Source organism: Cupressus sempervirens, chromosome 9 (assembly GCF_028749045.1).
Source record: "Cupressus sempervirens isolate cs-2001-9-10 chromosome 9, ASM2874904v1, whole genome shotgun sequence".
NCBI classification, from domain to species: domain Eukaryota; kingdom Viridiplantae; phylum Streptophyta; class Pinopsida; order Cupressales; family Cupressaceae; genus Cupressus; species Cupressus sempervirens.
The window spans coordinates 566,964,202-567,036,290 of NC_143126.1; the positions used below are offsets into that span (position 1 = coordinate 566,964,202).

Sequence of the window (72,089 nt, forward strand, 5' to 3'; positions counted from 1 at the left end):
ATCAAGTACAAGGCCTTTCAGAATTGTTCCCTTCTCTTCTGTCTTTTTTCTTCTTCTTTCATATTTGTAGTTGGAGAGGACGAATTACATGAAAAAGTGTAATTGCATGTAATGCGAATTGCATGTATGCAAAAGATGTAATGCGAGTTGCATGTAACCCTTTAGTTCCTGTAGTTAGACTAGGTCAAAATTAGTTGAGTTGCTCCCACTTTTTCCTTCACCTTTTTCTCAACTCCTGTGCCTATATAAAGGAGTGCCCCCTCATTGTAAAAATCATCTTTTGTTGTATGCAAGAAAGCTCTGCCACATTTGTGCAAGCATAACTTTAATTGTGTAGTACAAATTTGGGAGAAAAGTTTTGCCTATTTTCTTGATTCATGTTATTATTGTGTGTTCAATAAAAGAGTATAGAAAAAAGTTAAGAAACAATTGAAGCTCGAGCTTTGACTAGGAACAATTGTGAAAATCCATAGCTAGAAGTTTTGTCTATAGCTTGTATTTTCATCTTAATTCGCAAAATAGTTAAATTGTTTTTAATTTTAGGAGTCTTTGTGCCCTAATTGTAAAGCTTTTACCATATAAAAGTACAATTGAACTTAGAGCCAAACTGGTACATTTTGGCTAACCTTTGAGTTAGTTAAAGTTTATCGGTATCACTGTTTTCAGCTCTTGATAGAAGTGTAGATAGAGATTCACCTCACCCATTATTTGCTCTACGAGTAAGTGGATCTTTTCTTGACAGTTAAGAAGAAAGGATATTAATAACACCCTATTTATAAAATATCTCAACTTCTTGCTTACCTTGAGTTTATCTAAGGAATGGTGAGAAGGGGGAGCCTTCCCTTTAAGGTAGGAGAGACTCTATCTCACACGTTGTGGCTGGTCATCCTATTTTGCAATTGGATTTTTACCCAAAACTGTCGGTTGCAAAATATCCACCCAACATGCATGATAGGTAGATAGATCAGATGTCTGGATATATAAGTATACTTCCGGTGTCCATGTGTATGTTAAGGTTTAGTTAATACCCAATGGATAAGGAACTGGTCATCTTAGAGGATACATGTTCTTGTTGTTGCATACCTGGCTTATGTTGAGATACAAATCTTTAATTGAATATCTTTTCCTTTTACATGTTTAAGGAATTAAAAGAGTTTTCCCTCACTTGGTTTATCAGGTTCATGTGCTTTGTTATTAGCTATTTCATGAACATGAATGCTTGCATAAACATAGAAGATTAAGGGGTTTTATCTGTTATTTAGATTCAATTGTATGCCTTACATTGGTACCATATAAAGAATCTGAGGTCCACTCACCTAGGTCTTGCAAAGCCTGAAGAAGAAGAAGAGGGAATTATGCCTTATAGTTGGCCCAAGATCAACAGTCAAGTGCATCCATTATAGAAATTTTCTAACCTTAGATATATTGGTCTGGTTTCTTGGTTATTTTTAAATCTATTAAATCAAGAGCCAATAGTCCCAATCATGATCCCATCTCAAGGAGCGATCAACGAGGTTGCATAAATTAGAATGACTTACATAAATCAAATGAGAGAGACACTACAAGGTAAGATTATTTCATGGATTGGCAAGGTTTTATAGGAAGTTCATTAGAAATTTCAGTTTTACTTATAATGCTATGACTAAGAATATGAGAGGAGATAAAAGGGACTTCAAGTGGACACGTGGAGCACAAAAGAGTTTTGAAACATTGAAGCAAAAGATTGCAGAATTGCCTATGCTTGCTTTGCCTGATTTTAATAAAGTTTTTCAAGTTGAATGTGATGCTAGTGGAAGTGTTATAAGAGCTATTTTGAGTCAAGAAGGAAGACCTGCAACTTTCTTTAGTGAGAAACTAAATGATTACAAGAGAAAATATTCAGCTTATGATCAAGAATTCTATGCTATTATTCAAAATTTGACTAAATTGAGACATTATTTGAGGCCAAAAGATTTTGTGTTGTATACTGACCATAAAGCTTTGTAGTACTTGGGAAGTCAAGATAAATTGAATTAGAGACACATGAAGTGGATTGAGTCTTTGCAGAACTTTTCTGTTTTTTAAGAGTGGACAATTAAACAAGGTTGCTAATTCTTTGAGTAGAATAAGGAATTTTGTGATAGAAATGAGAGTTTAGATACTTGGTTTTAATGAGTTCAATTTTTTGTATGAAATTGATCCTGATTTTGCAGATTCCTAGAAAGTTTGCTAAGATCAGATAGTGAGAGATATGTGGACTAATTATTTCATTTAGGAATACATTTTTTTTAAGGGATTCATTTGTACATACCTAGAGGATATATGAGAGAGAACATCATGAAGGAGAAACATAGCGGCTAACTTGTTGGACATTTTGGGATTGATAAGACAATAAAGTTGATTTTAGATAGATGCTTTTGGCTGTATATTTATAAGGATGTGCATAAGATGGTTAAAAGTTACCGAATTTGTCAAACAACAAAAGAACTAGTTAGAATGTGAGATTGTATTAACCATTGCATGTACCTAGTAAGCATTGGGAGGATATCATAATGGATTTTGGCCTTGTATTGCCTCGAACTTAGATAGGTCATGATTATATTTTGGTATTAGTTTACAAATTTTCATAGATGATTCATTTCATACTTTGTAAGAAGATATCTGACGTAGTACATGTGGCTGAATTATTCTTTAAGGAAGTGGTAAGGTTGCATAATTTTCCTAAAACTATTGTTTCAAATAGGGTTACTAAGTTTACTAGATATTTATGGAAGACACTTTGGAAGAAGCTAAATACAGAGTTAAAGTTTAGTGAATTACATTTCATCAACAAATAGATGGACAAACTAAAGTTGTTAATAGAGGTTTGGGTAACTTGTTAAGATGTTTGGTTGGAGATAAGCCTACTAATTTAGATTTCATTTTGACACAAGCAAAGTTCACATATAATAATTCTATGAACATGAGCACTAAGAAGAGACCTATTGAGATTGTTACTAGAATGAATCCAAAGGGAACTACCAAATTAAGGGATCCGAACCTTGAGAAAAAATGAAGTGCTAAAGCTGAGGACTTTGCATATTTCATGACAACTTTACAAGAGAAAGTGACAATGAGCTTGGAGAGCATTAATTTGGGATACACACAGAAAGATGATAAAAAGAAGAGACATAAATCCTTTGTAGTGGGAGATGAGGTTATGATTCATTTGAAGAAAAACATATTTCCAGTTGGTACCTATAAGAAGTTGAAGATGAAGAAATTTGTTCCTTGTAAGATTCTAAGGAAGTTTGACATTGGAAATGCTTTCAAAGTTGATTTACCTGAAGACATGGACATTTTACCCATATTCAACATTGTAGATATCTTTGAGTATTTTGAATTAGATTATGAGCTAAAAAATAACTTGGATTACTCTAAGAAGAAGATAGATAACAATGAGAGGATCTTGAATAGCTGAATAAGAAAGAGTACCTGAGGAAAATACTACATGGAATACCTAGTCTAGTGGAAGGACAAACTAGTTAAAGAGAATTCATGGATTACACAAGTTGAGTTGGATCTTTATGATTTAGGTCAAAATATCAGGAATACCTGATGTGGACTTCGGTTCTTTATTAACCCCAGGCATCTGATGCATAAGCATCTTGGGTCTTTGAGAAATCTTGCATCAATAAAAAATATTTTTTGTTTTCATTACCAATCTCTTGTTCATGAAGTAGTCGTTGTCACTTTTGGTTTCTTGTTGTACATAGTTGATATCATGTTGAGGACCTATCCATGATTCTTGTCCTAAGTGTGCGAGTTCTAATGTTCCATATTTCTTGAGTTTTGTGTCATTCTTTACAGTCTCTATTTCCTACTATTTTCATCCAACAAGGCATGATTGTTTTGATTACCGCAGTTTCCTATGCTTAACATGATGTCTTGTGTAGGTGGGAGTCGACTCCTAACACATGCGTGGATCTATCTCTATGTGCACATGACTTAATGTTGTCCTTTGCATGGGTTTTAATTTACTCTTCCAAGACTAGACCTATATTGTAGTTAAATGCTGGACTGGTCGACTTGTGGCTTGGCTAGTTATAAAAGAAGCTTGGTTAGATGTGGGAAAGTAGCATTCCAAGAGGAGTAGAAGATTGAAGGTGTGAGCTAAGATTCTGAAATTGTAAATTCTTATTTTGTATAAGGTTGCAACCATAAAGTCTTATAGCCGAGCATGTTGATGTTTCTGTATGCGAAGTTAAATAATTACACCTGTGAATATGTTGCATTTGGCCTTGCGTTCTCTGTTGTTATTTGATTTTTTTTATAGCTTTTGTGTGTAACTCTGGGTAAGGCAATGTTGGTAGGTTTAACTTGAGTTTATTCCTCTCTTATTCCTCTCCTTGCACCTAGCCCTTGCATCAGGATTGAAGACTTGACTAGTTCCCATCTTCTTAGAGTAAGCATAAAAGCCACTTTCCTAATCCTTTTAAGTAATATTGTGATTGAAACTAGGACAAGAATTTTGAAATGTCATGTTTCTCCTATTGAATGGCTAACCATTCTTAACCCGACCACTCCCTCTCCATTGCTCTACTTGTGTAATTACTTTCATCATTTAAGAAAACAAGAGCTCTGCAAAGCTATAGTCTTGCCTTTTTCTATAGAACAATAATCATGTCTTTTGTGAGATTTATAAGTATGAAGCATTTCAATAATTATTTGAAGAAAAGAAAATGTTCAATCTGAACAACAATTGTCAGAATAGGAAATAGGTAATCTTGCTATTGTCCTCTTGCCTGATAATACTGCTTGTAATGAGATAAAACTAGATGGGCAAAAAAATTTCAGTCTTCTAGAGAAATAATTATAGATCACAGGTGGTATCACGAGTAAGAAAATATGGAGAATTTTTTTAATGATACATAAGAATGAGAAGGGGATGGAGTTGATTGATAATAGAAGAGGCTTAAAGAGATCAAACTTCCACAATCTATTGCATTGTACTGACATGTTTATGGATTTGACTGTGTTAATATTTTTACCATCAACATTTTGAATCATACTATGCAATCTATCATCAAGATGAAAAGCAAGATATGCAAAACAAAGTGAAGAAGAGACAATTCATTGTTTTTCTTAAGAGGCCACATATCCTCTTATGAAAATGAGCTCTACATTTGGTTGCATCTTCAACAAATTTAAAAGTAATCTTCTTCTTTCCCATCTCATCACTCCATGCATATAAAACACCAATTTTAGTAGATACAATGCACCTATTTAAGAATGTAATTTATAGAGAAAAATGGTCTTTTGTGTTTGTAAAATCGACTTCTTTTATTTCTACCAGTTTATTTCTTTGCTGGTCATGGCTGCATATTTGAATCTTTGCATCAAAAAAATACTTTGGAAAATAGAGAACTAGATTTAAATGAACTATGTTCAAAAATCCAAGGGAGTAGACAAATCTACTCATTCAAGTGTGAAAAAGAGAGAAAACCGGGTGGTGGAATTAGCAAATGATGAAAATGGTCACAAGATTAGTAAAAAAAAAATTTAATTGTAGAAATCAGTCAATAGTATTTGTCTAAAATCATGATCCTACAAAGACAAATGAAACAACAATAGGTTAAAATAACTACATGTATAGTATAGTTTATTTCCAATGACTATCATTATGTGGAATATAGCCAAGTGCTAATTATAAACTTGGCATTCTTGTGTTCTTCCAACATTTTTTTAGTGTGGCTCTAATGGCATAGTAATCCAAAGGCTTTTCATGGTCTTTTGAGAGATTATTAGGTCAACCATTGCTTTTACTTGCTTTTAGATGAAATTGAGCAACTCGATAGTTTGAGTGATTTCCCAGAGTTGTTGCTTCAAGAAATCCAAGATGAATTCTCCCAATTGGATCAACATTGTATAATGAGATGTCCAAATCAGTGTTCCAATCATTCACATTGAATGGTTTTGTGCCTCTAAATGCAATCAACACCAATTTCACATTTTTTACTTTATAAAAGAATATGGAGGCCTCACTGGATTTTATTTTTAAAGTAGTCTGCAAATGAATAAATCTCATTCACTTTAATAAATACAACATGGATTTAAAAAATGTTATAAATTCTACATAAAATAAAATTATCAATTTTATAGAGATGTTTATAAGAGAAAACAATAATATTCAAACCATAATGAGTTAATAACTTAGGACTAGGCTTTTGATTGTTAGAAAAAGAAGCATATATATTGAATTGAAATTGATCTATTTTGATATAAATATTAGAAAGACTCAAAACAACTAATTTTTTATTTTCTTTTGCTCTATTCCATTCCGATGATGAATTATGCAGTGTGGTTTGAAACATTATTGATTAAAAAAACTATACTTCTAACTCTTAATTATGTAAGGATTTTTGTTTAATTCAGGTCACATTTCGTCATCTAAACCAAAAAGACCTCGAGAAATTGAGAAATGTTTACACAAAATCTAAAACATTGATGACAAACAAAAATTATAAATAGACCTAAACATATTATTGAATATTATAATTAAAAAGATTTTATAAATCCTATCATATACATGAGAACTTCCAAAATTTCAATCTAGGGATGGGAAAAAATAATGTTTAGCTCATAGCACAATTTTCTCCAATTCATATTTCCATAATCACGAAGAAGTTTTGGTTGGGATTTCTATGACAATTATATTTTCCTCTTTGAGTTTTGAAGTTTTCAGCCAGAATCAAACAATAAAACAAGAAAAGAATAATGGTTGGTTTCTTACGATTCCTACAATTAAAGAGCTCCATGACATGCATCTACATTTAAGGATACAATATAAAACTTCAATAGTTATTGTGCAAACCTATATTGATAAATTATGGCAAAAAAATTATTTTTGAATCCTTGAGTATGAAACACATGAATTTGTAATTACCTTCCAACGTTAGATGATACCACATTTCTGGTAAGTGATTCATTTTCCCATCATATGCTAATTTAGAAGCCACGATAGAGATATCAACACAATATCTTCTTCCTGGTTTGTTAAATTTTTTCAATCGTAAGTAAGTCGTATGATATAGATCCACACAACCATGTGTTTTGTAAAATTAATATTGTTCAAAGTAAAAAGTCGTACATGTCTATGCACAAGCCACTAATCCATAGAATACAACCGTCACATGTTAAATGATTTCTAGTACATGTACTCTTGAACATATTTCCAAATGTTCTTAAATAAAAAATTCTTTTTTTTCTCAATAGAAAAGCAAAAAGACTGCGGAAAAATCAACATTAACCAATCACAAAATTAAAAAAAAATATCAAAAAATCATTTCACTAAAATATTTTTACAGAACATAGGATAACATGTTTACATATTTTGGTCATTTGATTTGAACTATTATGTATTGATAAAGAAATTAAATGTTTGACTTCCAACTCAATTGCTCAATTCAGAATCTTACTAATTTGAAAGGAAAGAAAAGTCGTGGACATGGATGCCTATATAAGACAAGATCTCTGTCCCCACAACAAACAAGCATTCTGAAAATGACTCCTGTTTATTGAAATTAAAACAAAATCTCACCATGTATGCGAAAAAAACAATCCAAGTGCACAAACTTTGCATTATACAACATTATCTACATTCTTCAAGATTTGGGAAGCTCGCCATTAAAATCCCAAATTGCAATCTGAAGATAATTTTTTTCCTCATCTCCTGCTATTAGTCTAGACCCTCACGTGCGCTAATGAGGCGAAAAACACACGAAATGAGAGGAAAAGTTTCCCTTCTCTTCCTTCTGCACATTATCCGTGCTAGACTACATTATCCGTGCTAGACTACACAAGAAAAAGAAATCATCTCTATGAACTCGCTCCCAAACTCTGGTTAAGGGCCTGTCTAGTACTTTTAGCAGAGGTTGGAAAGTTATTAGTCTGCCTTTTTTGAAGCTATGCGGGTGTGAAGCTTAAAAGCTCAAAATTCGGATAATTTTCGTTTTTTAACTTTTTTAAAAATCTAATCTCTACCGGCAATGATTAATGAAATTCAATTACAGTAGGTGAGTTGCTTTCGCTTTTCTTTTTTGATAATTTTTTAAGCCTTGTAATTGTTTTCTTGTCCATGGGTAGCCCACTTACGGAAATTGCAGCAAATTGTTCTTTACAGTCAGGTCGACTGCAATTTGTAATTTGAAACAGTAGAAGTGAAGAAACATAGAAACCATTGATGCAGTTTTGTAAGCTTCCTGTGTATATATATTTATATATATGAAATGACATGATACTGACTGCATCTACAGATCCGACTGTCGCATCTTCTAAAGCATAGATGCTACAGCAATCCTAACAGCTGAGAGGGGCTAAATTTTAGGAGAATGTCGCTTTAGATTAAAGGTTGTTTCTCCTTATATTAATTTGACTTGGGAAATCGCCTTAATGCTTTAGCCTTGCCTTTTAAAAGTTCGGAAAGTAATTGACCTAAATATTGAACTATTATTCCTTTCCTAATCACCCATAAGATTCTCCGGTACTTGTGATGTTTAACCCAAGGAGTCAAAATGAATCAGCTTTTTACTCTCTCCAATTTTAATCATAACTCTGACTACGAGCATGAAATCCGCGTCATTTGCAGTTTAAAGATTCATTTGCAATGACCAAGGCTTTTTTCCAAGTTTCATAACTCTGAGTACAAGCATACAATACACTGCCATTTGCAGGTTCTTTAAAGACTTGATTGGGAATAACCGAGTCTTTTTGCTAAGTTTTGGTTAATCTTTTTAGCTTTGTCCGAGTCAGTTTTGCCTCGGTCTCGAGTATGCTTCGACCTCAATAAAGCCTATATTTCTACATTCTCGTAAAATATGAACTAAATAAAACCCATGTTTTGGGGAAAATTTAACATGGCATGAGAATTTGAAACATAATTTGTTAATTCATATTTATATTGCTACTTTACTGCTCGTGCAGGAATGATGTAGACAATCCAGTTTTTGCTTCTAATAGTAGAAGGCCTCTGTTCGAAACTGTATTGTTTCCAATAGAGTTGAGGAACATTGCTCAGGAGAACTATTCTCATTTGATGCATGGCTTTCTTTATTAAGAAACTGTTACTGTAGAGGGTAGCTCCAATAACTAAATGGGGGTGAACAGATCTCCATTTTGAGCCAGAAAAGAGTTCAGTTCTTCCATGTTATTTTTGATGATTCCTTTCTTGAACAGGGTCCAGGTCTTTTTCCTTTTTCCTTTTTTGCCTTTGTTTCCTCCACACAGTTGCAGTGAATGCCAAAGAGCTCAGCCATTTTGTTGTGATATCGGGCATGTGTGGGTGGCTATTTAAAGATTAGTTTCTGTTTACCTTTCAAACTGCATTGATGTTTCCAAAATGTTTTGATTTGGTAAAATAGAGAATTGTTGTTCTATATTGCTCGAAGTTGCCATTTTCTGATGCATAGGGATATCTTTATATTCTCCATGTCCCCTCGGGATATGGTAATGGTAAAAAAGGATTATGCTTTTGATCTTTTAGTTGATTTCTCATTGGTTTCGGTGTGAAGTTCTGCCATGCAGCTCTTGCTTAACTTATGTGGGTCTCTCTTTAGGCTCCATATAGATTTTTTAATTTGATTGAATTGTCAAAGTTAGTCCATTCATCAATTTTGTTTCATATGACATTCTGTTTTTCTTGATTGATGGCATGATTAACTAGGAAGTCTATAGTGCTGTTTGCTTTGCGATATATGTGTGAAAAGGAGATATTTTCCTTTTTGCTAAGGTATCTTATGATCATGTCAATCCATGCTTCAGATTTCCAGTAGGGAGTATCTTCTTTGGATATGCCATCAATGACAACCATTGAATCTCCCTATCAAGATTCTTGATATTTTGTTCAATACACAACTTAATTCCTGCATGTAAAGCGGCCTATACAGCTTCGTTATTTGTTCCTTCCGGACATTTTCAAGCTCCAACCCATACTACTATCCTTGAGTCATTTCATATTAAGAACGCACCACCTGAAAGGCCTGGGTTTCCTCATGATGTCCTGTTCAAATTTAACTTAAGTCTTCCAGTGGGTGGTGGATACCATTCTGCATTGACCCTCTTTAATGTTGCCTTTCAGTTTAATGAGCTGAGGTCATTTGTGAATTATCTGGTTATCCCAAAATGAAAACTGTTTACATTGACAATTAATCACCTTTGTCATGCCCCCACTTAATTCCTCCTCAACTGTTCTTTAAAAAACAGAGGACTAAAATATTCATCAATCAATAGAAAATTGTCTAATTTATAAAACATCATAATTTTCAAAGTCCTTGGCCAGCTACAAGGAGGTGATCTATATACTGTGTTCATCTTGCAGCAACCTTTAAAGTCCTCACAAAACAAAAAGCGACAAAGCCACGTGGATGAAGAAGAGAAATTATTGGATTAAGAAGTATGAACAGTAATTGTATTAGGGGCAGTGATCCCTATAAACAGTTATGCATAAGGCCAACAATCCATAAAAAGCAATTGGTATATCTCATGGGCAGTGATTATTCTAAACGAAAAGACCGTTTAAAGAATCCATGAAGCAATGATTAATTTTGAAGTGGCAGCATTTAGAGGAGTCATGACTATTCTTCAAGGCTATCATCTTCCAAAGGATCACTCTTTTCATAGATAAATAAGGATAGAAAAGGACAAAAGATTCATTTGGAGTGAGCATCAATCAAGGAATTGGATTAGATCAGTATTTAATACAAGCTATCTGCATTTCAGAATACAACCATCCTGTTTTGTAGTAAGGAATTGGATCAGATCAGTATTGATATGCATGATGAAGAGGTTGTCTAGCTTGTAATATATTATAAATTTGGTACAGTTATGACGTGAAATGCTAACCATTTTAGATTTTTTATTTGTTTATTAAATTTACCTTTCTCCTACAAACAATCATGTAGAGGTTAGTAAGAAAATACAAATAAGGGGGCAAATACAGATTTCCTTTCTAAGTAGGACATCCTCTGTTGGATGGACATGTTCCTGTGACTTGTGGGCCAAGGGGTGTTGTATCACACCCTTGGGCTTAGTTGAGGCAAATGTTCTAAGGCACCCTGTTGTGCTTTCCGATTTCTACAATTGTTGGTTATAGAAGTGAACTAAAGGATGGAAGCAATTATATATGGGTTAATAAGGAGACATTTGATTCAAGTCCATACCTGATGATGAGGAATAGTATGAGCAGGAGGATAGCCCTGATGAGGATGTTGCACAGGAGGTTCAGCCTCAATAGATTGAGTTGGAAGATACTACAATCAGAGAGACTCCACACATTGCCACTTTATTTGGAGGACCTCACAACCATAATTTCCGGATGAAAGATGTCCTTAAGAGTCGAAGGATGGTATTCTAAGTGGACAGTGGAGCTACACACAATTTTATTGATGAGGGATTGGTAAGCAAACATAGACTTCAGGTTAAGGAGTGCCCTAGATTTAGTGTTGTTGTTGTAGATGGTTTCCCCCCAAGTTGCAATTGAGTTGTGCCATAGCTGAATATACAAATTAGAGGGTACACATTGATGGTGATTTTTTATATGCTTGGATTGAACAATGTGGATGCCATATTAGATATACAGTGGTTAGAGTGACTTAAGCAGTATGTTTAGGACCTCAAGTAGATGCAGTTGGAATTCATGGTCAATGGTAAGAAAAATGTGCTTAAGGCTATGGCAGATGGCAGTTAGTGAGTGGTTTCAGCTAGGAGGATGGAAGCCTTATTTAGACATAGTGATATAGAGTGGGCAACTCAATGTTTTGTACCCAAAAAATCTATTTCCAGCAATGAGCCACAGTATCACATAGATATCTAGACAGTACTGGATAAACATAGTGCAGTGTTTGGAGATATTCCTCTTGGTCGTCCATCGGACCGTGGGTTTGAGCATGTCAGTGAGCTTGAGAAGGGTGCAAAGTGTTGGAGATTGTAGCTATGATAGAGATATTTATCTCTGGAAATATGGACTTTATTACCATTATAGTCACCTTCAAGCTGAAAAGGGCACTTATGATTAAATTGTAATACTAAGTATAATGACGTGTCATACAACATGCGTTAAGGCATGGAAATATGAAGAGTTGTAATTATAATAGAGTCGCATTTTGGGAAATTGGATTGATCTTTGATTGGAATGTGAATAGTCTCTCTTTAAGTTATATATATCGCTTCAAGTGATAAGCATTGTAGAGTTGAATTTTATTATCAATAAAATGATCTTTTCTTGTGTGGCTAGGTTTTTCCCTTCATTCTTGAAGAGTTTTCCTATTAGAGTGGTGTTGCCGTTGCACCAAAAGACCGATCTGTCAATGCCTGATACAACCACTCAACTTATAGTACATAGGAGGTGGTCAAGCCCTTGTCACGAATCTTGAGGAGAGCGCTGAACAAATTTTCAACAATCTCTCCCTCCGCGTTACCTGAGGGTCTAAGGATTCAAACCCGTGACCAAGCTTTGATACCCCTTGTTAGAGTGGGATTGCCATTGCACCAAAAGACCAATCTGCCAATGCCTAATACAACCACTCAACTTATAGTACATAGGAGGCGGTTAAGCCCTTGTCATGAATCCCGAGGGGAGTGCTGAAGAAATTTCCAACATTTCCCAAAGTATCTTTTGGTGTTTGTTTTAGTATTATGTTTCCCTTATTGCTGTTTATTTCTGATTTTTGGGTTGAAATCTCAACACGGTATCAGAGCATTACCTGACTTCACACAACCATTTTGTTGTTGAATGTGATGCCTCAGGATAGGGGATTGGTGTAGCACTGATGCACAACAAACATCCTATTGCATTCAAGAGCAGGAAACTTAGAGATTCAAAGATATTGTATTCTACATATGATAAAGAGATTCTAGAGATTATGCATGTGCTAGCCAAATTCAAACAATATTTGATGGGATCCAAATTTGTGGTCTAGATAGATTACAACAGTCTCAAGTACTTTCTGGAGCAGAAGGACCTAATTGAGCATCAATAGAAGTGGGCAAGCAAGATTTAGGCTTATGAGTTTGATGTTGATTATATAAAAGGAAAGAAAAATGTTGTTGTTGATGCTTTGTCCAAAAAACCAACACTTTGTTCTCTTAGTGAGATTTCAACCAATTTGAAGTTTCAATTATTGTCAAAGAATGCAAAGAATACAGTTGCTTTTGATTTGATTAATGGGAAGTATAAGTTGACTAGTATTTGGTAATGGATTGTTTTATTTATCACAAGAACAAAATTTATCTTGTACCTAATTCCATGCTTAAGACCAAGATTTTGAGAACATTACACAATGCACCTATGGCATGACATCCAAGTTTTTTCAAAAGCAAACACTAGACTCATGAGAGGTTTACCTAGATGGGATTGAAAGATGATGTAACATGTTAGAGAATGTCTGACTTGCCAGTAGAACAAATTTGCACACACATTGCCTGCAGGTGTTCTAAACCACTTTTGATACTTTAGAAATGGGAAGCAATATCAATAGATTTTATCATAGGTCTTCCATGAGTTTAGGGGAGAAATTGTAAATTTGTAGTTGTAGACAAGTTGACAAAATATTTCCACTTCACTATTGCTACAAATTTTTCAACATCTCAAGTTGCGGAATTATTTTTCAGAGAGGTATTCAGGTTGCATGGTCTACCTAAGACCATTGTTAGTGATTGAGACAAGATAAGACAATATAAAATTATTAATGTCCAACAAGAGACCACAAACATATCTAAGGGATCGAAAAGATTACAACAAGGCCGCAACCAGTAGTGGGAGCACCAAACAATGTCCCTAGAAAGAACAAAGTAGGTTAGCTAAAATACAGAGCAAGGAAAACCTAAGTACAAATCACAAACGAGTAGTCTAGAACCGAAGGATACAATCTGGGGTGAAGGTCTGTAAGGGCCTTGGGCCGTCTCAAAGTATTGTTGGAGGTAGGGTGATGTTGCCAAGGGTACCCTTTGCAAGGTCTCGCAAATTTGGTATATCTTGAAGAAGAAGAAAGGCTTAGTGACCTCTTCGTCCCCTAGGTAGGGGAACCGAGAGTGTAGGAGGAGGTGATGAACTAGTTTGAAGTCTGTCTCGATGGGAACTGAAGCTCAAGAGTGTGACCTGGGAGCCGCATGGCCTCCTGAAGATGAAGTGCAAGACACTGCTGATCAGTGTATCAGAAGAAAGATGACAAGCTACTGCTCCCTCTGGACAAGCAATGGAATCTCCCCTTGATCTCATAGTAGATAGGGCAATGACAAACAAAATGTGTCTATGACTCCACCACCCCAAGAGGGTAAGGGTGACAAATCTTGTCCTCTCTATCCGTCTAATGGTGATTCATTAGAATGTTTTGGCACGATTGACAGGTTCAAAACTAACTTCGAGCACCAACTACCATCCTCAAACGAATGAGCAGACATAGATTGTAAACAAACGGTTTGAGGGCTACCTTAGAAATTGAATTTTAGGGCAGCAACATGCTTGGGTTAGATGGCTACAATTAGGTGAGTAGTGTTACTGTTTAGGGGGAAAAGGGAGGCACTTTAATAGGATTGTAGGTCTTCCTATTCCAAGGTCCATTGATCCATTCAAATAGACATGTGAGGAAAAGGGGAATTTTTAAAATATAATTCCACTTATGATCCAAATTAGATTAGCTAGAACCCAGAAAAAGAAGGGTGCTAATACGAAATTCAAATTATAAAGAAGAATGCAATACAAAGAAACACTCTCTTTGGCCCTTGATAGGATAATGTAAATATTAAATTGAACTAATCGCTTAAATAATGTGAATTTCAATGCTATGTGCATACAATTGGCCTAGTTAAGATATAGATCTAGGGAAAAGACATAAAGGGAAATAAAATATGGAAGACTCACCTTGAAATGCATAGAGGAAGAGGTATTTTGGCACCAAAACTCGCTGATTTGAACTATTTCTGAACTTCTGATCGTGGGTCCTGGAATAAAATTATAGAAGTAACAAAACCCAAAAATCTCCTTCGAAATGGATACTGAAGGTCTCGGTCAACTTGGAAGGGCACCTTTCCACAAGGTTGACATTGTTCGGCGATTTGTAACTGACGACTCTAGAAAGCTTCCAAAATGTAGGTTCCAAATCTGTAATCCTTCTTTGTTACCACCCTACAAATCAACACAGAATAGAAAGGTTTTGTGGTTGGGGTTTGATGATTCCTTGGTCAAGCCCTAGGTTAAGGAATTAATCGTAAATGAGAAATGTAAATGCAAATGATTGGAAAACAAGAAAAATGTTAGGATTCACCTTGCTTGAAACCCTTGTTTGTAAGGATTTTGTATGTAAATGTATTATAGGTCTTGAATTAGGAATGTAGGGTATCTCCACACTTTGCAATAGATCTATTATAATCCCATCATGGTGCCATGGATATAAATGTGCATCACTAAAGAAGATGAATGCCTCAATGTAGATCTCCTCCCTTGATGGCCAACAATAAGCTAGATCTTGAAGAGGAAATGGTCACAAAGGATTCCTCATTGCTTAACAAAAATCTCCTTACTTGAATGCTTGAAAATCTTGAATACTTGAACTCCTTGAAAGCAAAAGGAAAAAATTTGGACTTGAGAGCAAGGGCTTAAAAATATGAATCTTGATATGCGAGTGTGATACGATATGAAAATGAAGCCTCCAAGTCTTCTTATATATGAGTTTTCAGGCGGGAAAACAATACAAGCCGATGGGAGAATGAAATAAAACTAATTAAACCCCTAAGGCCTTTTGGGCCTCGAGCCTCAAAATCACCAGGGACTAGGCCAACTTGGGAGGACTAGGTCAGCTGGGTCGACCTAGTCCAGAACAGGTCGACTTGGGTTGACCTGGTCCTAGAGATCAGGTCAGGGGAGCCACAGGAAGCTTACGCAAATAACAGGAGAAATAGGATGGAAAATGGAAGAACAGAGGAGAAACGGAGATTGAGCACATGCATATCCATGGTTTGAAGAAGGCATTATGGAGAGGGAGCTTAAAGGTCTTAAAAAGGCAAGTGCATTCATTTTAAGACAGTACATTTATCCTCCACTTTAGTGGGAGTATGAGTTTCCTCAAACTTACGGTAAAGTAGATCATGAGAAAAAGAGCAAATCTTATCATGATTTAGAAGGAAAAGAAATCTTCAAGCCCCCAAGAGTCTTGATTCTTCATCACATCTAAAATCATAATAAGAGAGATAAACACTATGAACAAAGGGGTGTAGTTACTTGCACAATAAGGTTTGTGTCTCTCACACAAGAAAAAGTAAAAGGGGGAAAGGTCTCTACAAAAAGAGATGGCATTGAATGGTCTAGCAAGTGTGTGTAGTATGCTAGTCAACCCATCAAAGATGAACCAAATGGTCTAGTGTGTGTGGCATGCTAGTCAGTCCATCGAGGGATTCAACTTTAAGGGAACTCCATGTCCCAAAAAAAGAACCAAAAGCGACCCAAGCATAAGGATGTGTGTGTTCTTATGGGATCAAGACTGGGTTTACCAGACTGTTAGTAATCAAAGCAAGGGCAAAACTAGGATCAAGCCTCCTAAACTATCAATAGTTTAGAGAGAGATCCAAAAAAAAGACCAAGCCCCTAGGAATTGTCAATAGTTCTCGAAAACTAGAAGGAAGAAGCGAGAGAGAGAGGTAAAACATGAAATAACAATGCATAGATTTGGGTATACCTTAGAAATCATACCAAGCTCTAAAGGCTGAAGTACTTCGAGTTATACACATAATCTATATTTGTATTTCATGGACAAAGGATGGGTGGAGTACATGCCCCCACGTTAAAGCGATTGCAAACACCTTAACTGGATAAATGGCTTTAACAAAAGCGTACATTTATCGACTAAATAATGTCTCCACTATGACATGCCCACCAAAAATGAAACATATCAAGGGAAATAAGCACATAACAAAAGAGAGCATGAAGGGATCTACTAACTTTGGGGTCAATAAGATCACTTGATAACATGTAATATTATATCAAGTATGAAAATATCATCATTCGCCAAAGGAGGTAGAACTACAACACAATGGAGGAAAAGACACATAAGAGTTACGAAGAAGAGTCTTTTTGGGCCAATAATATGGAGGCCAAAAAGAATCGATGCTACCATATCATAAGCGACCAAAAAGACTATACGAGATCACTAGTACTAACAAAAGCACAAGTACAACATAACGTGTAACAACATATATAAATAAGAGATACACATAGAAGAATGACAGGGTGATTACTTTATCCTCTTGAGCTTAACAAAGCAACAGGGATCATCTAAAGCAATCAAATCAAGATATACAACAAAAACAGAACACGGGAGGAAACACAACACAAGAACAGAAGGACTACCATGATAAATGAAGTCCACATCAAGTGTTTTGCTTGATCCCTCTCCCCCATATTGGTCTGAAATGTTAGGGGAAGGATGGCGACTCGCGAGAGGAACGACATCCATCACAATAGGAATCACAAGTTCTAAGCAAGGACTCTGGGAGTCACTATGCTCATTACTAGGAGTGATTGTAAGTTGCGTAGAATTCATGTTAGGGAAATCATTATCGATATCAATCAATTCTTTATCACTACTAACATGTTCATCATCTAAAGTATCTTCCATATCTAGATTAATAGAATCTAAAATACGAACAAAATCATCATGTTTATCCATATGCATAGTGTTATCTTGTTTAGCTTCCTTCAAAGACACACGCATGGTTTGATCAAAGGAAGGTAAAGGTTGAGATGAAGACATAGGTTGAGAAGAAAGAGAACAAGCTTTAGCTTGATGGTTGTTGCAATGTTGATGAGCATATTGATTACGAATAGTCTTATGAGATATAGTAGGAGGGTTATGATAAACTACGATAGGTTCCAAATAGGGAACATCAACAGGTTCAGATATAGTAGTTGAGGTAATAGATGTAGAAGGTAAAATAGGTTCAAAAGTAGGATGTAATGTCCCCTTTTTAGCATTCATAGCATGATGTTGTCGTTAGCCTATTTCCCTACGGTCCCGTAGGCTAACCAGGACATTAAAGGGGCTTAGAGGCCATTTGGCCTAGATAGTTTCAGTTGCAGGTCTTTTTGAGGGGTTTTGAGGCAACTTTGGGCATACTTATTATTTATAGTAAGTCATCTTGGATATGGTCGGACATCCAGTGGTAGCGGTATGTTGATGGTAATTGTTTAAAATCGGCAAGAAGACTTGTTTATCATTGATAAGATTTGTTATGCATTGATAAAGCTATTTTATAAAGTTAAATTTAAATATTTAACTTTATTAATGCATAGACTATAGTTTGTGGGAAATATTTAAATTAAAAGAGTCCCCTTTATTTTATAACACATTGGAGACATAAGTTACATAAAGGGAGTGATGTTTTATCCCACATTGAGAAAACGAAGGATTGAGCTCTTGTGAGAACACTATAAAAGAAAGGGAAGAGCTTCTTTTTAGTATGCTTGGAAATATCAAAGAAATTGGAGAATTTTCTAGAGATTATATCTCAATAGTTTGAAGGACGAAATCCCTTCAAGCTGAAAATCTTGACGCCATTGAAAGATATGGTCTTGAGATTCAACATAGTAGCAATCCGAAAAAGCGGATACGAAAAAGCAATCCGAAAAAGTGGAACCGAAAAAGCAGGCTGAAAAAGCGGGTACGAAAAAAAAGTCCGAAAATGCAGAACCGAAAAAAGCAGTTAGAAAAAAGCAAAGCAAAAAGGGCAGCATTGAAGGAAATTATTACAGCGATCTACAACCAGGTTCTTTTGTTAGTATAGCTTTTTAGGGTGTTATAGTGTGCATTATAGCGGCATTATCATTTTGTAATCCATGTAAATGCCAAAGTCTTGGCCATATTTCATGAGCATTGTAATTTTCATTGCAATTAAGAAGATAATAGTTGCTGGTGTCATTTAAGCAATTTAATATCATTATTTATCAGCTAGTTAGTTTGCATACCAATTGTTTGTAAAAATACCAGTTGGCTGTAAGTATTCGTTTCTCATGCTTATATCATAAAGTTCGTGGCTCTGATACCACTGTTATAACTTTTTCAAACACCAAAAATCTTTATACTTCAATTGTTTGACATTTCGTCAAACACTTTGCAAGCAAGCTCTGATACCACTGTAATAACCCTCCTCAAATCTGCTCTCAAAAAATGCTGATGAAAGCTCAAGGAATTTCATCAAACAATTCACATGCAAGGGACATATGACTGATATAGTATTTCAGCTAGCTTCAAATGACTTTTTCTTCAATTTGCATCAATGAGAATCTTGTGCTAGAAGACTACAATGGACTACACAATGACCTAACATGAGTGTGCTACTAATTTTGACAATATTAAGTGCATATATATGATATAAGCATGAGAAACGAACACTTACAGCCAATTGGCATTTTTACAAACAGTTGGTATGCAAACTAATTAGCTGATAAATAATGATATTAAATTGCTTAATACACCAGCAACTGTTATCTTCTTAATTGCAATGAAAATTACAATGCTCATGAAATATGGCCAAGACTTTGGCATTTACATGGATTACAAAATGATAATGCTGGTATAATGCACACATACAGCTGAAAGCTTATAACACCCTAAAAAGCTATACTAACAAAAGAACCTGGTTGTAGATCGCTGTAATAATTTCCTTCAATGCTGCCCTTTCTACTTTGCTTTTTTTTTTTCGGCCTACTTTTTCGGTTTTACCTTTTCGGACTTTTTTTTGTACCTGCTTTTTCGGTTGCGCTTTTTCGGACTGCTTTTTCATATCCGCTTTTTCGGATTGCTACTATGTTGAATCTCAAGACCATATCTTTCAATGGCGTCAAGATTTTCAGCTTGAAGGGATTTCATCCTTCAAACTATTGAGATATAATCTCTAGAAAATTCTCCAATTTCTTTGATATTTCCAAGCATACTAAAAAGAAGCTCTTCCCTTTCTTTTATAGTGTTCTCACTCAATCCTTCGTTTTCTCAATGTGCGATAAAAAATCACTCCCTTTATGTAACTTATGTCTCCAATGTGTTATAAAATAAAGGGGACTCTTTTAATTTAAATATTTCCCACAAACTATAGTCTATGCATTAATAAAGTTAAATATTTAAATTTAACTTTATAAAATAGCTTTATCAATGCATAACAAATCTTATCAATGATAAACAAGTCTTCTTGTCGATTTTAAACAATTACCATCGACATACCGTTGCCACTGGATGTCCGACCATATCCAAGATGACTTACTATAAATAGTAAGTATGCCCAAAGTTGCCTCAAAACCCCTCAAAAAGACCTGCAACTGAAACTATCTAGGCCAAATGGCCTCTAAGCCCCTTTAATGTCCTGGTTAGCCTACGGGACTGTCAGGAAATAGGCTAACGACAACATCATGCTATGAATGCTAAAAAGGGGACATTACATTGGAGCAGGTGAAGTAGGCAAGACAGGCACAAGTGAACAACCCTTAGGAAGACTAAGCCCCATGATCTTGTCTATTTTATATCTTTGATAGTTTCTATGGAGATGACCAGGACAAGTAGGTGGTTTTTTAGGATGAGATGGCCAATAAAAATCAATCCCAGCACAATCTCTAGGATGTGATGGTTTATAAAGAGAATGACTGATAGTAATAATGTCTCCATTATGAGGAAATTTAAGGCATTTATGAATAGGAGAAGCTACGACTTGCATGGAAGAAAACCATAGAATACCAAACTTAACTTGAAATTGATCGGAAGTAGGAATAACAACAAAGTTAGTATAAACAATTTTCTTTGAAAGAGCAACTAGGTAAAGTGATAGAACCTTGAGGACGATAAAGAAAACCATTACAGATTTGAATCCACACTAGAGTTGAATCATGAGTATCTCTATGTAACATTTTGTTAAAAAGGTTTTCTTCGGTGATAACATTCATAATACAGGAAGGATCAACCAAAGTACCACGAGAGGGAATATGAGCAACTCTAGCAGTGATGTAAAGAGGACCATTAGGTGCTTTAAACGTATCAGATTGACTAAAGCTAATAATAGGTGTCTGATTAGGTTTAGGTGGAGAAGAAATCAAAGGTTGAGGATCCAACTCAACATGATTAATTGCATGATTTGCTTCTTGTATCTTCTCATCACAATTAATATGGTGATCAGAAGGAGGTGATTAGTAACATTCGCTAAGTGTGAAGGTAAAGGATTAGTGTAAATTTGCAAATTTTGATTAGGTGACACAACAAATTTATTCGTGTTATTAACTTGAGCATCAATAGATATAGCTTTAGAATCAATAAGGTCCTAAATAGCATTCTTCACACCATAACACTTTTGAGTATCATGACCTGGTTGACGGTGATATTGACAAAAGGCATTCGAATCAAAAGACCTAGGCAGCAACTTAGTAGGATCAATAGGATGAATAGGAGGAAGGTTATGAACTTGAGTATGGAATAATTTAGTCATCACCTCAGACAAAGGTTAAGATAATTGAGTTTACTAACGATTAGAATGATATACAGAGGAAAAAGTAGCCCTACCTCTAGATGTAGCCACTTGATCATCAACTGTATTTGTAGACTTGATTTTGATAAAATTGTTGGGTTTAGAGGATTTGTTTGTATTTGTGGCAGCATCACTCTTATCAGTAGAAACAAGATCCATTGCAGTATTGCTCTCGAGTTGATTCACTTGTAACTAGTAATGGTGAAGCACTACACATAGATGTGAAAATGAGGTATACTCAGTAAGGAGAATCTTATCCCTAATGCCTTTTTGTAAATTAGAAATAAAGATATGTTGAATATCATGATCAGGCATAGGATAAGAAATATGAGCATACAAATGTTTGTATGTACCAATAAATTCAGTAATTTTTTCTTTAACTTTTTGCTTACAATACATCAAATCAAGTAAAGAAATTTGTGGACCAATATTATTCTGAAATTGTTGAATGAAAGCATTCGCAAGGGTTTGAAAATAATCAATAAAATAAGGAGGTAGAGAGCAATATCATTGCAAGACTCTATCGCCAAAAGTATGCGGGAACAACTTAGCCATAAGCCTATTTGTGAGCAAAATCGCTACACATAGTCTGAAAAGTTTTAACATGAATTACGGGATCTCTCTTACCATTATAAGTCTCAAGATGAGGTACCTCAACATGTTGTGGGATAACAACACAAAGGATATCCAAGGAAAGTGGATTACAACATCACATGTAAGAATATTGTACTTGGATTGAGTTAATTGAGCATGCTATTGTTTAAAAGCAGTGATAGTTTTAACCAAGGTACTAACGGTAGGCTCAGAAGAAATGCTAGTAGGCATAGGGATACTAGATGGATTAAGAAAGTTATAAGAAGTGGAAGGCATATGCAAGGATGTCAGTGTTGGGTGAGAAGGAATAGATAAGGGGTTTGAATAGGTAAAAGGAACCACATGAAGGTAATGAAGAAGGAATGGAAGCAGGAGGAACACTCATGGGATGTGAAAGGTTAGGAAGACCAACACTTAGAGGAGTGAACACTTGTGTAAAAGTAGTCATAAGAGGCGGATCATATGTAGGTATGCTAGAAAGAGTGGTAGAAATTGGAATAGAAGGTTCAACAGTTGTGGAAGGAGGATATCCTAACTCTTGAGCACATTCCGTCAAAGACTTAACATGAGTATTAATAAGGTGAGATATACCACGCAAGATAGAAAGGTTATTATCATTGTTGCTAACAAGCTTCTTAAGAACTTCAATAGAAATAATACTATAGGGATCTTGATTTTCTTGAGCAAGCCATGTTTCCAATTTATCAAATTCATTAGAAAGCTTATCAACTTGCGAAGGAGGGACTCTTAAGGCATCATCTTCATCATGGGATGAGTGAGAAGAGTTATGCTCCATTATAGGATGAGAAAAGATGTGAGTATCATCATGAGTCCTAGAAGGGAACTCATGATCAAAGGAGCCCATGAGTCTATAGCTTCGCCTAACGGGAATGCTATAGGTTGGACTTCGTGTAATTAAGCTCATAAAAGAGATCACAAAAGTAAAACCTAATGAGATCTAACCATGCAGATGTAATAAAGAGCATAAAGAAAAGAAAACACTCAATCTTGTTCCAAAAGAAAATGGCATGTAGAACAACCTAACACCAAAAAGAAGGGGGTTAACATTAGGTTCACCAAAATGTTCATGGTGAAAAGGGAGGCACTTCAATAGGAGTGTAAGTTTCCTGTTTAGAGGTCCACTGAACCATTCAAATAGATATTTGAGGGAAAGAAGGGAATTTCCAAATATGATTCCACTTATGATCCAAATTAGATTAGTTAGAACCCAAAGAAAGAAGGGTGCAAATACTAAATTCAAATTATAAAGAAGGATGCAATACAAGGAAACACTCTCTTTGGCCCTTGATAGGACAATGTAAATGTGAAATTGAACTAATCGCTTAAATAATGTAAATCTCAATGCTATGTGTATACAATTAGCCCAATTAAGATAGAGATCTAGGGTAAAGACATACAGGGAAATATAATATGGAAGCCTCACCTTGAAATGTGTAGAGGAAGAGGTATTTCAGCTCCAATACTTGTAGATTTGAAATGTTTCTAAACTTCCGATTACGGATCTTGGAATAAAATGCTAGAAGGAATGAAACCCAGAAATCTCTCCGGATACAGATACTGAAGGTCTAGGTTGACTTGGAAGGGTGCCTTTCCATCAAGTTGACGTTGTCCGGTGATCTGTAACTGACGATTCCAGAAAGCTTCTAAAAAGTAGGTTCCAGATTTGTAATCCTTTTTGCTGTGACCCTACAAATCAACATATAAGAGAAAGGTTTTGTGGTTGGGGTTTGATGAGAGCTTGCTTTGGTCAAGCCTTGGGTTAAGAAATTAACTGTAAATGAGAAATGTAAATGTAAATTTAAATGATTGGAAAAACAAGATAAATGTTAGGATTCACTTTGCTTGAAACCCTTGTTTGTAAGGATTTTGTATGTAAATGTATTGTAGATCTTAAACTAGGAATTTAGGGCATCTCCATACTTTGCAATGAATCTACCCTAATCCCATCATGGTGCCATATATATAAATGTGCATCAATGAAGAAGATGAATGTTTCAATGTAGGTCTCCTCCCTTGATGGCCAACAATAAGCTAGATCTTGAAGAGGAAATGCTCACAAAGGATTCTTTAATGCTTGATAGAAATCTCCTTGCTTGGATGCTTGAAAATCTTGAATACTTGAACTCCTTGAATGCAAAAGGTGGAAATCTAGACTTGAGAGCAAGAGCTTGAAAATATGAATCTTGATGTGTGACTGTGATATGATATGAAAACGAAGCCTCCAAGTCTTCTTATATATGAGTTTTCGGGCAGGAAAACAATACAAGCCGACAGGAGAATGAAATAAAACTAATTAAACTTCTGAGGCCTTTCACGCCCTGAGTCCCATAATCACTAGGGACTAGGTTGACCTAGTCCAGAGTAGGTCGACCTGGGGGGAATTGGTCCTGGAGATCGGTTTAGGGGAGCCACAGGTAGCTCAAGAAGATACTAGGAAAAATAGGATGGAAAATGGAAGAAGAGAAGAGAAAAGGAGATCGAGCACATGCATTTCCATGTTTTGAAGAAGGCATTATGGAGAGGGAGCTAAAAGGTATTAAAAAGGCAAGTGCGTCCATTTTAAGATGGCACAGTTACAATACCACCTTTCATATGACAATTGAGATGTCACTATTTAGAGCTTTGTATAGATATGCCACTTTGTCTTTTATAGATCTGGCATTTGATAACAATAAGGTTCCTTGTGCAAAGGAGACGATTCAAAGTTATCTGGATATTCTCAAGGTACTGTAGAATAACAGCCAACAAGCACAAAATGAAGAGAAAATGTATGCAATAGACATAGAATTGAGAGAACATTTCAAGTTGGGAACTTGGTTTTCTTGCGTTTACAACCAAACAAGCAATTTTCATTGAAGAGTAGTGGTACGGGAAAATTGAAGCCACATTTTTATGGGCCCTATAAAATCCTTAGGAAGATTGGTGAGGTTGCATATGAATTGGAACTTCTAGGGGGAAGTAGGATTCATACCGTTTTCCATGTTTTTTGCTTGAAGAAGGCATTGGGTCAACACACAGTTGCATCTACCAAGATGCCACTGTTGGATGAAGAAGGGAAATTGGTATTATTACCTGAGGGTATTGCTGATTGAAGGGAGAGGAAGTTGAGAAATAAGATGATTCAGAAATATCTTATTAAATGAAGGGACTTACTGTGGCAATGAAATGATTCGGGAATATCCAATTAGATAGTATCCATTCTTTTATTTCTTTGCTGCCAGTTTCTTCCCAATTACTGTGACAATCATGACATTCTTCTCTAAGATTTTTTCTTATTTGTCTGCAGTGAATTGTACAATGATTTAGTGTCTTTTTGAAGATTCATACCAGAAATGAAGATAAACACAAACAAAAATAAGTGAACAAAACACACAACAATTTATCCTGGGAAAAACTCCAACTTGAGGGGAAAATTCCAGCTACACTAGAACCATTTTATTAATGAAAGAGTAGTAGACAGATTTATAGTATGCCCAAAACTAGGCCAAGGTTGAAGCAATGATCATCATCCCTATGATCTGCAGACAATAAATGAAAATGCCCCTTTATGATATAGGTCGTTTACAAACCTTGTGCTCATTTGAGCAACATTGTAAGACTGTTACATTATTATTTAGGACAAATACAAAGTCCTTACGAGCAACCACACTAGGAACAACAATTGGAAGACTAAGTCACAACATAAAATCCACGTTTTACAACGAGGCAAATACAACCAATGGAAGACCAAAAGCCACAACTTAGAATTCCGCAGAGATGTCCCTCTTGGGATTTGAACCAGAGTCTTCACAATGAGAACTTATTATTTCAATCAACTAGGCTAAATCTCTTGGACTAAAAAAATATCCTTTTTATGCAATCACTTAACAAAGAATATCAATATACCTTAGTGAATTCCTCCTTGAAGAATATAAAACGTTGCCTTGACCCTTCATTGTCTTGACTCTTGACTCTTCAATGTCTTGTCCATTCAAATTGAGGACCCTTTGACGTCTATAATAAAAAACAGTTTTTTTATATATCTCAAATCAAGAGAAAAATATATCTTGAAGCTATATCTGCAACACTCCCTCTTAGCTAGGGAGGTATCTTTCCACATATCCATGTCATGGAATCTCTCAACATGACACCCACAATGGCTACACCCATTTGTGGAAAAGATTTTATCACAGAATCTCTTAACGTGATAACATCATGGAATTACTCACATGATGTCCACCATGACTACTCCCATGGAAAGAAACATATATAGAGGCTCACATCACAGAGCCCCTCAATGTGATGTGGTCATGAAATCTATCAACATGATGTCCACCATGGCTACTCCCATTTGTGGAAAGAAGCATATACACAAGTGCCAATCACGGAATCAATCAACATGATGTTGTCATGCAATCTCTCAACATGACATCCGCCATGGCTACTCCTATGTGTGGAAAAACAAAATCTCTCATAGACTTTCACCTCATATCCATAATTCATCTCTTTCTCATAGAGAAATATGCATTTTTGCATATGATGAGAGCAACTGACGGTGAGGCTCTCTCTCAGCAAGGGCAGCATTCTCATAGCTTTGATTATCACAATAAATTACAGTTGGTTCCAATGTTGGACCAAATAAGGAGCTTTCGAAGTCACACTGCTTCACAAGCTTGCTGATCCTCTGCAAAGATTTGGCACTCTCCATTTTGCCACTTAACCTCCCTCTGAATCTCTCACCCAATATGAAGAGTCACTGCAGAGTATTTGCGCAATTGAACCAGGCAATATACTAGACATGCTTTCCCCAACACAAAGTACAAACCCCAGATTGTAGTCACATCTAGATACATGCCCACTGTCAGTAAATTCTTATCCATAACTCACACAAGATGAATATTTAGTGCCTCCGATGATGAGACCTAACTTCCATCTTCAGCAGTTGATACAGTAGTAGATGCTGGACTAAGTAGCTTAATATGAAATACAATGTTACAAATTAATGCATTCGGTGTGCATATTTCATTTCTTTTTAAAGTATTTAATTATAAATAAGTGAACTTTACCACTAACATTCTATTGGTGGAGAACTATTGTCTTTGGATCAAATTGTATGCCTACAGGTGTAAGCACGATGCTCACTATCTAGAGCATATTTCTGAGTTCATGCTTGGTTCTTATTCTTCATCGCGGGCATTATATTTCAAACAATGATTTATAACTGCTGTCAGATGTGTTTTCTTTTTCTACAGCCATTCTTTTTATTAACTTACAGGGCTAAGGTTTATCTCTGCCCTCCATGATGTGTGACGTGGAAACACACACAGCTGATGTGTGATGTGGAAACTCTTATGGCATCATGGAAACACTTACGGCATTGTTTTATTGCCAAGAACTGTATCGCATGGAGAAAAGCAGTTGTAAAGCCAAAAACCAACTAATGGTATCGTGTCTTCAACTGAGTCTAATTGATTCATTGGTGTCGTATCTCATTGGTGTGTAGAGATACGTGATTTAGTTAGATTGTATTTTCTGTTCGATACAGACCTTGCAGCTTATCTTTTGATCATAGGCAATAGGATAATGTATCGGATGTCCATTTAGAATGTTCTGAAACACATGAAGAAGCACCTTCAGTTTGGAGTTGCTGTGTATCGAACTTTATTTCTGAGAGTTTCTCTTGCAGAGTAAAAGTTTAATCTTTGCTTATTGTACTTCTGGATACCATACTTGTCTGATATGAGAGTATTTGATTGAGTTTTTGTAATAATTGTAATACATTGATTAGATTGAGAAATCAGTTGATTCCTTTTGCAGAAAAGATTCGGAAAGTTTTGAAGTTGAAGGATTCTGAATTTCAAGCTCTGTAATTTTGTTGAAAATCAATAAAACCTGGACATTTTGTGGGCTGGGTTGTTTCCCTCTTCCAAGGGTTTTTCCCAGGATAATCTTTTGTTCAGTTTTCTTAGTTTTCTATTCTGATTCATTTCTAGCAGTAGAGACACCACAAATGCCCAATGTGACGACTCTCTTGACTCTACCAAGGTGTCTTTAGTAATGCCATCTCAGTCAGTCTGGTGTTATACTACTGTAGTGTCTCTGCACGTGTATAATTTCCAACTGCCAACATTAAAAAGTCTGTGCGATAAGTATTAAAACATCAAACATAATCTCAACATGGACCTATAATAAAATATCCCAAATTAAAATTTAGATTCTCACAACAGTCATAATATTAGATTTGATAAAAGGACTTATCTGCAAAGGAGATCTGAAATACTGAAACAGAGGAATTTGATACACCTTTTGTTGCAGAAGTATTGGTTGGAAATATTGAAATATTTCATGCCTAGTCTTCTGTTGGTGACTTTCAACATTCCACTCAAACATACCAGTTTTCACAGACTGTAAAGGCTGCTTCAAACCTTAACAACACTGTGCCAATCAGTTCTGAAGCTAAATCAAACCCCGATAAGTCTTCTGATCATCTCCACTACTTGGTATAAACACTGTTCATGCTTAACAAGAAATATCCTTTCCACTCAGTGCTGTTTTAATATATTTTTAGCTTCTGAAGCAGAACAAACATCCACAAATGGCCCAAAATTACTCATTGCTACAGAAAAAATGTTGTCTGCATCAATCTATTTTTAAGAAATTTGAACAGCCAAAAAATTGCCAACATAAAGTCCAGTGAAATACTAGTTGACATTAGTAAATGGAACTGGAAACCTTAACAACACTGTACCAATCAGTTCTGAAGCTAAATCAAACCCAGATAAGTCTTCTGATCACCTCACTACTTGGTATAAACACTATTCATGCTGAACAACAGATATCCTTTCCACTCAGTGCCATTTTAATATATTTTTAACTTCTGAAGCAGAACAAACATCCGCAAATGGCCCAAAAATACTCATTGCTACAAAAAAATGTTGTCTACATCAATCTTTTTTTAACAGATTTGAACAGCCAAACATTACCAACATAAAGTCCAGAGAAATACTAGCTGATGTTGTTAGTAAATGGAACTGGAAACTGTAGACATAGGAGCTGCGACGAATAGGGATCATTCCAGATATATTTTTCTAGTCATGACAATTACAGAAACCAAATACTCCTGTTATGACAGTGGTAGAACCAGAATTTTAACCTGCGATGATGACTTTAGTAAATATATATATCAAGCTCGTAGTACTTGTATGAGTTAGCACCTCTACTATTGATTCCCTAGAAAATGCTTCAGTTTGGATGGCCAACGTATTAAAATATAAACCCGCGATTTTCTAGCTTGCAAAGAAATAACCATTAAGGACACCAGATTAACTCACAGGTTCATGGCACATATATTCACAGCTTCAATTAGTAAATTCATGAGTACAGGATGAGCCAATAGGAACTCTTGTTTTTCTCAAATCTCTGTACTTGTTTTTAAACCTCAGCCCCACAATAATTATATAAATCCCCACTTTTATGGGCAACACTTCTCATTCAATGCAAATCAAACATTAGATATTCAACATCAATAAAATTAAATGCCCAATGCTTGTTTTCCTCACACATTCATCTCTTCTATAGTAGGGGGGTCCATAAAAATTAAAATCGACTTCCTTAATATTACTTCTGTATAATAAACAGAGCCCTTAACAAATATAATTATGGCTATACTTAGAATGTAAATAATTACTATTTGAATCAGCCTTTTATAATATTCCCAATATTTCATTCAAGTTGATATGCGGCTAATATAATACTCAAAATAAATAGCATTGCTTTCAAGATGAACAGAAATAATTTCTGAATTGAATTACCTTATGACTGTAAATTTGTCTCCAAAGGAGACTACACAGATTTATTCCAAATGTAGATTCCATAATAAACCCACTCCCACAAGAACACCAGGTTTCCATCCAGCTCTCCTGACAAATTCCTAAAGAGTTCGACAAGGCTCCATTATTATCTGCCCTTGCTCTCCGTGGATTGTATAAGCTTTGATGCCATTTTGAGGATTCATACCGGAAATGAAGATAAACACGAACAAAAGACAGAGAAATTTATCCTGTGAAAACCTCAAACTCGAGGAGAAAAACCCAGCCACACAAGAATCATTTTATTAATGAAAGACCAGTAGACAAATATACTATGCTCAATAGGCCAAGCCTGAAGCAATGATAATAATCCCTAAGATCTGCAGACAATAAATGAAAATACCCTTTTTATGCAATCACTAAGCAAAGAATATCAATATATCTCAGGGAATTCCTCTGGAAGAATATAAAAGATTGCCTTGACCATATTACAATAATAGATAGTTTCTATTATCTCTGTTTAGTATTTAATGGTAATCTATTGTAAATATTAGAATGTTTCTAATATTTAAGTTAGCTGTAGATAACTCTTAGCTAGAATAGAATGTTTCTATTCTTTACGATCGTTTCCTAAAGAAACATCGTTCCATTCATTTGTATATAATGACCTCGTGGTCTTTGTTAATAACAAACAAGTATTTACCAATTACTTCATAATATAGTATAAGAGCCAATACCTCAAATTTTTTTGAAAAACTTATAATTGCTTTTGAAATTATTTGTTAAAATTTTTCGAAATTATTTCTAAGATTTTTTCACAAAAACCTGTCCAGGGTTTCTATTTTTGTGAGACTTGCATTTGTTCGAATCTTGGAGATTAGTAACCAAAAAAATCGCATATACATTGGTCTCGGCTAGGGTTTCAAGAACGAACATCTAAAAATTGCGACTTGGTCTCTGGTAGCTTGTGATTTCCATGCAATTGAGAACAAATGCGTCCAATGGTTGCTCGTATATGATATTATTTGCAACTCACATCTTCCATTGATGATTTCTCTGCAAATTGCAGCGTCAACTCCTTGGCAAAGCTCGTGATTATCTCTGCAAAGTGCGTCATTTTTTGTAGACGTCTCTTTCTGCAATTAGTCCTAAAAAATGCGCGCCTAACAACATTATTTTTGAATGTTTGCAGATCCCATGACGTCTTTGCTAGCAAGGATATTCTCTATGGAAAAATCGACTGTTTGCTACCTCCAACCGCCATTTTTTTGCAAATCTAACCTTTAATGGCTACCAACTAGGGTTTTCTTCGAAACCCTAATTTTTGAGTTTGAGTTTTATTTTGATTCCAAGTTCTTGGTGGGCTTTTTGAGAGCTCAACTAAGTTGTCGTTTGTTTTTTTGGGTGCCTCAATTTTTGTGCCTCAATTTTCGAGCCAACAGATCTAGAAACCGACAACATTTTCGTTTTGGGTTATTCGATCTCTCTTCTGTGTTATCCTTCAAATTTTTTGGGTCTTCCATTTTTTTGCCTCGAAGAACATGACTTAACATATTTTCACCTTTTTTCATTGAAAAACGTGCCATGGCATCTTTGACAAACATTCTACTCAAGCACAACTTAAAATCCAATGGTTGAAATTATGGCACTTGGAAGTAGTGGATCATAGTGATTTTTGAATATTAGAATACTGATCAAATTGTTTTGGGTGTTATGAAGCGTCCGATTGCTCCTGGTACAAATTAGGGTACATGGGATCTGAATAATTGAGAGGTGGTGATGCTTCTCAAATTATCTGTGGCTGATGATCAGCTCTCTTAGATTCCATCCGACAAGACAACTACCAAGATATGGACACATCTCAAAGTTCTTCATGAGACTTCTGACAAAAACAAAGCTTTCTTTTGAAGAACGCTCTGTTTTCTATTATCATGGATGAGCGAACCTTGCTCCAAGCACACCTTAATAGGATTTAGGAAATCCGTGAGTAGTTGTTTGCCATCAGTCGCAAGATGGAGGAAGAGGATATTGTGGCTACCACTTTTTGGAGTTTAACAAAATCCTATGAGCATTTTATCGAGACTCTCAACATTATGTCTTCTGGTGTTGATCTGAAGTTCACCAATCTCTAAACACTTCTGCTTTAGCCATATTGGTGGAAACAATAGTTTGGTAGCAATTCCAGCTCCACCTCCACATAGCAAGCCTTTGCTGCTAAATCCTTTCAGAAGGATAAAGACAAGTTTCAGCAGTCGTTGTAGCAAAAGTTTTCTGCTCCAGCTTCGGATGACTCTCGGAAGAAGAAAATTCAATGGAACTATTGCCACAAGTTTGGTCGCATGAAGGTTGAATGTCAGAAATGCTTAGCTGCCCAATCTAAGCAATCAGGTTCGCAACCCAAAGCGAACAATGCATAGAACATTGAGTAGACAAAATCTGCCTTTTATGCCTTCATGGCTAAAAGACCTGCAAATCATGTGAAGTCATCTGCTTGGTACATTGATTCAGGTGCCTCTCGTCATTTCACTCATTACAGAGACTGGTTCACTAACTACTAGCCTTATTCAGATTTTGTTATTTTTGGTGGTGGAGAAGAGTCCATCGTTGTCGGCAAAGGCAACATTCAGATTCAGTCTGCTTGGAGGAACTCATTTTCGTCAATGTGTACTACGTTCCAAGGATGGAACTAAATCTACTCTCAATCAGTTAGTTATTGTGACATTCTTCACACTTGGATGTCACCTTCAGTTTGCATCAGTGTACTATCACTGATCGGGCGACTAAGCCTACTATTGCAATGGGTCTTGAGGATCATGGTCTTTTCCCACTTACTAGTTCTGGTGATTCTCGAGACTTAGCTATGGCTGCTCAGTGGTCTTTTGTCAACACACTTTGGCATCAATGATATGGGCACTTAAATGTGCATTATCTCTCTCAATTTTCTTCAGATGAGCTTGTTCTTGGATTATCAGAGATTCAAACTCAACAGCTTGGAGTTTGTGATGCATGCCAGGCTAGGAAGCAACATCGTACACCCTTCACAAGTGGCGATTCATGGTGAGCTTCTCAGGTACTTCAGCTTGTTCATGCCAATATCTGCGGCTCTATGGCCACTCCTATTCTTGGGTTTAGGTATTTTCTTTTGTTTGTTGATGATTTCTATAGAAAAATGTGGGTGTGTTTTCTTAAAAAGAAATTGATGCATTTCCTGTATTTCAAAAGTTTAAACCTTTAGTTGAAAAAGAGTCTGAGAAATCTATTATTACTCTTAGATCAAACAATGGGGGGGGGTGAATTTTGTTCTAATAATTTATCTAGCTTCTTAGATACTCATGGCATCAAATGCTAGTTAACCACACCCCACACACCACAACAGAATAGTGTAGTTGAAGAACAGAACAAAACAATCACCAAGATGGCTCGATCCATGCTCGAACATAGACGTGTTCCGAAGAAGTTTTGGGCAGAAGCAGTCAACACTGTAGTTTATCTTTTGAACCGGTCACCCACAGTGGCGGTCAAAGGTAAAACTCTAGAAGAGGCCTGGTCAGGTTGCAAGCCCAGAATTAGTCACTTGAAAGTTTTTGGCTCCCTTGCTTTTGTTTGGATCCCTAATACGTCACGCACCAAGTTGGATGCCAAGAATAAAAAACTCATGCTTGTTGGATACAATAGTCTTCACAAAGCCTACCGCCTGATCGATGTTGAGACATATCGTCTCATTTACAGTTGTGATGCAGTCTTTGATGAGCAACAAGGACCTTTCATACATGTCTCTCATGTTCTTGATCCAACATACCAACCTATAAAGGCTCATAATTTGTGAGTTAGGCTTCTATTAGGTTCATCTGATGGAGGGCTCCAGTAACTCCTGCAACTCTAGTTATACCAGTGATCCTTGTACAAACACCTCCAGCTTCTCCTGCAAGATCACCTCGATTTGTAGAGGCTTCACTTGAGTTTTGTCCAGATTCTTCTGATGAGGAACCTGATCACCAAGCATCTCCTGATATTAATGTTGGTCGTTCTCCTCTCTGGCCTAAGTGGTGGGCTAAGACACTTGCTGATCTTTGTGATGATGAGCTCGTTGATGGGAGAACTGCTCAAAAAAAGAGCAAACCTGCAGAGTTTGTTAACTTTGCTCTCATGGCCAACATTCATAGTGTGTTTGAACCTCAAACTTATTCAGATGCTAAAGGAATTCTAGAGTGCGAACAAGTTATGACATTTGAACACCAGAGCCTGCTCAAGAATAACACCTAGATTCTTTTTTATCTCTCATCAGGGAAGAAACCCATTGGCTGCAAATGGGTTTACAAAATCAAATACAAATTTGATGGTACTTTGGATAAGTATAAAGCTCATTTAGTTACGAAGGGATTTTCTCAGCGTCAAGGCATTGATTATGAGGAGACCTTTGCTCCTACTACAAAGACGAGCACAATCAGATTAGTTTGAGCCATGGCAACACAGTTTGGCTGGAAGGTCCATTAGATGTACGCAAGAGTGCTTTCCTGAATGGTGATCTCCATGAAGAGGTCTACATGATGCAGCCTCTTGGTTTCAAGGTTGCTAGTAAAGACCATTAGGTTCTCAGAGTGGTGAAAGTTCTCTATGGCTTGAAGTAGGCCTCTCTTGCATGGTACATAAAAATTGATAAGTACCTCAGTGATCAAGGCTTCAAGAGGAGTTCTTTAGACTCAAATTTGTACATCAAGATTACTGACAATGACATCATTCTTTTGGTTATTTATGTGGATGATTTGATCATTGCTGGTAGTTCAACATCTTTGATTTAGGGAATCAAACAAAATTTATGCCAGTCTTTTGATATGACTGACCTAGGGCTCATGCACTATTGCCTAGGTGTTGAGGAGTGGCAATACTCTTTTGCTATATTCATCTCTCAGTCCAAATATGCCAGGGTTCTGTTAGACAAATTTCGTATGCAGGATTGCAAGCTTACATCTACACCCATGGGGAAAGGTCTCAAGTTATCAGCCAAGTTTGATTCTCCTCCCATTGATGATACTACATACAGACAACTAGTAGGCAACCTCATCTACCTCTCTGCTACTAGGCTTGACATCAGCTTCGCAATCAACTACATCTCACACTTTATGTTAGCTCCGAAGGCTGATCATTGGATGACCGCAAAGCGTGTGCTTTGTCATGTGAAGGGCACTTGAGAGTAGGGACTTCTTTACTCTCGAAGTTCTAATCCTAGACTCAGTGGGTTCACATATTTAGATTGGGCAAGTTCTGTTGACGATAAAAAGTCAACTTTTGGATATGTGTTTAGTTTGGGATCCAGTGTAGTCACATGGACCAGTAAGAAGCAATAGGCAGTTTCTCTCTCCTCTACAAAGGCCAAATATAGAGGAACTATTAAGCCAGTTTTAAGAAAGGATGTGAAGTTGTTGGGCTTTGTCGGACGCTTGGGGATGTGCAGATGTCACGAGCAGAACCGACTACTCTATTTGTTGATAGTGAAGGCATTATCAAGTTAGCCCTAAATCCAGTCTTCCATGAACGAACCAAGCATGTGGATGTTCATTGTCACTACATACGACATCTGGTTGAAGATGGGACAATAGATTTGCAGTTTGTTCCTACCACTGATCAGACTGCAAACATTCTCACCAAGCCTTTTGATCCTAATAAGTTTGTCAAATTCAGAGGACAGCTTGGTGTTGTGGATAGATTAACCCTTAAGGGAGGGTATTACGATAATAGAGAGTTTCTATTATCTTTGTTTAGTATCTGATGGTAATCTATTGTAAATATTAGAATGTTTTTAATATTTAAGTTAGTTGTGAATAACTCTTAGCTAGAATAGAATGTTTCTATTCTTTACGATCGTTTCCTAAGGAAGCATTGTTCCATTCATTTGTATATAGTGACCTCTTGGTCTCTGTTAATAACAAGCAAGTATTTACCAATTACTTCTTAATAGACCATTCATTGTCTCGTCGTTACAAAGTGAAGGTCCTTCATTGTCTTGACCCTCCAATGTCTTGACTCTTGACTCTTCAATGTCTTGTGCCTTCAAATTGAGGATCCATTGATGTGTGTAATAAAAGATAGATTATTAATACATTTCAAATTGGAAGAAAGATATATCCTGAAACTATATCTCCAACATATCTCATGGGAACAACATTTTTTGTGATTTTTTTGGTGAGCTGGATGGGGACAATTTTGAAATTCTATTCATTTTTCTTGTTTAATGCATTTGTCTTGGCATGGGAGAGATATCTTCATCTGATGTTTTTTAAATCTAATTTTAGCTGAGCACTGGAGTTTGTTTTAATCTTTTCCAGCTTTTTGTATATTTAGAGGATTCTAAATTCTTGAAAGTAAGCTGTCTTGTTCCTAGAGTAAAGCACTAATTCCATTGTAATTAGCTTTTTCTGCTTTATTTTTTGTAAAGAGGATTAGATTATTTTAGTCTACTACAAAGATCTTGAGTGCATAACATAGTAGAAGCAAAAATAATAGAATGCACAAGAATAGCATTTGAGTGTAATTCAGTTTAGATTTAATAAATGATAGTTAATAGGTGTTTATTATTTGTATTTTCAGCAGTGTGTATTTGCATTAAAGTTTATTTTTCTGTATGCAGAAACTGCTTCCCATGGTCTGAATCTTAACTGTTGGTAGTTATGAATGTAGTTATACTGTTTTTTATTAACTTCAAAAAGGTTTTAACCTTTTTTTATTGCATGTACATCTCTAGAATTTTCTTTGAGCATAAATTCTAGGAATTGTTTTTCTAGTCTTCTTAGTTTTCAATTCATGTTCAGGAAGCTGATAGGTGAAGTAAATAGAATATAAGGAGAACATCCTGGAAGTTTGTTGAATCATTTTGCTAGTTTATATTTTCTTTCTTTCAAGTTCTCAACCTGCTTTTATCATTTGTCGACATGAATATATTATTATAAGGTCTTTCGTTCTTTCTTTTTACTAACTGTTGTATGCATACACCTTTCATTATATTTCCTTTTAGCTTATGTTCAACTTTGCCTGGATAATAATCAGATGGATCGAAGACTCAAACTGCAAATTTAGTGCTGAGAAAGGACTTTCGAGAAACTCTGTTGGTGTTTAATTAGCTGGATATACAAGAAAGGACATGGTAGATGGTCAGCATGAAAGGCCACTGACTAATATTTGTGCGTCTAAATGGTTTCAAACAATGAGACCTCACATTGCTCTAGGATGGGATGATATGCAAAGGAAAGCAGTAGCTCGAAAGGGACAAGTGGGAATGGTATGTAGGCACCTTTTACCTTTCTATGGACCATCTCCAACTCATTCTTGCATGGATTTGGCTGATGTGTTTATTATTCCAGAGGAATTGTATGAACTGAAGGATCTGAAGGATGTTTTGACATACAAGGTTAGCTTTTTCTATTGCATAGAATGTTTTCTGCAGATGGACCTATTAATTTGTTTCCTTAAAATAGCATTTATATTTATTCTAATGTTTTGACCCTGGAAATATGCATTATGAGCTTTGATTGGATCTAAGCATCTAAAAGATGGACAGGTTTGGCAATCAGGCTTTTCAGATTCAGAATGGAAGCTTCTCTGTACGTTCCTTCCCAAAGGATTTGATGCAGAAATAGTTGTACAATCCTTGCTTCTTGGTCACAATTTTCATTTTGGGAATCCGTTCATTGGTTGGTATGTAAATCTAAAATTTAAGTATATTGTAATGTCTATTATAAATTTATTACTTTTAATAATTAAAGGCCTTTTTCCGTAGTACTTATCCTTGTAACCAGTAGTACTTTGCTAGTCCTACTGACCTATTTTAGTTATATCTTGAATTAAAATTCATTTATCTCTCACTTATCTGAACTATATCATTAGTCCATGTTTGATTTGTTTGAAGTATATATCTCTCATATGACATTAATAATGTTGTCATTTGGAACAATATTTTCTGTATAAATTATATTTTCCCATTGCTCTTATCTTCCAAAATATAGATCATATAACTGTCAAATATCGCTCATAACTTTATACACTTCACTGAGATATCTTTTTCAAAAATGTGTCCCCAAAACATCAAAGACAGTGACTGCGATGTAAATAAAGGGTAGACTTGCTTTGTATTAATTTTTCTTAATAAAATTATTTGCAGTGTGATGAGACTGGAATGCTGTTTTAGGGATCAGTAATAGGGTTCAGAAAACAACCTAAAAAATGGTAATCCTGCACTAGAAATGTGGGTTTAATCATGTAGTTTTGTTACTGTACTTATTCGTTAAGATTCCAGTCTCCTTTGCTATCTCTGGTTTGATGAAGTTATCTGTTGACTAGTTTTAATTATAAAAAAAGATGCGGTATGCCAAAGTTTTTTTAAAATTCTTTGGAGAGGAGTGCTGGATAAAGAGCAGTGTGGAAGCTTAGCACAAGGAAAATGAACCATGTAATAAGGAAATATATGTATGGGGGGATTTGAAATCACTTTGAGAGGCATTGAACATCCCCTTGTGATTGCTTAGTGTTTTGATCAATGATAATTCATCGTCCTGTAAGAATACAACAAACATGATATTTTGTCACTGGTGTTTGTTAATTATAGAGCCCAAATATGAAGAATTTTGTCAAGTTTCTCTCTCCATATTGCATCAATGATTGCAGATGATTTTACAAGTCATCTTCAACCGAGAACTGGTGTTGACTGACTTTGATATTTTAAGCTATACTTATTGCTTGCAGGTCATCATTGCTTTGCGGTGGTGATATGCATCCAGATGCAATTTGTTTCCGAGAGGCTGAGTTGAGGGCTAACAAGAAAGTGCACTATTCTGTAGTTTGAAAATACCATAACAAGTCAGTTTTGTACTTTTCTATATGCACCTTTTGTTATTTCACTTTGTATTTTTGTTTAAATGTCTAAATGTTAAGCAAGGCTTACAACATGTAAGCATGACAGAAAAGTCATGATTTTCTGTGACAGCATGCTGGAGACTTTGCAGATGTGGAAGGAAGCCTGGCAGAATTGCAGGAATCCTGAAACGGAGTTACCTAACAAAGAATGGTATATTTTATTCAGATTATCTGTATCTGTTGGATCCTCCTCTGTGTCTGCAACTATATGTAGCTATGATGTTTATTGGAATTTGGAAGTACATTATAAAAGCATGTGTCAGTGCTAAAAAAACACAGAATATGTGGAGCTTTTATAGATATTTTTATTTTAGATCATTTGTATATATTGTAACAGCAATCACTTTCTAAACTTTTGTGGATGCTTTTGTAGATGTATTTATTTCAGATCATTTATTGTAACAGTAATCACTTTCTCAACCATTGTGGAAGGAGTTCCTGCTTGATGAATGTTTTAATCTTTTATAAGTCACAAGTAACTTTTGCATGGTTTACATTACCTGAGTAAAGTTCATCTGTATGGCCATCTTTCTTCATCCTTGGCATGGTTCAATTAGCAGAAACAACATTTTGGCTATGTGCGCAACCAAACACAAAAAAGTTCTAGTGGGAAAATTTATGAGTTCAGTGAAAAATTTAAATTATAATATAGCTGCCCCAGTCACTATGGAGTCATGGACATGAATGCTTTTTCTCTTTTCAAATACAATAATTTAGTACCCAAGATGAGAGTCTTTACTGAAGTATTTCAGCCTGTCCAAAACAGCCAAGCTGTAATTTGGTTAGGAGAGATTCTCCTCGCAATCATAAAATATCAGATGACAAAACATAAATAAACGGAACAGATGATTTCTCTTTACATTTGATGTATGCAAATCTACGAGACTATGGGAACTTATGGTTGTCCTTCTTGTGCTAGATCTTTGCAACTGTTACAAAATTAAGTCGGTTAAAAAAATATTGAGGTATGGTACCTGTTAGTATGTGAACCCTTCAGTTGTACTTAATAGTTAAGTCTATGCTATTTTATTGTACTTGATGAAGAACTCAGAAATAACCTTAAATGACTAGATTTGAAGATTGTTGTGCAATTTAGGTAGATGAATTTAAATAGCCAAGAGAAAGATGGAAAACAGTTTTTGCCCTATATTTCTGCTATCTTTTTCCACTTGTGCTCTTGCAAATTTCAAAAGTAGTAGCTGATGTAGCAAAATGCTTTGTGCTGTTCTCAGCAGGGCCTGATCCATGCTGATGAATACAAATATATTAATGTTTGTGAATGATAAAAAATGATTGATGGTAGTGAAACATATCTTGGGTAAAATAGCAAAGGACTAGGGCATAAGGAACCTAGACATGAAGCAAAAAAGAAGTGAGAAGAGCCAAAACATGGGAAAGCAATTCCTAAACTTGTACAACTACAAAAGAAAGTGGGTGGGAGCTAACCCTGCAAAGCAGCAGAAACAAAAAGAAGATCATCTAGTCCGAGAACCAAAAATTCAGGTGTCAATCTTCGGTGACTATTGGAGGAGCTGCCAATGTTATTCTCTATCTTTATAGGAGTAGCAATGCCAATTCTGAGAGTCCTTGTCACATATTTTAGAGGTCAGGCTGGGGAATTTTAGGAGGCAACTGATTCCACATAGGACCTTTTCTAACATTTGAAGCCAGGGGATTACCAGTAGACTAGTAGTATGAAAGAAACTGCTAATGTGATCTCACTTGTGAGATCTGTGCTGTAGAAGTATGGTGTGAGAGGTTCCCCAATGCCAAGAACTCTTAGCCGAGAAGATTGGATTCAATTGCAACACTCACATGCTAATCTGCCATATCCATATGAGATGAGCTCAAAACAACAGAGCTGGTTTCGCTTGTAGAAACATATCTCCCGTCTCCTACCCAAGTTCTCAAATTGCTCATTTCAGTCAGATGAGTTCTGGTTTGCAGAATATTAATGGACAAGGCCCATCTTTAAATTCTCCATGGAATTTGTAAGGATTGAACCACTTCTTGGTGCCTATAAAGGCCTAAACTAGTGTCAGATTATGAAATTCAGCTTAACTGCTTTAGTGCAGGCCAAGATTCAGATTCTTACCTAGGTTGGGTTCTTTTAGTTACCCTTAAGGTGATGCTTGCATTGTGATGTGAACAGGTTGTTATAAAGATAATTCCTAACATAATACACATACAGGAAAACTGTCAGTAGTGGGGGAATCAAGTGCAGATTGTGTGCATTAGTATATGTTATTTATGTAGGTGACGAAAATTTCCAGCCTAATGTAAAATAACTATGGTTAAGGGAATTGTACATTATAAATTGAAGAAAATCTCTCATTATTAGTAAACCCTTATTTTTGAGGCTGCTGAATGATTGAGCATTAAAATAATTCTGCAATCAATAGTTTAATTTACTTATTTTAAATTATTTATGTATGTATAAATTAGATTTTCAATGTTGTACTGGCTGTAAATATTGAAGACATGATCTGTAGATAATAAAGTTTTGTTCAGCTTTATGGTTTTTCTGTGATTTGTGCTTTAGAGGTCTTCTCTGTATCCTTTTCCTTCAGATATTTATCGAGGATCGAAAGTTTAATTCCTCTGTAAGTATATAATCTATGTTACCGAATTTGTGGTAGCAGATCTCAAATCGGATGCAGGTTCGAGTCCAATCTGGATTCACGATTTGATTTGTCCCGGCTTCGGACAGGGTCTGTATTTGACCCTGTTCATCCATCCAGTTCTGCAGATCCAGACAGACCTACAGGGTCAAATATGGACCTTGTCGGTATTTGGGAGAATCATGCAAGAATCCTTGCAGACCCAAGGGAATCTCACACCTATCCTTGCAGATCCCCAAGGACCTGCAGGCCAAACTTGAAAAAGGTGGGGCCAAACTTGATGAGAATTGATTTTTTATTATTATTTTTTGCCTTAAACTCTAAAACTACCCTTACATGGAGTTCACAAACACATTTCATTTTTCATTTGCTCTCTCCATCTTGCAAGTTTGAAGTGAGGTGATTGTATTTGAAGGATCTTGCTAGGACCACTTTACTTGAACTGGATGAGATTACACAACACCCTCTAGTGCTAGTGGAACCGGTTTGGGTTCCGATGATGATGATGATCTACCACTTGCAAATGCTGAAGACACCAAGGATCCTTATTTTGTTTGATAATCCATTTGATGATTGATGAACACTTTCATGATTTATGAATATTGAATCATGTTTCAAACTTTAATGAACTATATTTTGAATTTTCATTTTGTAATTCAGTAATTCAATGTGATGATTTTCTTTTGATTCGTGAACATAGACCAATGTTCAAGTATATTAATTTTTAATCATAATGTTTACGTTGACATTTGGCATTGATCATGATCAAGCATCATATATTAATACTATGAAATGATTTAGTTATACAATTATGAATTATCTACTAAGTTGCCAATTCGGGGTCGGGGACGGATTCGGTTTCGGAGTTAGGGTTTGTGGGTTCGGGCAAATTTTTTTTTCCCATTTGGGTTCGTGGGTGGGTTCGTGAGTATATATATATATATATATATATATATATATGCAAAAAAAAAAAAAAAAAACTCACATAGTTGTAAAAGTAAATCTAAGTCATTCCATAGTATGAATATATCAATGTTACTTGATTATTGATCAATGCCAAATGTCAAAGATAAACATTAAATACTCACTCATTAATCTATGCTAATGTTGTAAATAAAATCATACATTGAATTACTAAAATGCAAAATGGAATTTCAAAACATAGACTACTTCATCAGATTGATAGATAATAAGTTATGATTTAATAAAGTTTGAAACTGTGAAACATAGTGATAAATCATAAATGACTCAATGAGTCAAGGACAAATGTTTAAACATAGTTTATCAAAGATGCAAATGCCCTTCAAGGGTCAAATGGGTCATCAAAATATGAGGGATCAATGGCTTCATCCTCATCTATATCATTGACATTTCCCTCATCATTGGAATCCAAACCGGTTCCACTAGTCCCAGATGCAGCCACATCCTCCTCCTTGTCCTCCTCAACATCTACCAAGGCAATTCTAGATATATCTTGGACAGTCATATCCAAGTCAAAAGTCTTAGGTAGTACATCCCACAACTTCTCTGGTCCCTTCTTATATCCTGGATCCTTGCATGATAGGAGGCACCAGTTGTTGTGAATAAATACCAAGTCCTCTACTTTCTTCGAACCCAATCGGTTATGCTTCACTGAGTGGATAAAGAAGTATGTACTCCAATTCCGCTCAACAGCAAAAGAGCTCACAACCTAGAGAGACAACCAACAATTTTTTTTAAAATAGCTAAGTAATTTTACAATCCAATAGGAATTTAAGAGTGCTAATTCGACAAGCTAAGTGGCCATAAGAAAAGGAAAAAAACTTAAATACTGCCAAGATCTTAATGGAAAGAGGTTGGAGGTACATGTAACTTTCTCCATGTAAGTACCACCATCCAATGGCATCCAATCTACTTTGGTCATTGATTGCATCAGGTTCTGCATTTTTTCCTGAGACAAAATCAACAAACTATCTCCTAACATTTGATGCCACATTAGGATCACTAAAGAGCCTGTTAAGTGCCCTCTTATACCCAACAACAACTTCAGGATCTCTATATGGTGCCACTCTACCAGGAATAGCAAGTATCTCACTGCTATAATATCTAGGAGAAAGTGCATATGCTAGGAGGTGTAAAGGTGTAGTCATCTTGTTCCAACGATGTAGAACAATTTTCTCCACCTTAGTGTACAAGGTATCAGGGTCCCACTCTCTCCTCTGAATGACCTGGGATGTGAAATGATGTACATGTAAGTTATCTTGATGTAGTGTTAATAACTTAATTAAAATCAAAAATCAAAATCTCTCAATAAACAAGGATAAAGTATTGTATAAAAATTTAAACTTATTGATTTCATTCTTTCTAGCATGGAGTCCATGGCATCATATATGTTCCCCAAACAAGGCTCATCTGTGTTGGCATACCGAAGCATAGACATGATGGGCTCGGTGAGTTCTAATGCATATTCCACCCTATTCCAAAAATCATCACTCAAGATCAAATCCTTTACAATTTTGGCCTTGTTTGTATCAGCTTGCTTCCATTCACACTATTTGTTGCTAATAACCATTTGACCCAATGTCTTTTTCACCCTCACCAGTCGTCTAAGGACGATTGTGTGTGAAACAAACCTTGTTTCAGCAACCTATTACCATGTTAATTCAAATTGTAAGTTAATATGATAAGTTGATAACACAAAAATTTAAGAATATGTATTAAATTTTGTAAAGTATGACACAAATTAAAATGATAAATGAAGCTAAATAAAGTTTAAAATTTACCATCAATAATTCCAAGTGGGAGAAAGTTGTGAAAATTGCTTGTGACATATGGTGGTTTGTCACAAACATTTGGATCTGTTCACCCTCCTCATACACATTTTTCATCCATTCAATTTGCCTGCCCATTGTTTTCATCACCAAGTTCAAAGTGTGGATAGTGCATGGTGTCCAAAAAATATGCTCATATCGTGCTTCTACCAAAGCACCTGTAGCCTTACAAACTTTAGCATTGTTTGTTATTACTTGGACAATATTGTCAGCTCCCATGGACTCTATGGATTCAATGAGAAAAGTCGGGCAATAAAATTTGCATTCTTTACTTGCCCTTCACAATCAACCGCCTTCAAAAACATTGCCCCCTTGGGGCAAACAACAATCACATTTATTATGGACGGTTTTTGCAATCTTTCTATCCATCAGAGATAATGCTCACCCTCGTTTGGATCCAAGAATCTCTTATTGGTTTGAGGAGGTTTTCTACATTCTTTCTCTCCTTATGCAATATGGTGTTTCTCAACTTTTCATATCCAGGAGATTGGTAACCATGAGGTGCATCATTTATTGCTTTCACCATCTCTCTCCAATAAGGGGATCTCACTAGATTGAATGAAACACCATTTGTAATGAGGCAACGCCCAATCTTTATGTCAGCAATTTCTCTCTTGTCATTTTCAAATGTTGTATCTAATGGGCCTCTCTTGCAAGATGCGGGTGTTTCTATTTCATCTTCATCCATAGATGGGGTAGGTCGGAAGGGATGTGGTTTACTGATTGTTTGAGAGGGTGGTGTTGGTGGTTTTTGCTTTGTTTTATCTTTTTTTGCCTTTGACACTAACCTATCAGCCTCTTCTTGTTCTTTTAACATGCCTACTATTTGAGGAGCTGGCAACCCTTTTTTACCTCCCTCTGGGGGCCCCTCACACATGGAAATCCCTTGACCTGGTGGACCTATCAAATGATGTTTAACCCGGTAATAGGAGCTTCTATATTGGTTTTGGCAAAAATTGCATTTCTATATATACCCTCCCCCACCAGGGCATTACTCAATTCTTGTTGTATACTTCCACAAAGGAGAGCCTTTATCAATTTTAAATCTTTGGGATCCCAACCCACCCACTGAACCTTGACTACTCATTCTTGGATTCTTGCAATCTATAATTTTTTTTTAAAAAAATATTTCAAAACTTATACAAAACTTGATAAAAATTTAGAATAATAAATATTTAAAAAAATTAAAAACAAACTATGAAAGAAGCAAAAGGAAGGATCAAATGCATACCTAGAACACTCAGCATTGATTATTTGAAGGATTTGAGACTCCACAAACAATCTCTACAACCTTCTCTTCAAACTTGCAAAATGGCCACATCAAAATGAGAGAGCAAAATGACAAAGAAAATAAGAGATTAGATGAATGAAATGCATCTAATAGGCCTTACTTTAGGGTTTGGCAAAAAAAACAAAAAAAAAAACATATTTTTAATACTTTTTGGGCCACTTTTTGGCCCCACTTGTTGCGTGATCTGAAAAATGGATCTAGACTATTTGTAGTAATGAATGCTTAATAAAATAAATGAATCACAACTTAGCGAAAGTCTTAATTTCATGCATACATAAATGAAATTATGCATCAAAACTTAAGAATTTAAGGTGAAATGAACAGAATTGAGAGAGAAGAAGATAGAGAGTGCAAACAAAGTTTGATTTCGGAGTTCGCCACAAACGTGACTACGTCTCCGGGTCCGCTCCAATAGAGTGAGACCGATCCGTTTATTCTCCAAAATCAATTACAAATACACCAAGTCCATTCCTTCGAGCACTTCGGCAGCAACAAAACTCCGATGTACAAGAATGGCTCAAAAATCTCCTTACAACACCCCTCTATTCTCTCAAAATTTCACCAAGACCAATTTCTCTATAAGTCTCCTTCAAGAATTACTATAATTCTCCAACTTTTTCTCTTCTTCCCTTTCAAATACAAAATCACCTCCTTTTATACATAATTTTGCCCCAAAAATGGCTTAAAACCATATAACCAACATAATAATTACATAGCCCCATTTTAAAACAAAATAACCCATTTTGGCTTTTATAATTATAAGCCTTACAAATAAAACTAACCCCAAAACCATGAAATCCCTATTTAAAACAAATAATCCCCTCAATATCCCTTTTAAAAAAATTAAATTAATTTTCCACCATAGAATTTAAGGGGTTTGTTTTAACCCATATCCTTATTTAGTTAGAGACAAGCGGGATTGGGTAAAGGTTAACTAAAGCCGCTACAAATATAAAACAAAACGTCATTTATAGTACAATGGTCATGCGAATTTGTAGGAGGTGGTCGGTTAAGAGTTCAACCCCCACCAACAACCTTTTTGAATGTTATAGCGGTTTTATTTATTTTGATTTTAAAAAGATTTGCTACTACTTTTAGCAAATGCATTGGAGGGCGCAGCGGCTAAATAGGAGGAGTTGCTTGAAAAAGGTTATGAGTTCGAATCTCATAATCAAATATTTTGGCACCCAATTTTCAAAATGCCATGTCACCATGTTGACATCATGATGATGTCACTATTTTAAAAAAATTTGCCTCCAACTTCAAAGAAGCATAACTTTCACATATGAAGTCCGTTTTCGATGAAACCAACGCCGTTGGGAAGCTCTCGACAGGATCTTTGATTTGAAACCCATTGTTGACCACTTTCAAGATGGTCCAATTTTTCCCCTTATCTAGCCCTCTGGTCTACCTATTGACCAAAACTTTGACTGAGCGTAACTTCTTCATTCGGACTCCATTTTTGTCCATTCAAGTTGCATTGGAATCAAGACACTGAGATCTTTCTGATGGTGTAAATTCTGGAGAGAAATAAAATACTTCAATTTTCACTGAAAATATCCACCGGATCATTGCGGGTCCGCCCGGATTCACCCAGACCCGTCACAGACCTGGGCTCGAATCCAGACTCGGACCCGAGCTCCAGGGTCTAAATCCGGCAACATAGATTATGTATATTTCTCTTATTTTTTTGTATATATCATGCACATGCACACACACGCACGTACACGAACCCATACAAATCATAATTGGGAATTTTTTTTCACTCCACAATTCGCATTCTTGTCCCTAAACCCAGATTGACAACTTGGTATCTAATAATATATCCATGCATTTTTTCCTATAGATCATAGGAAAGCCTAGAAATAGTGGCCTACTTTTATCCTAGAAATAGTGGCCTACTTTTATCATTTCCTATATTTCACACTATCCATACTTCATAATTAATGTTTATTTCAAAATGCAAAGATATGTAAAAGGAAACTGTTGTTTGCAATGAATGCAGTATTTGTTACAGTCCACTACCTGAACATGTTAATGTAAAAAAAAAATTCATAAACAATTAGGTGGTAGTATGGTCATATGACTAAGACTTGTCCTATATAATATTATGGGATTTTCATGAGGTCAAAATACATGTTGAAGTAAGATTCTAGGCTAAACGAAATGTAGAATTTTTCAAAAGCTTTAAATTGTATGTGTCTTGAGTGCCTGACAGTTCTTAAAGTTTATGTGTACATAGCACTGTGAAAGTACATTACATGATGATACTGTAAATGGGAGCCAGAATCATCTTGTAAGTTGAGAAGTCCTTAAGACAGTAGTTTCAAAGGGACATTCAGACTAAGAAAAGAGACCTAGACAAATTGAAATCACTTAAAATGACCTAGGGACTCCTTGCCATCCAACCATTAACATGAATAAAAGAAGTACTCAAAGCTTCACCCCCACAAACCTTTGTCTCCGCCCTCTTAGGGATAACTAAATATGCTATTTAATGTATGTCATTTATTTATGTCGATGACTGATCTTGTTCAGTTTCATGTATTAAATACCACTTGAAGCCATGAAGGTGTCACAAAGAAAGAGCAACAGGGAAGAGAGAGATTATTGGTATCTAATGTTATTTGATTTATTTATGATGGTGACTAATCTATTTCAGTTTCATGTATTTAAGAGCACTTGAATGTGTCATGGAGGAGCATCGTGAAAGAGAGATTTCAGCAGTGGGTAGAAAAAGTGATGGTGGCACACACCAGTTTTTTGTTTCACATTGCACTTGTATGATAATGATAATGCATGAATTGAATGTTGTTGGGTTGCTAGAAAGATGATTGCATTTATCTTAAGATGATTGTGAGATTGTAATAGTTGACATGAATATGAAGTATGTTATAAACCTCGTTTTAAAATTTCACAATTTCACAAATTTAATCTACATTGATACACTTTCTAGATATAATAAGCTTATAAGATTGTACTAAAAATATTGTGTAAATATAACTGGTCTTGGATTAAAAGAGGTTTTTAGACTAGTGTCCATTCTAGATTATGACTAGCGTAGAGGCCTATAATGGAGATGTAATAAATGTAATAGTGGACAATGGTTTTTTTTAAAGCCAAGTTATGTATGGAACATTAACACAATCAAATATATGAATATCATCTTCAAGATTTTTATATCATTGGAGAATGATAAAGCACTTTAACCATGTGAATCTCTACATGTTACATGTCCATCTAGGTGCTCCTAGGTGCAACATTACATAATAAATTAAAATAATATAATATAAACAATATTATGCAATGTGTGCAACACACATAATCTCAATAGTCACTAAATTTATGTTCATAGGTTATCACTTGTACTTCATTATTTGTTGTTGATGTCAATGGTGTTCCTTTATCTCTTTCCATTATTGAGTATGAAGAGTTCAGGAGATCTATGAATACTTTTCATGAAAGTTATATTTACAACACATTGTTTTTTAGATTTTTCATGTTAGTGTGGATTTTCCTTGGTATTAAAAGATGAAGATTACACTTTCAATGTGATTTTATTAGTGGCTCTTTATCAATTTTAAGATTTGACATTACATATCCAAATGTGAGTTCCTAGAGGTGCATGTTCTTCATCAATACACTTGGTGTTTGTGATTGTATTTTATGGGTTGTACGTTGATGACATGGGGTTTACTTGTTATGGTTTGTAAATTTTTGAGGTATGGTAGTTTAATGTACTATTGCTCATCATGGATGTTATTTCAATAATGTAGATTGTTTCATGGTAGCTATTGATGCATATTTTACTTTGGGTTGATTTTTTTCTTGGGGTATTAGTTGAGGTAAGATTTTGTTTCTTTGTGATAATTAATGTGGCATCTCTTTGAATGGATTCTTATCCTTGTGCATTGACATGATGAAGGATGAGAATATTCATTCATGGGATGGTGGTTACTTTGTTTCTTGTCACATGTGTCTTGATGGAGCACATGTATCATTTTGATTCCTTTATGGTGTATGTAGATAGAAGGATTGTACACTTGTTCATGGTTGATCTTACCTATTATCCCTTTTATAATGTATGCAACAAATTTGAGGAAGATAGAATATGAGATGGTATACAACTTTTATAATGTAATAGTGTCTAATGTGTAATTATTTTTTATGGTACACCTAAGATATCTATGTATACATACACCGTATGGGGTTAACTTTCACTTTACGTGTTGTATGTAATATTGGTATATAATTGATGTAGTCAAGGATAAACAATCCCCAAAGGATATGTCTAACCTTGCAGTAGTGGGAATTCCCAAGAACATCTTATGCGAGTTCCTAGATGTGTATGTTCATTGATATGCTTGGTTTTTGTGATTGTATTTTGTGGGTTGTATGTGTTGATGACACAAGGTTCACTTATTATGGTTTGTATATCTTTGGGGTATGGAAGTTTAATGTACTATCACTCATTACGAATGTTATTTCGAATAATGTAGATTATTTCATGGTAGCTATTGATGCATATTGTTACCTTTGGATTGAGTTTTTTTCTTGGGATATCAATTGAGGTAAGATTTTGTTTCTTTGTGATAACTAGTGTGACATCTATTTGAATGGATTTGTATCCTTGTGCATTGACATGATGAAGGATTATAATATTCATTCATGGGATAGTGGTCACTTTTTTTCTTGTTACATGTATCTCGATGGATCACATGCATCGTTTTGAATTCTTTATGGTATATGTGGATATAAGGATTGCTTGCTTGTTCATGGTTGAGCTTACTTATTATCCCTTATGTAATGTATGTGCCAAATGTGGGGAAGATGGAATATGGGATGTTGTACAACTTGCATAATGTAATAATGTTTAATGTGCTATTATTATTTGTGGCACACCTAAGATATCTACGTATACATAAATCATATGTGGTTATCTTTCACTTTATGTGTTGTATGTAACATTGGTATATAATTGATGCAATCAAGGATAGGCAATCCCCAAAGGGTATGTGTAACCTTGCAATAAGAATATGCAACACTAGGCATTCCCAAATAAACTTATAAATATTGAGCACATTTGGAAGAAACTTCACTAGATCATCATCAAGATGACATGTAAATAAATATATTACACAACCCTTGTCAATATACAACTTCTATAGATTTGCGGCTGATCATTGAGCTCAAAATTTTTGAAATCACAAACAGACTTTAGTTATCTCATTGGCTTGTCTGAATATATTATGACCTCCTAATCATCTAGAATTTTCCACTACCTTGTACTACTTAAACAAGAACTACTATCCTAAATATATACAAGATCACTAGCCACAAGTCAACTTATTTTAAGAAAGCATATTACAAACTGATAGGTTTGGACCCAAATCATTAAAAAAAAAAGTATATCATGTCTTGTGAACATGTACAAGAGGGTTGATCAAACATGTTACCACATAGAACATGAACCAACTTGCGTTGCATTTTGTGAATCTTCATCACATGCCACAACCTTCCACCCTGACCATTAGAATAGGAAAACCAGTATAGGACAAAACTAATATTAACACAACTTCATCTAGAAACATCAAAACAAGGTAGGAAGATAGAAATAGGATATTCATGATTCCTAGACCAATCCATAAGTATTGCATAAGAGAATGAGCCAACTAGATGGTCTTCAAAGCTAAAACAATAAGAAAACTGTCCAAATGAATTATAGATAAAATGAAAGGAAATATTTTTGGGTGATGCAAGATTGCAAATGACCTAAGGATGCTCCTGCATCAGACACCTCCGGTGAGTAGAATATGTTCCATAAAAGGAATTTATGAACATTTGACATGATTTAGAATGTAAGTTCCATGTTCATTCTTCACCTACTTATCTTCTCCATCATAAGAACAATGGATTCTTTGATTTAGCACGTGACTATGCTTACTATTATTGATGCAAGTATTTTACCAAGACTTTAGTAGAATAACCTCCATAATTAGGCATCTTTTGATTTTCCAACCCACACCAATTGTCATTGCTAGTGTTATCTTTGCACCTACAACCAATGTTTTTTTTCATCTTCTTCTATTTGACTCCACCTATGACATCAACCTCTAATATATCCAAAAGATTATCCTACTCACTTGTTACAACTATTCCTTTGATAACCCATTGTACTACTATTTCGTTATTACCAATCTTCAAGTTCACCTATTCACATTCATTCATCAAATCCTTTAGTAACTATATAACCTCAAAAACCTTTCCAACCTCCTACTAGAAATCAATCACCTCCTTATAAAAAATACTCTTATCTCCTGAGGTGTATGTCCTCATCATATTGTTCTCACCTTTCATTCCTTCCTCCTTTAAAGGAAGTAAAGTAAAACTTTATCCATCTTTAACGATAGAAACATCATTGCTTTTTCAATAATGAATATCACCACCATCATATTGCAAAGCTCTACCCAAAACAATATAGAAATCCCTTATGTTAGCCACATTGCATAATATTTCATCTCAATAAGGCCCAATATTGAAATTAACCCAACACTATTCTTTCACTTCCAGCATATGATCATCTTGAAACTAAATTATCCCATAAGGACAAGGGTGTTTGAGTATTCTTGATCCAAATTTATGTATGGTTTCTTTAGATACAAGGTTATATGTACTTGCACCATCCATTATCACTTCGTAACATTTTCCATTGAACTTTCAAACAATTCAAAAAAACTTATTCTTCTTTGCATAGGATTTGGTTGTTGAAAATATAAGAGTAGCTGAGAGGGGAGGGGTGACTCAGTTACCACAAAAATAAATCCCAGATCCCTGAGATGTCAATCAAAATATAACTTTTGCTAAAACTCGGTTAACATAGAGGCACTCAGTTAGCACTTACAATTTACTGTCACTCAACAAGTACTGAAATATCAACTGTAACTCGGTAAATATTGAACATGCAAATCTTAAGATATTAAGTGTGATTAACCTTAATTAACCTAGTTGTATACACGTAAAATAAATAACATGAACACAAGTGACACCTAGATTTAACGTGGAAACTCAATTTGGGAAAAACCACCAATTGCAACTAGTTATTGTTTTCACTCTTTTGAAGTGAGCCCTGTTAGGAGCCAACCCTATTAAAAGTTACAAAACACACGGTTAGGTGTAATCCTGTTAAATGATTTAATCATAGTATTAGGAGTGGCCTTGTTAGAGGTCTTTAGACACTTCAATTTAGAAATGCCACCTTGTAGAGGATTTCACAAATAGCTATTAAGCTAACTCTATTAAGAGATTGATACACTGCTACAATGATTAGAGAGTAACAATGATATGATCTGATTGCTGATGCAACTGTATTTCTGATTTCAAATCTTGTTCTAGCTTGAATACTTGATCCTCCTTGATCAAATAAAACTTTGCAGCTCAGTCAACTTAGGATACTCTACTATCCTTCCAATTCACTTCCTTGGTTTATCTTTTCAATCCCATGTTTCACATCATTAAATCCCACAACTTGACCTTATACTTATATTTTTTCCCTTCTCAAGTCGGTTTGAATACACTTACAAATATTCAATATTCAACCCTTAAGTTGGCTAGACTTAACAAATAAATTCATTAAACTAAATGTGTTGATTTAAGAAAATACGTCATTAGCCAACCCATCTCAGTAGACACTAACTCTGAAATGATTTTACTATGTTAACTAATTGAACTCGGTTAACACTGCAACTTCATAAATTTCCTTTGGTAACCGAGTGAGCTCGGTTAACACTAAACTTCTGTGAACTTCTCTTTGGTGCTCGAGTGAACTCGGTAGACACTATCTTCTGAACTTGGTTTACTCTAGAATACTCGACAGGCACTGGAAAATGTCTTCATCACCCGAGTGAGCTTGACAAACACTAACTGGTAAAGATATGGCATTTTGTGCAACATCAAAGATAATATACAATTGATCAATTGTTTTCAACAATCTCCCTCTTTGGCATTGATGGCAACACAACATGTAATAATACAATTATTTTTTAGAAAAAAATAAAAGTAAGGATAATATCTTTAGTTGCATTTTTATTCTCATCCATGAGAACTCCCTCTATCAGTGTGAACTCCCTCTGACATCAATCTCTCCCTCTGAAATGATTTTTTGATTAATCTAATTATAGTGACTACAATATCAAACTCTACCTCTTTGATATAAACTCAAATTCATTCTCCCTCTTTGACATCTCTAACATATATAAAAATATCTCTGATATATGACAATAAACTCTTCCTCTACTAGACATAAAATTTCTATGATGTATGATAGAACTCTCCCTCTTTGACATCCTATGCCAAAGATAGCATTCAGTGAAATTCCATGTATCTGATGTATTGATTCATATGCAATCTGCCCTTTACAATACTGCATCAAATTGATTGATCTTCAACATGCTTGGTTGATGCATCACTAAAATTTGATTAATGAACTTTAGATAGAGGATCACCCCTAACTTACCTCTTAGATACAAAAATGCATCCTTAGGTAATGGCTTGGTGAATATGTTTGCAATTTGTTCTTTTGTATTCACATATTCCAATCTTACTTCCTTATCTTGACCAATTCTCTTAAGAAACGATACTTAATTGCAATGTGCTTGGTTTTGGTATGCATCATAGTATTCTTTGAAATGTTAATTGCACTATTGTTATCACAAAAAATAACAATTGAATCTTTAATCTCTTCCTTCATACTTGTCAACAATTGTTTGAACCAAACAATATTTGAACAATTGGCTGCTGTAGCAACATATTCTACTTCTGCTATTCACTGAGAGATACGGTTTTGCTTCTTTCTTGTCCAAGATACTAGCCTCTTTTCAAGAAACAATGCCCCACCACTAGTGCTCTTCCTATCATCAATGCTTCCTGCCCAATCAACATCAGTGAATGCTTTCAATTCAAAGTTGCCCCCTTTCTTATACCATAAACCATAATCTTCAATACCCTTTAGATACCTCATGATTCTTTAGATTGCCATCATATGATTTTCTTTTGGATTAGTAGAGAATCTTGCCACCATTCCAACTGTTAATGCTATATCAGGTATTTTATGCACCACATACTAAAGTTTTCCAGTCATTGATATGTATGTAGTTTGATCTACTTCTTTTGAATCATCATCTTTGGAAAGCTTATGTCCAGTAGACTTAGGTGTTCCATTTGGTCTAGAATCCTCCATTCCAAACTTCTTCAATATCTCCTTGATGTATTTTGATTGAGTAATATAGATATCATCCTTCTTCTGTTGAATCTGCCGGCCAGCAAAAAATTTGATCTCTCTAAACATTGACATCTCAAATTCCTTGCTCATTTCCTCATAAAAAAGATTTGCATAAATCATCATTTCCAGTAAAAAAATGTATCATCCAAAAAGATTTCTATCAGCACAATCTTCTTATCTAGTCCTTCTTTGATGTACAAGTTGTTGTTATCATTATTTCTTTGAAAACTAATCTTTATGAGATACTTGTGTAATCTCTCATACCATGCTTTGGAGGCTTGTTTGAGACCATACAAAACTTTTTGTAGTTTGCAAACCATGTCCCTTTTGCTAGGATCAACACAACCTTATGGTTGCTCAATGTAGACTTCCTCTTCTAGGATTCCATTCAGGAATGATGATTTCACATCAGCCTTTGTGTGTGGCATATGCAAGGAGTGTTCTAACACCTTCAATTCTAGTAACAGGAGAAAAAGTTTCTCCATAGTCAATACCTTCCTCTTGAGCATAACCCTTGCAAACTAGTCTTGCCTTGTGTCTTGAAACTTCTCCATTCTCATTCAACTTATTTCTGAATACCCATTTTGTGTCAATTACATTCTTATCCTTGGGTCTGGGAACAAGAGTCCAAGTCTTATTCCTTTCAATCTAATAAATTTCTTCATTCATAGCTTCAATCCAACTTTCATTCTCTATTGCATCTTTTACATATCTAGGTTCAAATTCAGTAAGCATACATGTATTTTTTAATTTGTTCCTTGTCATTGTACCAATTGACTGGTCTCCAATGATTTTCTCGAGTGCATGATGTCTTTTGACATATCCAACAAGTCTGGGTTCCTTCTTTCTGAAATCACTAGGTTTTCCATGATCTTCTATTTGATTCTCGGGTCCCACTGTCCGTGACTCGGGTCCATCAGACTGTGACTTAGTTTCCACTTGCTAAAACTTGGGTCCTTCTGATGACTTGGATCCTTTTGATGACTCAGGTTGCACTTAATGCAAATCGAGTTGAACTGGAGATTTTGGGGACTCGGGTGGTGAAGGTTGTTGATTCCAATTTTCTTGAATATCAGGAATAGTATCAAGCTCATAGTAAACAAAGTTTTTGTAGTCTCCAGGTTCCTTACTGCTTTGTTCTTTGCTCTTTTCTACGAACTCATCAATCTTCACATGTACACTTTCTATAACTTTATGAGTAGATAGATTCAGACATTTATAAGCTTTGCTCATACTAGAATATCCCAAAAATATTCCTTCATCACTTTTGATATCAAATTTCCCTTTTCTAGACTCCTTTAGAATATAACATTTACTACCAAATACTTTGAAGTAACATGCATTGGGTTCATAGCCATACCATAACTCAAAAGGTGTTTGATTTGAATCCTTCATCAACTGAACTTAGTTCAAGGTATGAACTGCAGTGTTGATTACTTCCTTCCAGTATTTGATAGAAACATTCTTTTTTGTCATAAGGGTCTTTGCGCAATCCATGATTGATCTATTCCTTCTTTTAGCAATGTCATTCTGTTGAGGTGTGCCAAGTGCAGAAACTTGCCTTTTGATTCCTCTCTCATTGCAAAATTCATTGAATTCATTAGAAATGAATTCTCCTCCTCTGTCTGATCTCAAACATTCCATCTTCTTTCCTATTTCTTTCTCCACTCTTGCTAAATACCATTTGAACTTTTGAAAAGCTTCTAATTTTTCCTTTAAATACATAACAGTCATCATTCTAGAATAATCATCAACAAATTAAAAAAAGTACTTATCTCTTGTGTAGCTTTCAATGCTAAATGGTCCAAAAGGTCTGTATGGACCAGCTCGAAAACTTCTTTAGAATGATAGTTTTTTCTTTTAAAACTTGTCTTTTCCATCTTGCCAATTTGACAATTCTTGCACATGCCCATGTCGCATTTCTTCAGGATTAGAATGGCTCTAACCCTTTTGTTCTTTCTTATGTTTACCAAGTTATCAAAATTTACATGACAACCTCTTATGCCATAACCAACTTTCTTCTACTTGAGCAATGAAACGTGAACTTTTATTAAGATCTAGGTAGAATAGGTTACCTTTTGTTTTCTTGCTAGTCCCAACCAAATTAACTTTTCCATCTAGCAGATTGGCCTTTTCATTCATGAATTCTACCTTGAATCTAATGTTATTCAATTAAACCACACTAAGTAGACTATGCTTCAGTCCTTCAACCCAATAGGCATTATCACATTTGAGATCATTGGTTAGTGAAATACAACCTTTACCTTTCACATAACATGGTTCATCATTACCGAATTCGACACTTCCACCATCATAGTGTACCAAGTTCTCAAATTTAGATTTGTCACCAGTCATACGGTGAGAACAACCACTATCAATAATCCATGTATCATTCTTACTAATATGTGAGATAAGTGTCATATTATCATTCTCACCATTTGATTCATCCTTAACAACAATGTAGACCATTTCATCTTCTTCTTCACTACTTTCAGAATCTTTAGCAATGTAAAAAGATTTCTTACCTTTTTCCTTGTAGTCCTTGTAGCTTTTGAAGTCCTTCTTTCCCTTATACTTTTCTTTCTTCTTTTCTTCTATGCCTTCTTTATTTGGACACCTTGTAGCAATGTGACCAACCTCTTCACAAGAAAAGCAGATCAAAGGAATTTTGCCTTTTGTACTTCCCTTTGCCCTTGGGAAATCTTCTTGCAAGTAACGATTCAATGACTTCAAGATCTTCATCATAACTATCTTCATCCTCATTGTCAATTTGCCTTTTAGATTTTGCAGCCTTCTTCTTGAGTGATAGCTTGGCTTGAAATGCAAACTCAAGGTTGCTAGTGTTAGGAACATAATTATCATAGTTATCTAGCTCAAATGTTGTCAATCTTCCCACTACTACATCCAATGTTATATCATTCTTGGGATTGCATGTCATCTCTTGAATTGCTAACACTCTAATTTCATATATAGGAAGGAGTATTTTGAGAAACCTGCTTACTACTATCTCATCTTCAATCTTTCCTCCTAAAGATCTGATTGCACACACACTGGCTTTTATTCTTTCACTGTATTTTTTAATATTCTCATCATCTCTCATCCTTATTTGATCAAATTTTCCTCTAATACTTTCTACCTTTCCTCTCCTTACATTATCATCTCCTCCATAGATGTCCTTCAGCTTGATCCACATCTCATGAGTAGTATTACAATCTTTGACTTCATCAAATTCAACATAGCTAAGAGTTGAAGCAATATCAATCATCATAATATTATGCTTCTTCTTTTCTGTGATTTGTTCAACAATCAAAGTTCTAGTAGGTGCCACATACATGGCTTTTAGGTACTTTAGGCTTGAGTCTCCAACAGTTTCCAAATGCAATCTCATCAGTTCCTACCATGCCTTGAAGTTATCTCTGTTTAGCTTGGGGATCTCCCTTCTGTAAGACATCCTGATCTTTAGCTTAGATCCTTGAAGCCTTCTCTACAAGCACCAAATTCTCTGATACTAATTGTTGGAAATATAATAGGAGTAACTAAGAGGGGAGGGGTGAATCAGTTACCACAAAAATAAATCCTAGATCCCTTAGATGTCAATCAAAATATAACTTCTACTAAAACTCAGTTAACATAGAGGCACTTGGTTAACATTAAAATTTTACTGTCACTCAACAAGTACTAAAATATATAATGTAACTTGGTAAATACTAAACATGCAGATCTTAAGATATTAAGTGTGACTAACCTTAATTATCTTAGTTGCATACACATAAAAGAAATAGCATGAACACAAGTGAGACTAGGATTTAACGTGGAAATCCAATTTGGGAAAAACCACCAATTGCAACTAGTTGTTATTTTCACTCTTCTGAAGTGAGCTCTATTAGGAGTCAACCTTGTTAAAGGTTACAAAATACATTGTTAGTTGTGACCCTATTATAGGATTTAGTCACCTTGTTAGGAATGGTCTTTTTAGAGGTATTTAGACACTTCAATCTAGAAGTGCCACCTTGTTAGAGGATTTGGAAAATATTTTTAAAGCTAACTCTATTAAGAGATTTGATACACTACTACAATTATTAGAGAGTAACAATGATATGACCTGATTGTTGATTCAACTGTATTTCTGATTTTAGATCTTTGTTCTGGCTTGAATACTTGATCCTCCTTGATTAGATACAACTTTGTAGTTCGGTCAACTCAAGATACTTTGCTATCCTTCCAATTTGCTTCCTTGGTTTATCTTTTCAATCTCATGCTTCACATCATTCAATCCCACAACTTGACCTTATAGTTATATATTTTCCCTTGTCAAGCCGACTTCAATACACTTACAAATATTCAATATTCAACTCTTAAGTTGGCTAGACTTAACAAATAAATTCATTAAACTAAATATTCTGATTCAAGAGAATCCTTCGTTAGCTGACCCAACTCAGTAGACACTAACTCTAAAATAATTTTCCTGTGTTAACTAAGTGAACTTGGTTAACACTGAAACTTCGTAAACTTCCTTTGGTAACCAAGTGAGCTCAGTTAACATTGGTTCCATGCCAAATTTCCTTTGTTAATCGAGTGAGCTTGATTAATGCTGAACTTCTACAAACTTCTCTTTGGTGCTCGAGTAAACTTGGTAAACATTGTCTTTTGAACTTGGTTTACTCTAGAATTCTCGATAAACACTGAAAAATGTCTTTATCGCTCGAGTGAGCTCAGTAGACATTGACTAGTAAAGATATGGCATTTTGTGTACCATCAAAGACAATATACAATTGATCAATTATTTTCAACATTGGTTCCTTATTACTTAACATAGCTCTTCTAACCTAAGAGATTCTCCCATCTCAAGTGTATCTTCTCTTTCAACAAGTTCATCCTTTTTAGTTTGTTCCTCATGTGCCACTAGGTTATGTTTTCATTTGTGAGTACATACTAAACATTGGAAATCTCTATGACCAAAATTGTAACATTTGAAACAAGTACCTTTGAATTATCCATTGCTTTTTCTCTTTTCAAGTTCTTTTTAATCACAAATTTTTCCTTTCCTTTATCAATAACCAATTTATCCCTAACCCTAGGGGTAACTTGTCTTCTCTTTAACTTATCTTCTTCCTTCAAGTCATACTGCTAAGCATCTTCAATTTTAATAATTCTCAACATACGTAAGTCATTTTGAATATTAAATCTTATACCATTAACATATCTAGCCACATTTTCCTTGGATGACTCTCACTATTAGAATCTTATTTTCATCTTTTATAACTCATCAATTTACTCTTTGATTGTTAGATGTTTCTACTTTATATCCTATAATCTCTTAAACAATTCCAGTTCATAATGTTTTGGTAGGAACTTATCCTTAAGTCCAAAAACCATAACCCTCCATCTAGTCATCTTAGGTTCACTATTATCTTCCCTATCTTTCTATAATGCTAGCCCAACTCTTTATGGAACTTTAACATCTTCAATCTCAAAGTAATCCTCTAGTTCATTAATCCAATCTATTGATTCATTTTGATGTAAAGAGCTAGAAAAATGTATAACATCAAATTATGGCTCTTACCCATTTGTGCAATAGCTTTCAAAAATATTTCCTCTTCGACATGAATATGGACTTCAGTTCTCTCAAGATATTCAATAACTTCCTCAAATTCATCTATAGTCTTAGGGTTTCTCCTAGATTCAAGTGGAGCATTATGGATCTTAGTTGTCATCTCATTTTTGAAATCCTCCATCATTTTTTCTATCTTTTATATTCGTTCTTCTAGGTTTCATGTTTACCAAGGTGCCAATATTTAATTCCTCAAGTTCTACATTCTCATTAAAGTGTTGATTTCCATAATATGATCCAATAATATACCAACACCAATAATTTACCTTAAGCAACTAGGTCTATTTAGTAACCAAAATATTGTCAACTTAACCAACCAACTAATCTTCCTTGTGCAACCTCTACAATTGTAGGTCAAGTGCGATCTTTTGCCACCCCATGACCAATTTTACAAGTGTGATCAATATTCCAACAACAAATATATCTCTTTCCACCTTGTAATAGCCTTTAGTTATTGTAGATCATAACCTCAACTTCTACCACTCCACAAAAACAAGACATGCAAGTCAAGACCCAAGATTTTAAGTGCTTACTCTGATCTAATTTATAGCTATATGTCATAATATTTGATGTAATAAAGGACAAATAATCCCTAAAGGAGATATCTAACATTATTGCAAGAATATGCAACAACAAAAATTCTCAAACTAACTAACAAGCTTCGAACATAATTAAGAGAAACATCAGTGGATTACCATTTAGTTGGGCTTTAAATGAAGATATTACACACACACACACACACACACACACACACACACACACACACACACACACACACACATATAGTCAATATACAATGACTACAGAATTATAATTGATCATCCATCAAATCATGAAACCATAAAAAAATCTAGTTATCCCATTTTATTCTCTAAATTTATTATGACCTCCTAATCGTCTAGCAATATTTCCATTACTTTTAATTAATTAAACAAGAACTACTACCCTACATATATACAATATTGTCAACCACAAGTTGGCTTATCCGATCATTGATTTCCAAGACAAGGGAAACATGTTATAATTAGATAGGTTTGGACGCAAATCATAAGAACAACACCAAATGAATACATCATGTTGTGTGAACATATAAGAGGTTTGATCAAAAGTGTTACCACATAGAGAAATGTGTCATTTCAAATTGCATGTCATAACTCTTCATCACAAGCCACAACTTGTCACCCCAAACATTAGAATAGGAAAGCTAGTATAGGACCATAGTAATCTTAAATTAGCTTCATATGGAAACATCAAAATAAAGTGTTAAGCTAGACATAGGATCTTGATGATGCCTAGACCATGCAATGAGGATCACATAAGAAAATAATCCAACTAGATCGATCACAAGATAAAGCAATAGAAAAACTCTCTAAATGAATAGTATACAAATAAACTAAAAGGAAATATTATTGGGTAATGCAAGATTACCAACCTCCTAAGGATGCTCCTACATCAATAATTAACATAGTGATTCACATGGAAAAATAATTTAATTTGATATTCAGGAAATAAATTTTACAAAGTTGAACTTAGTACTCAATACTAAATGAGAGGTTAACATCTATTTTTTAATCTCTGAGTATTAATCATGTGGTTTAATGTAGTAACATCTGGTATTTTTCATGAGATTGATTTGTAAAAATAAGCAAATAGGTAGTTGCCAAAGGTTTCCTAGTTGACCATTTTTGGCTTAGGGATTGAGAGAAACTCTTTTTCTTTTTTTTAATTTTTTAATTTTTTTTGCAAAAGTTTAAATCATAACATAATATGTGTGGTTATAAACTATTTCACCTAAAAATTTTGTTGAGGGATTGTGTTTCAAAATGTTCACAAGGATTATTAATGTGTATTGTAATATTTTCATTCATAAATAATACATGAGTTATGAATGGTTTGGAGGTCAGACTTTTCTCTCTTGATGCACTTTCAAAGGCATGTATTGTTTCATACTTGGGGGCATTTTGTCAATTCTTTTGAATTTGAATATGAATACTTTCTTGCATATATATTTTTGCATTTGGATTATGTGCAAAGTTGTCATGTATGGCTGAAAATTTTGCAGCACACTACACATGTGTTTAATCAATCCCCAATAATACAAAATACACAACAAAAAAGGGCATGGATATATAACAACTTGTTTCTCCCTTAGGACTGTAGTAAAATCCATTTACATCTTATACTAATGATGTCGCATGTGAGAAGGAATTAAGTCTAGGTCAATGCACATATTAGTTTAGGACCAACTAACACCATTCATCATGTCTAAAGTCATGACATCATTTATTTGGTAAGTTTGTTCTCAAAACTATCATGTTATAATAATGGAGGTATTTTTAGAGTTAAATATATATGGATAAGTTTACAAGAATGTTTTTAATGTTGTCACATTGAATTAGTTAACTTGACAAGCTTAGTTTGCATAGAAAAAATATGTTCAACTCATTATGTTTGGATTCCAAGAATTATCTTTGAAAATAATCGAGATTATAATTATTGCTTAACTAACATGCATGTTTTTACCTTATATTAAACAATTGTAACATAGAACTCACAAGAAGGAAAATGGAATAAAATATTTTTCTCATCTCTCCAATAGAATGAATACTCTAATTATAAAACCAAGTTGACAAGAACATTTGTGATCAATCTTCCTTCTTGATAGATATGTAGAATCTTGTAGTTTAGAATATTATTGATGAGGCCTTTTTTGTCCCTTATGATATCCACTAAATTCTTGTTAGAGATGACATCAATTTAATTAGTTTAGAACCATCATCAATATAAAGGAATCATATATTAAGCTCAATATCCAATTTAATTCCATAAAAGTAGCAAGTGATTTAGCTTCATTATTATATTGAAGACCCCATTCACATTCATAGGAAATAAGGGCCTTCCTATCTTGTGATCTCAATACTCCTTCATAGCAGGAAAATGCATGATTTCCTTTAGGGTTTGTTTGCTTTGTGGAATTGTAAAAATCAAGATTTCTACAAATCTCGATTTGGCCAAATCAAGGTTTTGAAAATCTTCATTACTATTTTTGGAATTCTAATTGAACTGTTTGTTTTGCTTGGAAAATGAGCAGGAACATACATTTTTACGTGCTTGGTTCCTCAAATTGGAATTGGAATTATAACACATAATCATGCAATGGTTTGAAAATAGAAAAAAGAAAAGAAAAGAAGATATTTAACATCATTCAAATGCAGAATCTAACCTCTGACATCATTCACATAAAATAGTTTAAATTCAAAATCAGATAACATATCTCTCATAGATTCACGTCTTTCTCATTTTTAACTCTTTTTTCTACATGATTCCTCTACTTCATTCTTAATAATGTGCTTTGAACAATTTATAATCTTGTGGGCTTAAATTTGGAATCAGAGACATAAGTAGAAAGAAAATAACAATTTCAACTGAGTAATAAAATAGAAATACATATGGTAATGGTAAAATAGAAACTCATGTAGCATCTGTTTGGGGTTTGTTGTAGGTAACGTCGAAAGAAATCTTTAGTGTCATAGTAGAGCACAAGGTCACACATTAGCAAATGATGAAATCACATTGAAAATAAACGATTGAATTTGATAAACTTATGAAAGGATATGAGACATTCTCCCTCACCATACTACTATGACTCTCAAAACCCTCAGATATTTTAATCAAGGTTTAGTTGCAATTTGGTATCCAACCAAGGTCACAAAAATTATAAAAGACTTGTGATTTGATAGAACAAATCAGAAAAAACTTATTAAATTTTTAAATGCATTGCCAATCAAAATTGACACTATCATGAAATTTACAGATATAAGTAAATCATTTAATACTACTCATCATTTCCAAACCTTAATAAATTAAAATCCTACAAGGCACACCTACGATTTTTGCTCAAACATAGATCTAAGTAAACAATGTTGTAGTGCAACATATTCAAAGCTTGGAGTTGCAGGCAGACTTTGAAAAATAGTCCAATCTAATTTTTTAACACTCCTCAGAAAGTGTAACTAGGTTTTGATTTTCAATTCCTAGTTGCTAGTGGGAAGGGCGATAACTTGGTTTTGAGGAAAAATTAGAAGCCTGGTATTCTAATTCCATTTTTCCAATATTGAAACAAATGACTTTTTTTTCAAATCTGGATTATGGAAAAGTTGAATCTCATCATCTTCCACGAACCCAATGGACCCTTAGAATTCTTGTTAAACTCTCAAACTAGTGGTGGACATTTCTAATAAGAATTAACACAACTGAATATTTTAGAGATGTCATATTTAATCTTGATGAGGCTAGGTATTGGCTCATATATAATGTCACTTTATCATGTTTAGATGTCATTTTCCTAGGTGGTCTTGGTATTTTTTTCATAAACTTTGATTCTTCGTTGCTTTAGAGTAGTCTATTGGACTTAATCTAATAGTCCTTGAACTTATACATTTATATATCTATAATGGATAACAAACACTCTTTTATGATTAATATGATATGTGTGTGTGATACATGTATATATACACACACATATATATGTTTGTATATATATACATATGTATACATATACATGTGTATATATGTAGACATAAATATACATATATATACAAGTTTGTGTGTGTGCGCGCGTGTGTGTGTGTGTCTATATATATATATATATATATATATATATATATATATATATATATATATATATATATATATATATATATATATATATATACATATACATATATCTATGTATATGTATGTATATATGTGTGTATATATGACAACATATATACATATATATATATATATATACAAATATATACATATATATGTATATATACATACATATATATACACATACACACATGTGTGTGTATATGTATATGTATGTATGTGTATGTGTATATATATATATGTACGTATATATATAAATATATGTATGTGTGTATATTTATGTGTGTGTGTGTGTGTGTGTGTTATTTTAATTATGGATTGGTAAATATTTAATCTAGTAATGAATGAGCATATATGTGCTCAATGTGTTGTTCATGTTAAAGTTTATGATGTAGAGAGATTTAAGGAAGAAGTTGTTAGAATTCTTTAGAATAACTGAGAGGGGGGGGGGGGGGGGGGGGGGGGTGAATCAGTTATCCAAGGTCTAAATGCTCTAATAATACTTTTTCACCAATTATAGTGAGCCCATTAAACTATTCATCCATCCAAGCTTAAATCAACCATCTTAGCAAGTTACAAAAAATCAACATGCAGAAATAAAACATGCAAGATCAACACATGACACAGTGATTTAGGTGGAAACCCAATTTGGGAAAAACCACCAGTAACATGCTACTTAATTCTCACTCTTCTAAAGTGATGCCCTGTTAAAAGCCTACCCTATTAAAGGCTTACAACACACTGTTAAATGTGACCTTATTAGAGGATTTGACCATACTGTTAGGAATGGGCCTGGTCAAAGGACTTTGGAACATTCACTTGGAATGTCACCCTGTTAAAGGATTTACAACATGGCTATTAAACCAACCTAAGTCCATAGGATTTATACTAACTGTTACAATTGCTAGAGAGTAACAATAATGGCTTTTGATCTGATACAACTTACAACATATCTTGCAAATTACAGATCACACTTCAGTTCAATCATTTGCTTGGCTTTAATCACTTCAGCTCTGATAGCTTGTCATCTCAAGCTTTGTCTCCTTGAGTCTTCTTGATCATCATACCAATGCAACCATATATGTGGTCATCTATCGAAACAGAGTATACGTGCTCTCTTTCTCCTTAGCACCTTCTTCAGCACTTCATGCTTGACCACCTTCTTTCCTTCGTGACCTTATGACTCCTTAAATAGAAATCTGGATTACCTTTCCCGCTTGATTCTCCCTCTCCAACTTTTGGGTTTTAATAGATTAGGTAGGATACAATGTATCTACCCCATATCTTGCTCTTATCTAGAAACTTCGTCTAGTATCCAATTGTATTTGCCAAAAATGTTCTACATAGTGTTCTGTGCCACCAGCTCATCATTCTTATCTTCTATCTGATTCACAAAGTTTTAGATAACTACCATGTCAGCTCAGATCTGGCAAATCTTCGACTTTCAAAATAATGCAGCAACTTGGCATTATTGATTTACTGATGCTCGGCTTCTTCTATGTTACTCAGCACTTGTATCTTGCTCGGCACCTGTATCTTCACTCGGCACCTATTTCTTGCTCGGCACCTGAAGACTGCTTGGCACTTAGAAAATCACTTGGCACTTGATCTTCACTCAGCACTTGATCTTCACTCGGCACTTGATCTTCACTCGGCACTAACTAGAACTTAGATAATCTTTTCATCATGTGTCTTAGAGTATGTCATCAATATACTATTTCATCAATGGCTTAGCTAATCCTTATACTTCATTTCAACATCATAACTTCAACCTTTCTTTAGGTACTTTAGTTACATCTTATTGATTGCCACCTCCTTGTCAATCAACCAGCTTATAGTATTTGGATCACTAAAGCAATTGTCATTCCTGCAAGTAGCAAGTTTGACATCAATGACAAAACAATGATTGAAAAAATTATTTACCAGTTCCATTACTCTTCATTCATGAGCTTTTCAATCCTTTCCAACAATCTCCATCTTTGGCATTGATGGCAAACCAAACTGATCAATTGATCAACTTAGTCACCACCAAAATTATATACGTTTTCTGCTACTCTCTATTTCTCCTACCAATCTCATATATCTGCATATATTTACCTTTAGTTTCTCATAAATCTCCCTCTTTCATCTATATCTCCATCTTTTATATATATCTCCCTCTTACTTTGTATTGATCAACTTTCTGCATATATCTCCCTCTTTGACATAAATGCCAAAGATGTTGCATCTTTAACATGCTAAATGTAAGCTTTGCATCGCATGTTTTCTCCCTCTATCACCATGCTTGTGACTGATTTGGAGTTTCTACGCCTACTGTCATCTTCTGCATCATTCTTCTGATATTTCAATGATTTGTTCCTGTTGATGCAGGGCAGCTTCTTTGTTGTCTTAAACTACTTGAGTTAGGGGTATTACCCCCAACTTTCCTCTAAGATATTCATAAGCATCCTTGGGCAATGGTTTGGTGAAAAAATCTGCAGTTTGTTCTTTTGTGTGAATGTATTCCATCTTCACTTGTTTGTCTTCTACCAATTCTCTGACATAGTGATACTTGATTGCAATATGCTTGGTTTTTGCATGCATCACTAGATTCTTGGATATGTTTATAGCACTTGTATTATCACAATACAGTATCACAGGTTTAGTTACCTCTTCTTTCATTCCTCTCAATAGATGTGTGAGCCACACAATATTTGTGTAATTGACTGTTGGTGCCACATATTTCGATTCTGCAGTGGACTAAGATGTGCATGTTTGTTTCTTGCTAGTCCAAGTAACTAGTCTTTTACCTAAAAATAATGCACCTCCACTTGTGCTTTTTCTATCATCAATGTTGCCTCCCCAATTTGCATCTGTGTATGCATTGAGCTCAAACTTCTCATTTTTTTTGTAATATAGACCAAAATTATTAGTTCTTTTGAGATACCTCATTATTCTTTTTACTGCCATGAGATGATTTTCTTTAGAATTAGCAGAGAATCTAGCCACTATTCCATCTGCTATGTACAACATATTGTAGTTTTCCAATCATGTATCTATGCATTTTTTGATTAACTTCAACTGATTCATCATTTTTGGATAGTTTATTTCCTATTGCCATTGGTGTGTTGACTGGTTTGGATTCCTCCAATCCAAACATTTTAAGTATCTCTTTGATGTACTTTGATTGTGTCACAAATATACCATATTTTAGTTGATTTACTTGCAATCCAACAAAAATTTTGATTTCTCCAAACATAGACATCTCAAACTCATGTTTCATTTTGTCAGCAAAACTTTTGCAAAGCACTTCCTTTCCTCCAAAAACTATGTCATCCACAAAGATTTTAGATACAATAATATTCTTACCTTCTTCTGATTTGATGTACATGTTGATGTTATCATCAGTTCTTTCAAATCCTATTTGCACTAGATACTTGTGAAGTCTCTCATACCATGCTCTAGGTGCTTGTTTCAGACCATAGAGTGCTTTATGTAGTTTACAAACCATATCCCTGTTGTTCTCATCAAAAAATCTCTCTGGTTGTTCAATATAGACTTCCTCTTCTAGTATACCATTCAGAAAAGTAGACTTTACATCCATCTAATAGACTTTAAAACCTTTATATGCAGCATATGCAAGTAAAGTTCTTACTCCTTCCATTCTAGCAATAGGGGCAAATGTTTTCCCATAGTCTAATCCTTCTTCTTGAGCATAACCCTTACATACTAGTCTAGCTTTGTTTCTAGTAATCTCACCATTCTCATCTAGCTTGTTTCTGAATACCCACTTGGTGCCAATCACATTCTTGTCAACTGGTTTGGGAACCAAACTCTAGCTTTTGTTCTTCTTTATTTGATAAATCTCTTCTTCCATAGCTTTATACCAGTCATCATCTTGTAATGCACCATATACTGTCTTAGGTTCAAATTCTCTTAATAGACATGATTCATTTCTTATTCTATTCCTTGTCATTGGTCTTGCATCTTTGTCACCAATTATCTATTCAGCAGGGTGATGTTCTTTTAAATATTGGATAATCTTGGTTCTGTCCTTGTTTCCATGTTTGATCTTTCAGATTTAGAGTCACTATGCACTTCGTTGTTAGGTAGTTCTACATCTCTTTCATGTGTACTGATTTCAGAGCCAGAATGTGTATTTCTTTTATTCTGCAACTCAGCTTCTGAATGTAGCTCGACATTCACTGGTTGTGACTCGGCTGAAATTGAAACTTGTTGTTGAATCCAAATTTGATTGACAACATCCTCCTCAATAGGCATTCCTTCATAAGAATACACAAAGGTTATGTATTCATCCATTCTCTTTGGTTCTTCAACTTGGACTTTTGTATGCTCATCAAATTTTACATTTGCACTTTCCACAATTTTGTTAGCGTTAGTATTCAAACACTTATATGCTTTACTTCTTGTGGAGTAACCAAGGAATATGCCTTCATCACTTTTTGCATCAAATTTTCCATTTCTAGCATCTTTAAGGATAAAGCATTTGCAACCAAATACTTTGAAATGCTTTACATTGGGTGAGTGACCATACCATAATTCAAAAGGTGTTGCACTAGTACCTTTTTTTGTTGTAGTGGCAGAGAAGAGAAACACTATAGGAGGCAACATTGTTGAAAATGTAATAGGGAATTTAATGTTATGTTTTAAATGCTTTTAGTTTTTGAAGTTTGTAATAATGTCCTACATGTGGTGGCATACCTAGAGTAGCAGTTCGATAAGCTCTCCAGATATAGCCACCTAGGACCAGGTGTGTGGATCTTAAATTAGAATAGTTTTTTTTTAGTTCGTAGGTGGAGTGTTAAATGATTTTTAGAATCCAATAATAGGTAATAGGCAATTTTTGGAATATTCCTGACTTAGAAAACGACTGTCTAATATTGGTAGAAAAAATGTTTCAGATTCTTATCCTTTTTTTGGATAGAAGACATTCTTCTTTTCTAAAATAAGAAGAAAACGTTTCACATCCTTTAATAGGAAAAAAAGAAAGTGAGCCAGTCGGCTATGTAAGATGAATCGAATTTGGAGAGATATGGAATTTTTTTTATTTTGTCTTCGTGCAAGTTTTCGATGGTCTGAGTTTTGAACGGATTTTTCTTATCTTCTCACTGGAAACAAGTTGATAGTTTGCAAAAGATTAAAAAGTTTTAGTTTTGGGTCGAATTTGGTATGTTTGCAAAAAATTAGTCTCAGTGCGTGGGTAATATCTCCCAAATGCACCGTTGGATTTTCATGAGCTTTGGATATGTTATTATAGGCCTAATTATGCCCATCTTCACCAGAGCGATTGAAGAGTTTTGATCTGGTTCAAAAGTTATACATGTCTATTCACAGGTCTATCTAGGGAAAGTAAGAAGTAATGTTTTGCAGAAAAATGTACTCTGATGCGTGGTCAATATCTCAGGTTTGAACTGGTGGATTTCTCTCAAATTTTTATATGTTGTTTGAAACTTAGTTACGCCAAATCTCAATGGTTGGATTGAGTAAATCTTTATTGGTTCGAAAGTTATTCATGTCTGAGTGCAGGTCTATCCGGAGGCAGCAAGAAGATATTTTGGGGGATTTTATTTTCAAAGTTTTGTTTATTGAATCTGATTTTAGGGTGTGATCCTGAAGGTTGTAGATGCCCCTTGAAGCAACTCAGTTGAGTGACTGATTCCTCCTGAGTTTTCCAAGGTGTGGCTCTGCATCATTTTTGGTATCAAAGCTCAGCAAAAGGTTGGGAAAAAATAGTTGTGTATATGTTTGTGTAATTGTGAAAGATTGAGAGAAATAGTCTAAGAAGAAGTCCAAGAGACTAGATAAGAAGAAAATAACTTAGCTAAGGAATGATGGGACAAGAAGAAGCAGCTTTATTGTATCTTTTTAGAAGGTATCGGCAAAGAAAGGATGCTAAATAGAAGGAGATAGAGGAAAAGAAGAAAAGAGAGAAAGAAGAAAGGAGAAAACAAAGAGAAGAGCTAAGCAAGATAGAAGAGGAGATAAACAATTTGAGAAGGAGACTTGAGGAGAATGACGCTAAGTTGAAAGAGAATAAAGCTAAGTTGAAAGAAGTGCAGCAAGAACACAAAGTGTAGCAAGTATCTCTTGACGAGAGCAGTAACAAGACAAGCCCTATTGGATTTGAATGCAAACAATCTATGGTTGGAACAGTAACATGTCCTTTGAAAATAGAGAAGAGTACAATGCTGGAAGGTACTCCTATGGAAAAGATTTTGGAGGCAACTGATGAAGCCTTAAATATGCATAATGAAGAAAAATGTCAAGAGGAATGGCATGAAGATGAAGCTAAGGAATGTGTAACAGCAAGTTCTGAAGAAGAATATGATTTATGGGAAAAAATTGCAGCCATTGTGGGAGAATGGAAAAGGCATGGTGGTAGTACGAAAATTCAGCTTGAAGAAGAAAAGAAAGAGTGCAATATTGTTATTGTTCTTGAGCAAAGTTGTAATAAGAAAGAGATATTTGAAAGTGAGATTACTACAGAAGATCAAGATGATGATAAATGTTTAATAAAGGAAGAAGAGATAAATACGATTCTTAAGATTCAAGATGTGAAACTGATTGATAGTCAAGAAGCAGATAAGTTTATGGTTACTATTGATGAAGATAGATATGATGCACATTACATGGTGTATAAGGAAGCTCATATTCAAAAAGAGAACTCAAATAATCTTAATACTAATGATATGTTTTCTTCTAATAATGTTTATGCAAGGATGCATATTTCATGTATAGTGAATCATACTGGAGAATTTTCTGTGACATTTACAGCATTAAAGAATCAAAGCTACAAGGTGGAGAAGTTGGATATTATTTTTGTTTTTCTTGTAGATATGCTCATCCTAGTTCAAAGAAATTGGAAAGTTTGAAAGAAGAATGAGATTCATTTCTACAACACATCATCTCAAGAGGACTTGAGATTAATTCTACAGGGGAGTATGCTACAGTGGCAGAGAAAAGAAACACTATAGGAGGCAACATTGTTGAAAATGTAATAGGGAATTTAA

At 34.8% G+C, this 72,089-nt stretch overlaps 1 long non-coding RNA gene across 1 annotated transcript; it reads left to right on the top strand.

Annotated features, from left to right (window-relative positions):
* Nucleotides 1-27,151: 27,151 nt before the first annotated feature.
* On the top strand, nt 27,152-39,233 carry LOC149539925 (uncharacterized). Its single transcript, XR_016355960.1, has 6 exons — nt 27,152-27,544; nt 36,951-37,182; nt 37,265-37,311; nt 37,462-37,598; nt 38,643-38,756; nt 38,884-39,233. It is a non-coding gene; the product is annotated as an uncharacterized LOC149539925 (long non-coding RNA).
* Nucleotides 39,234-72,089: the final 32,856 nt, after the last annotated feature.